Source organism: Rhinichthys klamathensis, unplaced genomic scaffold, assembly GCF_029890125.1.
Source record: "Rhinichthys klamathensis goyatoka isolate OS25496 unplaced genomic scaffold, OSU_Roscu_1.1 h1tg000003l_1, whole genome shotgun sequence".
Classification (NCBI taxonomy): Eukaryota; Metazoa; Chordata; class Actinopteri; order Cypriniformes; family Leuciscidae; genus Rhinichthys; species Rhinichthys klamathensis.
This window is the reverse complement of record NW_026606556.1, coordinates 5,180,037-5,252,125: the sequence shown is the minus strand read 5'-3', so window position 1 is coordinate 5,252,125 and position 72,089 is coordinate 5,180,037. Positions and strand designations below refer to the sequence as shown.

General features: G+C 39.8%; 2 protein-coding genes across 6 annotated transcripts in view; both read right to left on the bottom strand.

The window, feature by feature from the left end:
* ppp2r5d (protein phosphatase 2, regulatory subunit B', delta) overlaps positions 1-38,442 on the bottom strand; it is a 57,605-nt gene extending 19,163 nt beyond the window's left edge. The window contains exons 1-5 of one of the 2 annotated variants that reach the window (XM_056249982.1): positions 38,291-38,442; positions 37,410-37,493; positions 33,022-33,193; positions 9,981-10,180; positions 2,012-2,122 (exon numbers count right to left, since the gene is read on the bottom strand). In XM_056249982.1, the coding sequence (XP_056105957.1) occupies positions 2,012-2,122; positions 9,981-10,180; positions 33,022-33,193; positions 37,410-37,493; positions 38,291-38,317 (594 nt within the window). In that variant the 5' untranslated portion in view covers positions 38,318-38,442. The remainder of the gene's footprint in view (positions 1-2,011; positions 2,123-9,980; positions 10,181-33,021; positions 33,194-37,409; positions 37,494-38,290) is intronic. The other variant, XM_056249976.1, reaches the window with a different exon arrangement.
* A 1,899-nt stretch (positions 38,443-40,341) lies between these two features.
* Positions 40,342-58,826, bottom strand: znf318 (zinc finger protein 318). Of its 4 annotated transcripts, none has more exons than XR_008806932.1 (12): positions 58,419-58,826; positions 57,827-57,945; positions 54,311-54,950; positions 51,462-52,746; positions 49,535-49,632; positions 49,260-49,359; positions 48,878-49,170; positions 44,910-45,104; positions 44,706-44,793; positions 44,268-44,386; positions 40,735-44,151; positions 40,342-40,631 (listed from the first exon to the last, which is right to left on the bottom strand). XR_008806932.1 is itself a non-coding variant. In XM_056249928.1 (12 exons), the coding sequence occupies exons 1-11, from the start codon at positions 58,629-58,631 to the stop codon at positions 41,071-41,073; spliced, it is 6,231 nt and encodes a 2,076-aa protein (XP_056105903.1). In that variant the 5' UTR covers positions 58,632-58,826; the 3' UTR covers positions 40,342-40,941; positions 41,024-41,070. The 4 variants fall into 4 exon arrangements, 3 of the variants coding, with proteins under 3 accessions (XP_056105903.1, XP_056105912.1, XP_056105892.1); XM_056249928.1 differs by having other exon boundaries at positions 40,342-40,941; positions 41,024-44,151; XM_056249937.1 differs by having other exon boundaries at positions 40,342-40,941; positions 41,057-44,151.
* Positions 58,827-72,089: the final 13,263 nt, after the last annotated feature.

Here is a 72,089-nt window from a genome sequence, read left to right as displayed (position 1 = left end):
GAGTTTGACTTTAGCATAGTGATAAATCTTACAACTTCATACTTCAACTTATAACACTAATATAAAGTCAATTTTAATTTGACTAAACTATTTTTATCCACACTATTTTGTACTGAATGATATTTTTATATTCCACATCCTCTTGCTTCGTCTATCTTGGATATGCATTGCACTGCTATGAATCTCATATTTTTCCGAGCTCAAAGGACACATGTGATGCTCTCTTTGCACATGAAAGGCCAACCACCAAACTTTAACATACACTATAGGGCTGCACGATTAATCGTGCTTTAATCGTGATGATGATATCTGCTTCTCTCGATATCTTGCATTGGTAAGGAGCCTCCACTATCTTTCCTGCTTCAGGTTGCCAGATGTCAAGAGCATAAATCACCCAAACTGAGCTTTTATCTTAAAAGGACACGGTTTCTGTCCAATGTTCTACTTAATCTTCTCTTCCTGGCAACCATGCGCACACGCTTTCTCTGGGCTGCAAAAGAGCGCTGATGATCTGACAACACCGACAAACATATACGTGTAAGTTTAGCGATGTCCTTGTCCACTGTGAAATTCTGCTAGAGTGAAAGTGTCATACAGCCAATCTGTGTTCACGAGGCCGGGTGTGTGATTTACAGCTACTAAATCTGCGAGTGAACCTTCTCTCTGTCAAACTGTAATAAATCCAAACATGAATCTCGACCATATTGTTTGCGATCATGTTTGATAAATAAATGTATTAATGCAACCTAAGTAGAAAGTAAAAATTTAACATTTGTAATTATTGGAATTAAGATTAGGAGCCATCGTTTTTTGTATTGATTTCCCGTTTTAATGAAGCTGTCATAGTTGGTTAAATTAAAGGGATAGTCCACTTTGAAATTAATTTTTGGTATGTTTTAGCTTACCTCAAGGGGATCCAAGATGTCGGTGTCTTTGTTTCCGCAGTAGTTTCAATTTTGATATTTTTAGGTCAAACCGTTCTTGTCTGTCAGTCATATAATGCAGGTCTATGGTCACCACCTCAAAGAGCATGCACAGAGAAGTCCAAATTAAACATGATTTAATGACTCGTAAATGTAAGTACACATTGATGGCCTAAGACACGAAACGAGCGGTTTGTGTGAGAAAACGAACAGTATTTATATCGTTTTTACCTCTTGTAAACACAGCCACGTCCAAGTGATCTGAGGGCGCGGGCGCTTCGGTCTGCGCAAGTGCCGGAAGTGATCTCTCGCGCGTGTACGTCACTCATTGTTTACACAGAACAGAGATTGTAGGTAAGACGGCTAATTAAAATGGTACTAATTTGCGCTTATCCGGGATGTTTAAACCGTCGTAAAAATAAATAAATAAATAAATAAATAAATAAATAAATTGTATGAGTGACGTACACGCGCGAGAGATCACTTCAAGCGCTTGCGCAGACCGAAGCGCCCGCGCCCTCAGATCACTTGGTCGTGGCTGTGTTTACAAGAGGTCAAAACGATATAAATACTGTTCGTTTTCTCACACAAACCGCTCGTTTCGTGTCTTAGGCCATCAATGTGTACTTACATTTACGAGTCATTAAATCATGTTTAATTTGGACTTCTCTGTGCATGCTCTTTGAGGTGGTGATGACCATAGACCTGCATTATATGACTGACAGACAAGAACGGTTTGACCTAAAAATATTAAAATTGAAACTACTGCGGAAACAAAGACACCTACATCTTGGATGCCCTTGAGGTAAGCTAAAACATACCAAAAATTTATTTCAAAGTGAACTATCCCTTTAAGTCCATGTGCCATCTACAGGCCTATTAGGTGAAGTGAAATGGCCTTTATTACTTTACACCTTTATTACTTTACACCTCGTACACCACTAATACACTTAAGATTTTTATAAATATGACAGGGCTTTTAGAGCCGAATTTAGAACGCTGATATTGCAAACTTAATGACACAAGGTACTTGTGGGGTCTACTGGGTAGACAACTAGTGTTATGATAATATGAAGGTCCACACACACCTGCAGGTGGGGCCAAGCGGCCTCCAGAGTGGGTTCATCCTCTTCAGGGTCAAACTCTGCTCCCGTAGGATTGGAAGAGGGCGGAAGAGTCCTGAACAAGTTTACAGAAAACTGAAAAAAAGAAACACATTATCTGTCATTACAGTACTATAATAAACCACAATACCTTTCTGTTGCAATACTTTTTTTGTTAAAGTATCACGGCACCAAGTAGTATTATTATTATTATTATTGTGTGGATTCGTCGTTATTGCAGGGGCTTTTCTGTTTTATTATTATTTACAGGTTACAAAATATTATTATTATTATTGCTGCACTGGAATATTGTTATACAAATTATGTTCTTGAATTTGTTTTAAATTTCTTCACACAGAAAACTGACTTGTAAAGCCAAAACTTACATTTTGAAGTTTAATTTATAATTGTGTTTTCAATAAGCATTATCAATGTCCACCAAACTCATCATGGAAGGCACTCGTGCTGTTGCTTTTGCTATTGCTTTCCACATGCACCATTATTAATTGTTGGCTTATGTAGAGATGTGTCAGATGGACGTTTTTGGCCGACAAATGTCAGTTTTCGCTTGATAGGACGCTGTTAATTGAAAAGTTCTCCTTTGAATTCCTGGTGCGTTTCATTTTAATGCGTTCTGTCTTGCATTCTGTGTGAGCGTCACCAAAAATAAAAACACGCCAATGCTGAATCTGAGCCACGAGCTCAAAATAAAAAAATATAGTTACATTTACTTATGCTAATTAATAATCAGAATAATAAATTCTTTCAGGAAGTAATATATAGTTTGTATAACTTTAGCCAAACAATTGGAAAGCAATTTGGTGCATTAATATAGAATATATGGTGACAGGTGTGTACTGGCATTTTACAGTGGCTTTGAACATTACCTGTCCAATCAGAGTTTAGAGTCAGAAAAAGAGTCAGAACTATCCTTTTAATATGAATGCATTTGGTATTTTTTTAATATACCCCTCTTGAAACCGTCTGTAAACTTCACCATTATGTTTGCACTAAAAATTCAGCTCTAAAAACCTAAAAAACTACAAAAAATTAAATGTCATCCTTCTTTAGCTCTAATTATGAATCAAAGGCATTAAATATGCATGACCTCAAATATCAACTCGCTCTGAAGTGACAAGTGGTAAGATGCTGCTTATCACTTGTGTCCCAAAATAGCTGAGAGGAAGGACAGGAGTGTTACTACTGCAGAGGGGTGGCACGGCTTTCTGTCAAAATGACGCAATGTTTCGACCACAGCCTCAAAATAGAGTCGACTCAGACCTCCAGACAGGAGAGGGAGGGCGAGACATTCTCATTGACACCTCGAGCTGAGACGGGAGAGCGGGACATGAGAGTCTAATGAGTACAAGAGAGGATGAGGGACGTGAGAGGACAATGTGCATCTGAAAGCTAAGAGGTTTTAGTTATTTGGTTGCGATTGTCTTACAATAGAGCCACAAGATTTATGATTAGAAATGGGACTTGCTGATATAAATGTTCACAATATACACCAGATAATTTTTTTTATATCACAATGACTTAAATGCACTTTTATTTGGCTTTCATAAAGGCTGTGATAGTAGTTTTTCCATGCATGTTCATGTATGTAGATATTGCTGTGTATTAATATGTATCTTTGCATTTAGTTAAAACTGTGGAAAACAATTATATATATATATATATATATATATATATATATATATATATATATATATATATATATATATATACACACTCACCGGCCACTTTATTAGGTACCCCATGCTAGTAACGGGTTGGACCCCCTTTTGCCTTCAGAACTGCCTCAATTCTTCGTGGCATAGATTCAACAAGGTGCTGGAAGCATTCCTCAGGGAGTTTGGTCCATATTGACATGATGGCATCACACAGTTGCCGCAGATTTGTCGGCTGCACATCCATGATGCGAATCTCCCGTTTCACCACATCCCAAAGATGCTCTATTGGGTTGAGATCTGGTGACTGTGGAGGCCATTTTAGTACAGTGAACTCATTGTCATGTTCAAGAAACCAATTTGAAATGATTAGAGCTTTGTGACATGGTGGAAGTAGCCATCAGAGGATGGGTACATGGTGGCCATAAAGGGATGGACATGGTCAGAAACAATGCTCAGGTAGGCCGTGGCATTTAAACGATGCCCAATTGGCACTAAGGGGCCTAAAGTGTGCCAGGAAAACATCCCCCACACCATTACACCACCACCACCAGCCTGCACAGTGGTAACAAGGCATGATGGTTCCATGTTCTCATTCTGTTTACGCCAAATTCTGACTCTAACATCTGAATGTCTCAACAGAAATCGAGACTCATCAGACCAGGCAACATTTTTCCAGTCTTCAACTGTTCAATTTTGGTGAGCTCTTGCAAATTGTAGCCTCTTTTTCCTATTTGTAGTGGAGATGAGTGGTACCCGGTGGAGTCTTCTGCTGTTGTAGCCCATCCGCCTCAAGGTTGTGCGTGTTGTGGCTTCACAAATGCTTTGCTGCATACCTCGGTTGTAACGAGTGGTTATTTCAGTCACTGTTGCCCTTCTATCAGCTCGAACCAGTCTGGCCATTCTCCTCTGACCTCTGGCATCAACAAGGCATTTCCGCCCACAGAACTGCCGCTCACTGGATGTTTTTTCTTTTTCGGACCATTCTCTGTAAACCCTAGAGATGGTTGTGCGTGAAAATCCCAGTAGATTAGCAGTTTCTGAAATACTCAGACCAGCCCTTCTGGCACCAACAATCATGCCACGTTCAAAGTCACTCAAATCAACTTTCTTCCCCATACTGATGCTCGGTTTGAACTGCAGGAGATTGTCTTGACCATGTCTACATGCCTAAATGCACTGAGTTGCCGCCATGTGATTGGCTGCTTAGAAATTAAGTGTTAACGAGCAGTTGGACAGGTGTACCTAATAAAGTGGCCGGTGAGTGTATATATTATATATAAAAACAAAAATCACCTTTTAAACCATTTTCTTTTATTTTAGACTCAGAGCAAATACATGATATTAAATTGATGAAAAATAAAGTTGTGTATTGCAGAGCCTTATTTAGGACACAGATGATCTCTTTTCCGAATTATGAATGGCTGAAAGGAAACGCAGGTGTCTGGGTCTTGATTTATGACGGGTAATTACCCACAATTCCCTGGTGTACATTTACACTTGAGCAGATTTTATCCTTGGCCTGGCTAGTAATCACCCATGCACTGGTCAGGCAAAAGCCATTTCTGTCAATTGGTGACATGATAGGCAGAGGTGTGCAGTTTCAAGCATGTTTTGTCCTATTATCTTCTGATGAGAATTAGGGGTGGGCAATATATCGAGATATTTAAAATATATTAAGATATTTTTTAAACACGATATGGATTTTGACATAGATATATTGTTTATATTTAATTCTGATTTCGCACTTTGGACTACATGAACTGCCTACCTCTTTGCACTCCAATAAAAAAAGACTGTGGTATTTGGCATATTTGTTTTTGCAGTAGTTTTTGTTGGGTTATTTTTCCTGTAAAGATATCGAGATATATTTTTTGCTCCATATCGCCCAGCCCTAATGAGATTTAGCTAATAAACATATATGCGGGTAAGTAGAGCCCGACCGATATGGATTTTTGGGGGCTGATGCCAATGCCGATATTAGGGAGTAAAAAAAAGCCTGATGTCGATATATCTGCCGATATTATTTATGTGTATATTATAATACAGTAGCAATAATATTTATGTGTATATTATAGTACAGAACCAGTCAAAAGTTTGGACGGACTTTCCCATTCGTGTGTACAAACTTTTGAATGGTACTGTATATAGAATACAGTACACACAAACAGAATATATATATATATATATATATATATATATATATATATATATAAACACATTTTTTGCAATGATCACTCAGATGTGGTGATCAACCACTTGTGTGACAAAGATGTGTAATGGAGGCAGGGTGAATGACAGAATGAGAATGATATATTTGAGCTGTACCAAACTAGTTTGCATTGCATTTTATATTCTAAATTATATTATAAATACTGTTGCATAATCTTCACTAATGTCTTTATCTTTTTATTTAGTCACGTTATATAAAAAATAACTTATCAATATCAATATCAAGTGTAACTGGCAAAACCTTATCATCTTCTATTATTAGTCTTAATTCCTCTAGTCTCCACCAGTGGAGGAAGAACTATAATCCCATAATGAAAACATGTTTAATTACATATGTACAGTACTTTCAGTCAGTCAGCAAAATGTACTAAATATGAAACTACTCAATATGCAAAATGGCCATATATAAAGTGTTATAATTATATAAATCATTGGAATATTGCTTGATGTTGTAACGTAGCGTTATAGGCAGAATGGGCTTTAACACCGTGTCTAAGCATTTGTACTTCGCGTCAGTACGTCATAAATAGAATGAGGCATCAGTTTACTGTCGGAGATTTGTCGCTCACGCTCTCCAGTGTAGACATCATCACTGATTATAATGGGTTCAACTGTCTTTTGGCGCATCGCGCCGCTCGCGTCCGCTGTCTTGTTCAGGCAGCAGCAGACAAGCAGTCAAGCGGTGTCTTAAATGTATGTTGCTAACTAGTTACCAGTGCGGTGGTGGCATGAGTCTGGTGAATGTCCTCGTTTTTTACTCTCACAACGAGCTTATCATACTCGTTTGCTACATTAGCTAGCTAGCCATGTTTCATACCTTGTCAGTGGAGTGGAAGCTAATGTGTGCGCATCTTACACCGTGTCTGAAGAGACCTCTGAAGTGAAAGGGTGGTGTCACTACTACAGTGACCTGGGTCGCCAGTAGCAAACAATGGAGCGCGCTCTGCTGGACAAACTCATGATTACACAATTTACAAGCATTTTATCCGCGATGTATGTTCTGTAAAAAAAAAGTTCGGCGATATATCTGCGAATATATCTGTTAAAATCTCTAGTAAGAAGGAAAGAAATACTAAGAAAAAAGTAGTGGAAGCTAATGTTTAACATATGTGTGTATATAGACCAACAACTTTACAAAATAAATGTGTATGCGGTACAAGAACAAAATGAGGCAAAATGACTTGACACATTTAGGTGTCAAATGAAGATTTATGAAATGTTTTTTAGATTATAGGTTTAATACACAATACCTCTAAATCCCCCATGCCACTTGTCACTGAAGGGTGAGTCACCGATACAGTGCAGCTGAGGCATCACCTTAGTGTGTTTCCAATTCTGAGGGATCTCAGAATGGTAGGAGAGGATTAATGTTGCCATGGAAACTGAATTAGAGGGGCAATTTTCCATTTAAAAAAAAAAACTACATTTGATTTTTGAAATGCAGCACTTTATTTAGCTTCAATTTCGACCATTCAAGAGAGGTAGGGTGGTGTGAACTAAGCCACACATTGCTTATATGCACGGGGACCATGTATAAAAGGTAATGGGGATATAGCTGTGCGACATGCTTGATATTAAAGGCCCCTATGTAGTCAATAATTTGATCCCTTCAAACTCAACTTTGATCACCAAAATGACATTTATAAATAACTATACGAGTCATTGAGTCTGTAAAAAAAAGTCAACAAACTGAAACAATAAAACCAGATTTTTTTGGGTTCGTCTGTTATAGGACAACTTAGTTTGAATGAACGAGCAGACACTGATTAGCTACTTGTTCTACGTTTATTTAAAATGAACAGCAAGACAACTAGAAGTGAATGTGCTTTCCATTAAATAAATCACACACAGTAAACAAAACCTTAACAAAAAAAACTTTGCAATTTAGACGCGCATACTGGGTGCCGGTGCGGTGAGACGTACATGCTCGGGCAGATTCGGCTTGAAGTCGTTCATCCTCGGATGCGGCGTCGCGTGCGCTGTTACAAAAAAAAGCCGTGCACACAGCCAAGCGAAATGGGGTCTTGCCGGTAATCTTGCATTTTTGCCACGCGCATCTTCGCGCTCGTGCGGACGCGTCGAGTATAAACAAGGCTTTACTCTGTCTCAGCACACGCTCTGATCGGTAAAGGGGCACAGACCTCTCCCGAATCATCTCCAGCAGTAGCAGCCTCCGAAGCACCACTAACTCCTCCTCCGTTTCCCTCGAAAGCTGATATTAGTATTTAAAAAAATGTATGATAAAAAAATGTATGATAAAAAATGTTCGTAAAAAATATTTTAATAACACGGTTTTGGCGGTTATAGAGTTCTAATGACCGTGTTCAACTATAATCGTTGGTCTCACGGTTATATAAATACCGTCACACCGGGTAGTTCTAGGAACTAGCCACCAGGGTGGTTCCCCGAGAACTAACGGTTCCCCTAGGAACGTTTTCAACTACTCGACTTTATTCTAACGACTTTATTCAACTACTCTGTAAGGCCGTGATATTTCACGTAGTGATATTGCGCAAAGCTTCTAGGTTGCACGTCACACGCAGGCTCACTATTGGCCGACGCTGGTCATGTGTGTGATGCGTGACGTACAACCTAGAAGCTTTGCGTAGTTTCACTACGTGAAATATCACGGCCTTACAGAGTAGTTGAATAAAGTCGTTCTTTTTGTTTGTTTTTTGCGCACAAAAAGTATTCTCGTCGCTTGATGAACTTAAGGTTGAGCCACTGTAGTTACTCGGACTATTTTAACGATGTCTTTCATAACTTTTGGGCCGGCCAGTTTCGATCCCTTAAGAAGCCTATGGAGGAGTGATCCAGCTCTCAGATTTCATTAAAAATATCTTAATTTGTGTTCCGAAGATGAACGAAAGTCTTACGGGGTTGGAACAACATTAGGGTGAGTAATTACTGACAGAATTTTCATTTTTGGGTGAACTAACCCTTTAATGTACTTTCCCCTTAAAACATATTACCGCGTGTGTAGTCACGTAACTCCGCCCCGTCCAGTCTGCGACATTGAAGCAACATGAGCCCCTTTCACACAGCGCGTTGATCCCGGGAAATTGCCAGAACAAACACCTTCTGTGTGAACGCAAACACGACCCGGGATTGATGCCAGGTTGGGGACATAGTAACATTGCCGTGTTCAGTCCCGGAATGCGCGCTGTGTGAACAAAAGCCTTAATCAATCAATGCCGTGTCGTAATGATGGCGCTTTGCCGGGATCGTTCCCCAGCGTGAAACGGTACGTAATGCGCTAGTTTATGATCGAATCAGAAAAAAAAAAGCACAAGCGTGGTTTCTCGAGAGAGAGAAATCGCAGCTCATAAGCATGTCACGTGTCTTTGCGGGTTGTGTGTGAACGCACTCTCTGATTCCGGAAAATCACTGGCAGTGTGAATGAACCAAAGTCAAACGAACCCGGGTCAAATCCCGGTTCACTTTATCCGTGTGTTTTCCAGAATCTCTTTGTGAAAGGGAACTCAAACACCGAGTCAACTCAGCTACTGGAGCCGCTTGTACCAAAGAAACACGCAAAAAAAAGAGAGAGAGACTGACAAACGCCCAGCAACAAGAAACTTTCTTTTTACATTAAAACTTAATGACTTTTTTATAAGACGTTTTTATTTCAAGCATTGTATGCTTTGTTTGATTCAATTGTTTGAAATATTTAATAAATAAGCATTAAAAGCTATCTGTGTGTTTACTTATTTTAGAATCACAAAGATAGGATTATGCACTCTTTCATTAGAAAAAATAACCGTGAACATATTTACAGTATAAGCCTTGCCAGTGACATATGACAAAGAAAAAAAAAACTAAAATAATCGTAATCGAGGTAACTTGTTTGATTAATCGCGATTATGATTTTAGCCAAAATCGTCCAGCCCTACCTATCGTCTTAATTTATCGTGATTATAATACTGACCAAAGTAACAGTGATAGAATTCATTTTATGATATGATTTTTGCCATAATCAAGCATAACCGCATCCCCTAAATGGGATTCATTGATGTATGTCTGCTTAGGGGATATTTGTGCCCTCTCACCATGATGACAGCTTCGGGGTAGATGGACTCTGTGACCACCTCACGGTTGTGTGTGATGTACTCCACCATTTCATTAAGGCCGGCTCTCTTCACCTCCTTGTACTTGAGATCACTTAGTGGATCAGTCACAAAGTCAAAAAGCACACAGCACTGCCGCAGTTTCTGGACAAACAGTTCTTCTCGATCCAAGGGTGGGGCATCTGGAATAGAAGACACAATAAACAAAACAGGCTGAGTGACACCTGTCCGTCAGAATTGTCAATCAAACCAACCTGCAAACCTCGCAGGGAAGATTTCCAATACCTCTTACTGTGCTGTTTCACACCAGCACACCATTTAAGCCGAGTTCATATTTAGGAGGCTCTCTGGTCCACCAGAGTCTCATTTACACCCTCCTCTCACCTTGCCCATGAACCTCGTGTCTGTCCAAGTGCTGTGAACTGTGTGTCCCTGCATGAGCTTGTAGAAAGTAACACTGTTCTGCCAAGGCAGCACACTGCTGCAATTATAAGACCATAATGGCTGAACTGGAATCAGATGGCCAAGTACTAGGGATGGGTAATATAATATATAATAATATATTTTAAAATGTAATTTATTCCTGTGATCAAAGCTGTATTTTCAGCCTCATTACGCCAGTCTTCAGTGTCACATGATCCTTCAGAAATTCTGATATGCTGATTTGGTTCCTTAAGAAACATTTCTTCTTATTATTATTATTGTTGAAAACTATTGTGCTGCTTAATATTATTGTAGATTTTTCAGGATGTCTTGGTGAATAGAAAGTTCATTAATAGAATAATTCAAAAGGACAGCATTTATTTGAAACAGAACTTCTTTGTAACAATGGAAAAGTCTTTACTGCCACTTTTGATAAATATCTGTCCTTGCATATAAAACGTTGATTCAGTGATTAAATTGCATCATAAAGTCCCCATGTGGCTTTTTTCACATATTAAAATGTTTTAGAAAAAATATATGCAAGTATATATGGAAATATCTAAATATATGTTATTACTATGTATTGTTATTTTTGTACATAAATAGTTCCATTTTCTTGTGTTCATTTAATGGAAAATACTGTGAAAAACATGCCTTGATTCACAATCAGTTTTAAATATTCGCAACAAATGGCTATTGTTTTTTTTTTCTCTCTCAACGATCAATTTCAGAATATAAATATAGGCTATAAAAGGGATACATACACTCACCTAAAGGATTATTAGGAACACCATACTAATACTGTGTTTGACTGCCTTAATTCTACGTGGCATTGATTCAACAAGGTGCTGAAAGCATTCTTTAGAAATGTTGGCCCATATTGATAGGATAGCATCTTGCAGTTGATGGAGATTTGTGGGATGCACACCCAGGGCACGAAGCTCCCGTTCCACCACATCCCAAAGATGCTCTATTGGGTTGAGATCTGGTGACTGTGGGGGCCATTTTAGTACAGTGAACTCATTGTCATGTTCAAGAAACCAATTTGAAATGATTCGAGCTTTGTGACATGGTGCATTATCCTGCTGGAAGTAGCCATCAGAGGATGGGTACATGGTGGCCATAAAGGGATGTACATGGTCAGAAACAATGCTCAGGTAGGCCGTGGCATTTAAACGATGCCCAATTGGCACTAAGGGGCCTAAAGTGTGCCAAGAAAACATCCCGCACACCATTACACCACCACCACCAGCCTGCACAGTGGTAACAAGGCATGATGGATCCACGTTCTCATTCTGTTTACGCCAAATTCGAACTATCTGAATGTCTCAACAGAAATCGAGACTCATCAGACCAGGCAACATTTTTCCAGTCTTCAACTGTCCAATTTTGGTGAGCTCTTGCAAATTGTAGCCTCTTTTTCCTATTTGTAGTGGAGATGAGTGGTACCCGGTGGGGTCTTCTGCTGTTGTAGCCCATCCGCCTCAAGGTTGTGCGTGTTGTGGCTTCACAAATGCTTTGCTGCATACCTCGGTTGTAACGAGTGGTTATTTCAGTCAAAGTTGCTCTTTTATCAGCTTGAATCAGTCGGCCCATTCTCCTCTGACCTCTAGCATCAACAAGGCATTTTTGCCCACAGGACTGCCGCATACTGGATGTTTTTCCCTTTTCACACCATTCTTTGTAAACCCTACAAATGTTTGTGCGTGAAAATCCCAGTAACTGAGCAGATTGTGAAATACTCAGACCGGCCCCACGCTCAAAATTGCTTAAATCACTTTTCTTTCCCATTCTGACATTCAGTTTGGAGTTCAGGAGATTGTCTTGACCAGGACCACCCCCCTAAATGCATTTAAGCAACTGCCATGCGATTGGTTAATTAGATAATTGCATTAATGAGAAATTGAACAGGTGTTCCTAATAATCCTTTAGGTGAGTGTATAAAGAGATAGTATAATAAATAATTTTACATTCTCTTATATCAAGTACCACAAGCATGTTTCACTATTAGCGCAAGGAAAAACAAAACAAATATTCAGTCAGCAAATGTTATGTAACTCGAACAAGCATCAGGCTAATTTGTCATTTTAAAATCACACAGAAGAGGTATTACATCTGACAGTGTTTTTTGCTAAACAGACCCTGTCCATCGAGGGGGACGGCACGGTAACGAGGAGAGGATGGGGGATTGATCCATTTTTGAGCAGCGTAGGGGACGGAATAAAAACGCAGGACTAAAATCTGGGGCAGGGATGACAGCTTCAATGAATCTATATTAAACGGGATCCACAGAGAGCTGCACTGCAGCAGCTCTACCAGAACATTATAACATCCCGTTTCACATGTCACCACCAAACACAAACGGCACAATGCCTGAAATGTAATTGCAGAAGAGATCTCAAACAAACAGCTATTATCGTGAGATTTGCATGATTTTTGATGGTGTCCTGCATCTCGATTGTGTGCATGTACGAAATTTGTGTGCCGTATCTTTAACCCTGCTGAATTCTTTCAACAATGCTTTATGCTGGCGGAGGATAGCAGGATTTCCAGAATAGCTGCAGGCCATGAACCTCATCATCCTGTACCAGGCCAGCAGTCTGAAGTGGGAGTGTGTGATTCGGAGATCTTATGCAATGCCAGAGGAGAAGCTCTGAGAGTGATGAGAGGAGGAATGGAGGAAGAGGATGGCCTGTTGCCAGCAGGTTTTCTGCTGATGAATGCACAGGATGGCTTACATATTGATCTAATCAAATCAAATTTGCACTAGTCTAGTATGCATATAAAAGCATGAAACTAAATAATCAGAGCCAGAAGACAATGATGAATGCTGGGGGTGCACCCATTATGAAACATGAGGCAGATACTGATGGCTCATCATTTATTTGACCACTCTTATGTATTAGGGGTTGGCAATATACCGGCTGAAACTACAGAGGAGGGCAATAAAACTGATTTCAATGATATAGTGGTATAAATTTCTCAAATGTGTAATGCATTAAATGTATTTTCGTTAATGCTTAAAAATGTGTACATTGCTATATATATGGTTATGGACCAAAAATAAGAATATTGTGTTTTGACATATTACTCCATAGAGTCTAGGGTGAGATTTTTTTTAAATACATTTTAAAGACATTTTACACTTTTATTCAGCAACGATGCATTCAATTGATAAAAAGTGACAGTAAAGACTTGTACATTGTTACAAAAAGATTTCTATCAATTTCTTGTTACAAAAAGATTTCTATTTCTAGATTTTTATTCCAAATAAATGCTGTTCTTTACTGAAATTTTTTATTATTATTTTGACTGTAATAATATTTCACAATATTACTTTTGTACTGTATTTTTGATGCAATGAATGCAGCCTTGGTGAGCAGAAGAGACTCATTAAAGAAGCATTACAAAAACCTCAAACCCCAAATTTCTGAACCGTAGAGAAATGTCCATTAGCAGCACCAAAACTGCTCCAGTACTATTAGGACCTGATATGACTCTCTTTAGGATTGTGTTTAGCTTAAGTGATGCAAATCAGTAATAATTAAGCATCTCTGAGCCATTAAGATAATTGCAAGCTAAACTGTTATTACTATCATCATCACAGGGAACGTACAGTACTGTATCTCTGGTGAGCGTTTGAATTGGATGCGTCACAGACGAGCGCTGCGATGAGTGACACCTGTGAGACTGAGTGTGCCATTTGTACTGGTGCACGACTGCCGGCACTCGTTACTCAAGTATTCTCAGATTTGTCTAGTCACTATTGCGTTTGTCAAATTGAATATGCAAAATTACTGTAATGATGCTTGAAGAATCAAAAAATCATACTTTTTATATTTTATTTATCAAAACCACCCGGCATAAACATGTATTACAGTACGTTCCCTCTGAATTGAAAATTTTCATTTACATTGCCTCAGATATGAGGTCATTATACCCCAGTATTTTATTTCTATTGGCCAGTCAGAACACACATACTAAAGTAAGGCTCTTATGCAGAACCTTTACACTAAATCTAGCAATAAGCCAAAGATTTGCACCCCTACGCTCATGCTGAAAACTCACTATTAACTTGTTGCTTATAAGCATGCATGTTACTAGGATATTATTAGTACTTATAAAGCACATATTAATGCTTTATTCTGCATGAACATATTCGACATCCCAATACCTAAACTTAACAACTACCTTCCTAATTATTAATAAGCAGTAATTAGGAGTTTATTGAGGAACAAGTCATAGTTAATAGTGTTAATTTGACCCAAAACTAAAGTGTGACCTAACTATCTCCCTTGATAATTCAAGGGAGATAGTTAGGTCACAACTTAATAGCCTAAAGCATGATGGGCCAGTCTGCGATCACAGGTTTAAGACAAATATTAAGACAAATAAATATTATTATTTGTCGATAATGACGGGTGGGCAACAGTTATAAAGGTTGAATAGATGGTAAAAAACAGAGCAAGAAAACATGAGAACGGCATAAAAAGGACTGCAACAAGATAGGATGATGTGGCTCAGTATTTTTGGACTAAATGTATTTATACTTTTTATACTAATTTAAAAATTATCTGTACTTATAAAAAAAAAAAAAAAAACATCCTGCCCAAAGTTGCTCGACAAACAACGTTCATATTCAAGGCTATGTAAACAAATATAGTGAATGTCACCATCTAGGCTGTGCTATATGTGCAAAAAAGGGTTAAAATAACATTACATTATATTGTAACAACATTACAATCTAACAACAAAAATAATGTGTTTTAAAGGAAAAATTTGAATCACTAAATTAAAAATAAAAACAAAAACAAAAGCACAGATTAAAATGTAAACTGGTAAGAGGAACACATTTACTCATTTGAGCTTCGTAATTATATTAGCCTACATTTGATTAGCCAATAGTCACTTTACTTTGTTTGCTATCCCAAAAACATACTTGTAGGTTTAAAATTCTACAAATGACATTTAATGTCCAACAACAAATATTTTGGCAAAATGTAGCTATATTTTAGTCAGATTTATGGCGCTCCAACTCTATAGCAGTTTGTCTGTTTGGCACGCATGTGCGCAGTGGCGCTCATTCACTGAAGTCTGTGGAGTTTAGCGGAAACTGGCTTGCATAAGGCTCATCCACTCCTGACAGCAAAATGGAGATATTTGCACGACTTTCTAACATTTACGGATGGAGAATCTACCTGTTAAACGCAAGTTATGCAGTGAGGAAAACACCACCTCTCAAATGCATTAAAGCGTATCTGACGGGGCAAGCCGCGCTAAACTATACACGCTAACTATATCGTACAAGTTATTTTGAAGCCCTTAATATAAAGCATGTCTCAATAGGAAGAATTTAATTATGCACTTTCCACACAGCAACTCATCCTGTGTACTAATATCAAACTACCGTATATCGATATAAACGGTATTCCCTCATCCTTTACCGTTTATAAAAACATATATAGATTTACTGTGCAAAGTCGCTATACCGCCCAGCCGTACTACAAGACACTGCCACTGCCCACACAGAGCTGCCACTTTAGCAGCACACTGTCAAATGTCTCACATTTGACAGTGTCACACATCTCACATTTGTTGAGACCTATTCGATTATCTCAATCTCAAAGTTGTCACAACTCCTGCAAATCAAACCGGTATGTGACAGACACTGGAGCTGCAGAACCCGCAGGGAAGCATTTATCTCTCTCTCTCTCTCGGTCTCTTATGCACATACATACAATAAAAATGACACAGAACAGAGCTGCAGCTTGCCATTTAGTCCGCAGTAATTATTGCATAATGAGCCGTGCCGTTCCTCGAGTCCTGCAGATGGAAAACAGGGCTGAGCACTGGAAGAAAAGCCCTTATGAATAACTAGACCTCTGGCAGGAACATAAGTTGCCTATTGCTAGAATCACAATTGCACTTTTTTTCAGGCTGGGAAAAAAACACACATTGATTTCTGTAAATAATATTTGCTGTGTAAGACATTTAAGAAAAAACTTATTATAATGGCTTTATGTGAACAAAGTTTTCACTTAAACTTACGTTCATTTAAATTTAAAGTTATAATATACGGGGTTTTTTTTTACTATTCTGTAAGCGTTAAAGGGGTCATATAATGGTACATGCACTTTTACAAGTTGATTGTACTGAAATGTGTGTTGGCAGTGCCTGTACACAACCATCATAAAATGATAAAAATCCATCCAGTGTTTTTGTTTTAATCTCCTTGTATGTTTTCCCCTGCCTCAAATCAAGCCGTTCGACCGTGTGACGTCACACGGTCGGACGCCCCTCCCACGATTGTTGATTGACAGGAGCGTTTCAACACAGACCCGCCCTCGCTCGTGAGAGCTGTCAATCATAGTCTGCGCGGACCGGCGCGGTCATTGTTGATATGCTGGAGCACTGTCTATGAGCAGAATGGCGTCTAAGCGATTGTGGTGTTCTGTTCTTGGGTGTAATAACGAACACAGCTGTCATTTTAATGTTCCTAAATCCGAACCGCTGAAGACGCAGTGGCTGAGTTTGTTTTCGAAGGGAATATTCCCCACGAGCAACGTCAATGCTTTCATGTTTGCGCGAATCATTTCACACACCAGACTGCTTATAAACGAGGATCAGTATAAAACTGGTTTTGCTAAGAAGCTGCTCCTGAAAAAAGGATCGGTACCAGATATTCGTGTTCCTGCTGAACCTCTAGAACAACTGAAGTGAGTGTAACGTTTTATTAAACTTTATATTAATATATTAATCTTTGCAAATCGCTAGCTGCACGCTTCACAATGAATGTCTAAGGTTTACACTCAGGGTACATTACGGCATGTTTTCTATGTATGACGTTCTCAATATAATTCATAATCCCACGTTTATACTGAACAACGCGTTATGGTCATTGTGTTATTGTGTTACAAACGGTGTACGCACAGAACAGAGAGGCGGAGTCAGCAAAGCTCATGATCATTTAAAGTCATATACACTGAAACGGCGTGCTGAAAACAGAGCTGTTTTCTTACAATACTAATGAGAATTTTTAATTAAAGTATATTACAAACTTTTAATTTAGACCCTAAAGAATCATATTAGCTTGTACAAAAATGGCATTATATGACCCCTTTAATAAACGATGAATAAAAACAATATAATATTGGCTGTTTATGACTTGCTTCAATTATATTGTCAAGTCGAATGGCTATAATTACTTATTTTTAACCCGGAAATTGGAAAATAATATCGATCCAGCACTTAGAAATAGATAAATAATAAAATGACTAGAGATTGATCAATTGATCGGTTTTGCTGATTAATCGGCAATAATCCATACCAATAGTTTTAAGTTTTTCCAGGTTGAGTCCATTGTTGAAGATGCTGAGAAGTGTCTGCTGTGAGAGCGGCCCATATAGAGGCCTTGTGGTGTTTGTTTTGACAAGTGAGAGCGGGACACTTCAGATGTGGATTCAAAACAGACAAAGAAACAGTATGTATACACTACATGTTTTCATTTCATTATAAAGTAATTCATTTGTTGACTAGATGCTGCATTAGTAGAGAAAGAACATCATGTTTGCTATCAAGGCTGAGAGGACTCTAACCCTAACAATTAAAACAGTGTGAAAAGAATATATGCCGACCCAAATGTTTAATTTCATGATTGATACCATCTGTTTGCATTAGTTTATATCCAGCTGGGCATTTTTATGCATTCATTTTGTAAAATTGCATATTTAAAGCTAGTGACGTGAGAAAGCAAATTGATATATTAATGCAGCCGACAGAAACAAATCAGAAATGCATCCAATTTCAGTTCTTGTTTTATCTTCACTGTACATAGAGTATGCATGTATAGACTAGGGCTGTCCCTTTTGTGAAAAAATCCTGTTCGATTTTTGAGACATAAGTGTTCATTGAATCGATTGTAAAATAGATTTTCCATGTCTAAAGACGTTTCCATTCTCAACACCAAATATAGGCAAATCCACGGACACCTAACAGGGCAGGCATTAGGACGAACGTAAAGAGGGCGCTTGAGACCTATGCTTGAGACGCGCAAGTCAGCAATATTTCTGATGATTTATTGGTGTGAAGTTTCGTGCACAATGACAAACAGGAGCGCAACATTCAGAGATTGAAATTAACACCATCCAACCCGCCAAATAAGGGTAAAAAATTTACTTTGGCGGGTAACGCTGTCAAATCACTAGCCAATTTGGCATGTTTCTATATTTACTCACTTTGCTGGGGAAGTTCGTGTAAGACAAATCTGTGCGGATTTAGCGCAAATATGCAACTCGTGAGTCCTCGTGATATATTAAATACAGCGTATTGCGCAGAATCTGCGCATTTCTGGCTTACTTGAACACACACGTCACTAAGCAACAAATAACGGCGCGCTTGTTCACATGCATTGAAGTAATAGCGAATATTAAAAAGCATTTGGTTAACAGAAAAGACATTGTTATTTTCCAACATCCTACATGTTCTGTGTACTGTATCTGTCCACCTAAAACAAATTTTTGTTAAAGAAATTTTTTTTTCGTTAAAATCGATTCCCTATTTTCGTTTTCGAAACTTGTGTTGGTTGGTCCGATCGATTGTGGAATCGATTTTCGAACGTAAAGTGACAGCCCTAGTATAGACATTTAAAGATGGCCATCTTTAAGCATGACAGGACTATGAAATGGTAATACTTTAATAAGAGTCCATCTGTAACATTAAAGGTTAATAAATGCTGTATAATTATTGTTCATTATTCAATACATTTTTAAATTTGAGAGTTTATGTTACCATTAGTTAATGCACTATGAACTAACATAAATGATCAAGGTATAATTAATATGTTAATACTTAATATTAACATTTATATATTTAATTAATTTAATAATAAGTACAGTACACTTTCATGGTTCAGCACTTTTTTATTTTTGTAATAATGATCAACACTCGTTTTCTCTGAGTATTTTGTTTGTTTTCATTCAGAATCCAAGTTAAAAACTATCGGTCGGGTAATCAGTTATCGGCCAATGCCAGTCCAGACCAACCTAGTTTTTGATATCGGTAAAAATCCACTTTTGGTCGACCTCTTACAGGAACTGTAGTCTTAAAAAAGAGGAAACAAACAGTTCATGTAATCCGAGAGTTTTTTTTTTGTTCTTCTAAAATGTGTAATGATTGTTGCCCAACACTTATAAATAACAGCAATTAACAGACTTCATATCGTGTCTTTTTTTTGTATTATAGTGTCTTTTTTTTGTATTTATAAATACCTCATCACATGGCCAAAACATTTATTTTAACAAACACATTAGTGTAACGGCACAAGAAATCTACATGTCTTTAGCCAACATGAAACAGATGAACTAGGTCAATAAGTACAAACAATATTCAAAAATAGCAACAAACGTCTCCGGAGGCCTCTCCATAGCAAGATTATAATGTGACTATTGTGGGCCAATCCACAGAAAACACCCAGCGCTTTTGAAGAGCACATGCAATCACCTCGAGGCTCCTAAACAGATGACAAGAAAGAGGGTTTTAAAGCATTGTGCATGGTTCTTAGGGCAAGCGGATTAAAATAGTCTATTAAAATGATAAGTGGTCACAAAGTTGTGTGCTGTGATGATCATACGCCCTAACAAAACCTAGAGACGATATTAATGCTAACATTTGACCTCTTGTCCCACACAACCAAGGCAATCTATGTCCTGACACATGCTCTATAGCTGCACCTACACATGCACGGGACAGACATCAAGCCCTGAAACACTCAAACAAGATAGTGAGCTGCGTTCAGTGTTTAGGGTCATACGAGACTGTTTTCATATAGCCCAGGCTAATCATCCAAATTACAGCCCAATGACCTGCATGTGCCGGACCACCAAACAGGACTGACTGAACGGCCTTTAGTCAGGGCATAAGGTCAGGAGGTAAAGCTCCTATTTCACGTATGATACTGCAGGGCTCGAGCAGAGCATGAAAGACGCTCGGGACAGATGACGGGACTGTCACTGTCCTGATCGGGCCAGTGTTGCATCGCCACGAAAGTTTATCAATTACACGTTTTTAAAGCAACACTAAGTAAGATTTTTTTACCTTAAAATAATGTTTCCAAACTGGTTTCCGGTGGTTCATTAAGTCGTAACAGGGTGAAAGACACTTATGCCTCCGCTTTGCGTTCCTATATCTGCTATAACCACGCTATGTAAGATTGCCAGATCGGGTCGCGTTTCTGTAGTTCTAATGAGACATAAGAAAACTACAAATTTGACTTGCTTTACGTCAAGCGTTACAATAGTCATTATTTAGTTTTTCTTCGTTTCTGATGTCGCAATACATCATGCTTTCATGAAATCATGCAACATACTCTACCTTGTCTGTGGACATCGTTCATTCCAAAGCCGGTGCTGGATAAACAGCGAGCGTGTGTGCGACAGTCGGCTGCGCTAGGCTAAATTATCTACGACAGCGGTAATGGACAATTCCACTTCCAACCTGTAGGGCGACCGCAGAGGAAAAGTTACTTGGTGTTGCTTTAAGCCTTGCCAATTGAAATGTTCTAGTGCAAGAAGATGCGAAAGAGAATATGGTAACGCTCAATTCGGTACTCGTGTGCATTAGGGCTGTCACTTTTGAGAAAAATCTAATTCGATAGGATATCAAATATCAAGCAATGTATTTTAATATTTTGGAATATTTCGTATATATAATTTTTTCAAGGTTTTTATGTTTCCTGTGTGCCTTTTTATCCATCTTTCGCGAAGAATGGAGTGTTTTGATAGTATTTTGGGTGCTGGGTCATATCGCTATACACCATACAACTATACAATTTGCAGAAAGAGAAAGCTGAAAATCATCAGAAGAGCGAAAACAAAAGGAATGATTAGATGGAGATGAATCTCATGTTTAGCAGCATGCGGTAAAGAACATTATTCTGTTTATGATATCATACAGCTAGACCTATAATAACGACAAGACATTTCCAAGCAATAGCCTATTGACATCATATCCGGCCACACTGGGTTTTAAAACTTGACAGAGGGCCGGCCCAGTAGCAGCAAACACATTTACGTTGTGGCAATGTCTGCGCGACATTCAACAACTGAGAGACAACGTTCTGACAATTAATTTATGCTATAAACAGGGGCGATTCTACGATTTTCGTTTTAGGTGGGCTCGGCCCCCAATGAGGGTATGATTTAAAAAAAAGTAACACTTTAGTTTAGGGTCTAATGCTCACCATTAACTAGTTTCATTAACATGCATATGACGGGGTTTTATAATCCCTGAGGTCCTGAATGTTAGGTAGGCTAGTTAGGGGGTTTGGAAAGTTTCCCCCAAGAAAATTTTGATTTCCACATATCTACATATGTGCATTTTAAGATGTTTTGAAGGCCAAAAAAATTGGATAACCAGTGGGCAGCTGATTATGTTTCTCTCCTTAGCAGCATCACACTATTTTCTCTGTTTTTATCTTCCCCTCCTAAAGCTGAGCTTTGACTGATATAGGCTTTTCATTTTTGTCTGTCAGTGAAGAAAGTAAACATATGGGTCAACTGATAGGTTGATTTTTAGCCTATGAATCATTTTCTCAGACTCGTTCATTTACTGAAAGCGACTCGGAAAGCTAGGTAAATAACTTTATTAAATTCATTCACGATATAGGCTACACATTCATGATTGATGAATAAGCCTAATACAGGGCTTTATAATCAAATAGGTCCTAAATTTGAGGTTGTTAGGGGGTTCAAATTTTTTATTTCTCTGATATGTGCATTTCAAGACGTTTGAAGGGCAAAAAAAGGATAAGAAATAGCTTTAAAACCATGTTAGCGGGCAGTAGATTATTTGTCAATACCTGCACTCTCATCTCCATCACCCTTTCTTTTTCTCTCAGTCTCCTCATCTTGCCCTGTCTCTTCCCCTCCTAAAGCGGAGCTTTTTTAATTTACTGAAGGCTACAAACTTTATATTTATTCTCAATATGTACACATTTATTGTTAATCTTGTGCCTAACATGATGAAAACAGCTTTGTTAATGTGTCGTGTCTTTGTCCCTCACAATGACAGTAAACTAATTATTAGGCTACATTACATGAGTCACGTTACATAGGCGGCGGGCTATTTTCAGTTCAAATTGGTTTATTAGACAAAAGTTTATTAGTTTGCCTGATTATTTTTGTGATTCGTTTAACATTTATGATCTAAAAAACGGTCAAATATGACATGTTTAGTTTAGCTACTTACAGCTTATCGCACACTTGACCGTAAACTGAAGCTTGTCGAGTCGCTCTGTTAAAATTCGCGCTCAGCAGCGTCTGTGAACATTAAACCCGCCTACTTTCATTTGATTGGTCATCTCAAATATTCTGACATTGACGAGCAGTGACAGACCAATGAGGCTCAGATGAACACACACACACCCTGTCCTCGGTTTCTGACGTGCTCGGCGCCACTGCGGATTGAAGATAAAGAACGCGATGAATCTGATTATAACAAGACTGAAGCAAACATGAATTTGTGTAGCCTAGACTTAATAACAAATTTATATATATAACGCAAAGTATTGCAGGAATCTTTAAGACAATTTTTAAAATACTCGACCGGCCGGATTAAACAGCCTAACGGGCCGTAGTTTGCCCACCCCTAGGGTCTAGGGGGAGGGTCACCCAACTTTTGTATTCATGAAAAGAGCAAAATTTCAAAGTGGCTTGTTTGGTGCATATTTTCCCATGTAGCTCTCTCAGTCTCGGCCCCCCATCGCTAGCAGATGGGTCTGACCCAACAAAACCAGGGTGATGACGCGTTCATGTAACATGTAAGGGTGGCGCTGCCAATAAAGCTGTCACAAAGAACCGGCAAAAGCAATGATTATGAATATGTCAAATATAGCAAGGAGACATTTTAATTGTTTAACAAGAGTTTTCTGAGTCAGTGTCGGCTGCAAAGATGAAGTTGACGATACTGACTCGCGATCTTCGCAGTAGTGAACGCGCCCGAGAGAAATGCACATTTCATACGGGTTACATAAGCAGAGAGAAGTCTGTTTTCTTTCGTTTTGAATTCAATTCGTTATTTATTAAATCCAGGCAATTGGTTGATGAAACATTGATTAAAATTAAGATACAATTAATATACAAAACTATATTCACTTTAAAGAAAGGCTTTGTGTTTGAGGTCTTTGTGAAAGTTTTAAATCAGTCTTTTAGTGCCGCTTCCAGAACGGTCACGTCCGTAACATTATTTTGTCCTTCATAAATGCGAACACGAAAAATAAAATAAAATGAATATTTTATGTTCTGTGGATGTATTTTATGTTCTACACCGGATGTATCTTCATCCGGTGGGTAGAATTACTTTTGGTTTAATATAAAAATATTTTGCCACCTAAAAGTTAAAGATGTTTGTGTCACGTCCGTAACGCGTCTGTATTTCCCTTATATTAAATATAAAGCGCATGTGTAGACTGATATTTTTCTAATGTCTGGACTCCTTTATTATAACTCTGGGAGTTGGAAGGGATGTGTCGCGATTCTGCATTCTCATGCCGCGATTTTGGTTTCATATCACATATATCGTTACAACAGCCCTAGTTCCGGGACTGCATACTGAATCCCGAATATGGGATACCAGTTTTAATATATTGACGAACAGGCGAGCAGTGGATTACATTGGACGACGGGAAAGGCGTCAATTGAGAACATTTTCATTTTAAGATTATTAAAAAATGTGTGTGTGTGTGTGTCAGAGAGATAATTGTGTGTATTTTAGCGCAAACCAGTACCGAAGTAATCAATAAATTATCGGGGAGGGTCATGCCTTTTTTCACAATCATTTTGGAGGGTCATAGAAAAATGTATTGCTGGCGAAGGGAGGGTCAAGTCTATTTTGACTATAGATCCCAAAACTCCTCCGATAGCCCCTTAAATAAAAAACGAACAGTCCCTAATCCCGTGCGAATACGGCTATTGTCTCGCTTTAGTCATGGAGAGTCATACACCTTGCAGAATGTGCAAAATGTTAATTATTTTAACAAAATAAGAGGGATCATACAAAATGCATGTCATTTTTTTTTTTTATTTAGTACGGTCCTGAAGAAGATATTTTACATAAAAGATGTTTACAAAAAAAATAGCTGCATTTATAAAAATGGCCCTGTTTTTAGCATAACCAGACAGTCATAAGACTGGGAATTAACCTCCACAGGCAAATCACTAACCCTAGAGCAGGACATCTTTATCTCAGTGTTCGTTCAGTCACACTAGACCACAGCCAGACCAACATGCATTTAAAAAAAAAGAAAGTTTTTAAAAAAAATAATTGTCACATAATATTTGATTAGTACACCATTTCAGAGCACAAAAAGTTGACTTTGATTGGATGCACTACATTTAAAGCCATTGTAAAATTAATACAATAATACAGTTTTGATAAATGTATACATTTATTGAAAGGTGGTGTATTATCATAGTGCTGCCAACTTTGATTTCTAACATTATTCCCTCAACAGACATTTACATCGATAGTCTGGCGTTATAATTTATTTGCTTTTGGTGTACTGTGGAGTGGGTAAAACAGTTTTTAATGGCAGGCTAGCAGTTACCATTGACTCGGTGCTAGCCTAGCACCGGCAAACTATGCAACTGGAACGACTGGATGAAAATTTTTGAAAACTGTCTCCACTGATAAATAACACTAAGGCTAACTTGGAAATGAGGCCCGATGTCCAAAATTCTGAACCACCTCTTTAATGCGCTGTTTTCATTGAAGCACACATACGCATATGTCACTCCCACACAGAGCGGAGATCACGCTGCACACACACAGAAACATTCAGGAGCACAGAAACTTATCAACGCTGCCCCACGACTTTTAGTAATAAAATAGCTTTGCTACGAAATTATATTTCTCAGCAACGAGGGGGTTACATCGCTATTTTAAAGTTATCAGACTCACAGTTTCATTGTTAATAGAGAGAGAGAGAGAGAGAGAGAGAGAGAGAGAGAGAGAGAGAGAGAGAGAGAGAGAGAGAGAGAGAGAGAGAGAGAGAGAGAGAGAGAGAGAGAGAGAGAGAGAGAGAGAGAGAGAGAGAGAGAGAGAGAGAAACGCTGAACAGATGCAGGTATGAATCTCTCTTCCTCTCTCTCTCTCTCTCTTTATCAGCTTCGCATCGTTCCGTTCTTTGCCTCCACGTCATGCATTAAAATCATTTAATGCACAGCTAGCCCTGGATTATCCATTACTTAAACCACATTTTAAATGCAAATTTTTTTAAAACGTTCTGTCTCAAAAATGCATTAACTACATATTGAATATTAACCTAATGCATTAATAATTAAATAAACTATTATATTTAAAAAGGTATGCAGCTGAAATAAAGGAGTTGAAATGCAGTTTGATAACACTGCACACCAAACCTGCAATAGGCATTTGATAAATACTGTTTCATATTTCCCCTAGCAATATCTTAGCACAAGTAATTGTAAGTTTAAAATCTTCAGCAGTCAGAATGATGGTTCGGTGACAGTGTTGTACGCCTCACACAATGAGCAGTGTTTCTACCGCCTGCACATCTGTGTGGTGCACTGAGATCATGCTGCTGCAGGCAACCACCGCGTGATGCACAATGTTCTTCACAAAACGGTGAAAATATATGCAAGCACTCATTCGAAAGCCTGTTAAAATATGTCATCTCGAAACTTACGTAATCCACTCATGTTGAAAAAAAGAGAACAGAGATAAGCAAGAAATGATCTACTTGCGCACACTGCCACAATGCATGCACAAATCAATTATACATGGTGTCGTCTACATTCTGTCTCTTCCTGTATCAACTTTTAGTCCATTCCAATCATTAAAGGTGCTATATGTAACTTTTCTTCTAAAATGAATCCTTTTTTATTGCCTGTGTGTGAAGGGGTTGTAATCACACATTACAATGATCCACTTGTCGGGTTTTGCTATTACCTCTGAAGGCCAGTATTCCTATTTCTATGTGAAGTCTCCGGGTCGGATTTTCTGCGAAAGCCATCGGATGTGACGTGCATGCGCGCTCCCGAGCCTCTCTCCTTTTTATATACAGTCTATGCAACGGCACTGCAGCTGACCACATGGAGTCTGATAACACCCAAACACGACCTGCCTCCAGCACAACCAGGGTATCTGCACACTTTTTAAAGTCAAATTTAAGGCTTTTTAAGACCTTTTTAAGACCTGAAGAAATCAAAATTAATACCTTACATTAGGGGTGCGCAATATTGACAAAAATATGTCTCAATATTTTCAAAGTTTTGTTGATGATAATTAGATGATATTTTACTGATTGTGTTTGTGTACTGGTACCATGGCTGGTTTAGGCCTGTTGTTGACAGCTGACTCACGAAGATATTCATATTTTTATATTCTATGCAGTGGTCAGTTCACAGCAGTGAAAGAAATTAACATTTTAATTTTAACCTTAAATATTTGCAACCTTAAATTGAGTTCCAGGGGCATTTTCATCCATATATGGACCTTTTTTTTTTTTTTTTTTACTTAGAGGTATGCATCACCTTTTATGTCAAATTCTAACATTCAAATTAAATTATATTAGAATAATAACACAATACCACTGTTACCAGTTAAATTAAATCATTAAATCAAAATCCATCTTTGCAGTGCAGAGGAGACACAGAAGCAGCATCAGAACTGGCATTAATATATTTATACTCCATTTACAATTGCATAAATAAAGCTATGATATATTCAATTCTTTCAATTCTTAATTCAATATTTAAATATTAACTGATTTCTAATTGTAACATTTTAATTACAGGGTACTTTAAATGTGAAACTAAAACCGCCAGTAGGTGGCGGCAAGTCACTGTCTCAGGGAGTCATTCATTCAAACGATTTGTTCAAACGGTTGATTCATTCAGGAACTGCAACTGATTGTTCATTGAATCGTTAAAATGATTCGTTCAAAACGCGGATTTCAGTCAAGAAATCATCGCTGTCTTTGACTCTGATCATCGCTGAGACTCTGCTACGGTTTCATTTTGAAATTATCGTCAGCGAAATAAAGGGAAAACAAACAATATTGACAATATTGTTTATAAAATGTAACAATGTTAATTTAACTGTTATATAAAATATCATATTTATTATTGTGCACGGGAAAACAGCCCTCTTGCTGATGTAATATTGTATGATAACAACATATGATATATAAAATACAAAAACTTTATACGTCTATTAGGGAACATACCTATAACTGCACTGTCACGCAGTGAAAGCAAGCATGAGAGACAAATGCGATGTCAGCTCGCAGTGCGCCCTCGTACATAGTTAACGTTAAAGTAAAACAATGATTACAATATCATAATAGACAATACACATCGCACACCACTACGCACATAAAGAATGAACTTACAATTGAACTGAAATTAACCAGCTTTCTTCTCCTCTCCTGCTGTTTCGTGTGCAGGAGACAGACATAATGCTGGCGCGAATGTGACGCGAAATGTCACGTGAACGAGCAAATCCACAAAGAACGAATAGTAAATAAAAAAGTACGCTAATTAGATAGTTTTAATTTGGAAAACATTTAGATATGTCTAACTCAAATTGCCATCGAAAATTTAAGACCTTTCATAAGTAAAAATAAGACTTTTTAAGACTTTTTAAGGCCATACATTTTTCAAATCTAATTTAAGACTTTTTAAGACTTTTTAAGGACCCGCGGACACCCTGACAACACACACTCCAACACAAACTCCACATAAATATAAAAAACAAAACAAAATTGTAAACGTCAGGCCAAACGTCAATCGGATCGACTTAGGACGAAAACACGGATCAACATCGGCAGAGCGTTTGAATTATGGAGAGACCTCCGCTATTTTTATTGTGATAAATTACAAGTTTTCAGATATGCTGAATTTGAAATAATGGTAAACTGTAATGAAATAGCAAGGTAAACTACAACATATATGAGACATGAAATGAATACAAAAGACTGTTCCAGGATAACAAAAAGTAGGTGCTTTAGGATGTAACTTTTATTTTATGTACTAGATCTACTAACGTCACTCATCCCACAACTATCATATTGTTTATAATACACATTTCCAGACACGTTCGGTACAGTAATGTTACTTCCTACGATCTTACTGTTACACTGAAATTGTTCAGTCTAGTTAACTAACCGTTTTCGTTATCATATTATACATTCACCTATGTTGACATTGCTGATTGTGAAAGATACACGAATAGTTAGTGAAATGCATTATGCTAGATAACACCACAAATGTAACGTTATCATGGTACGAGCATGGAGCATTAGTTCAACGTCAAGCTGATAAAAGTAGCCTATTATTGTGACGTTGCAGTGGGAGTTTACATGAGTTTCCAGCATGTTGTGTGATGCTTTCTCCGGTGTGTTGAAAGTCTTAGTGTGGCCGGTACCATGAGTGCTCGCTCTTGTGTTCGAGCATGCGCAAGAGCACGAGCGCTCTTGTAAAAATTGGTTGCAATCTGAAACATCACCGATAGAGGCCGCTAAAAAATACATATAGCACCTTTAAGTCTTTCATTCTAATTCATAATGAATATTACTTCTGCCTACATGCCTATTCAAAACACTAGTAACCTAAACAGTACCGGTACTTCGAGTATAGTCATAATTAAAAACAAAAGATAAAAAGACAGGTCTAATTGGATAATATACTTATTTTTAAATGTAGCATAGTGTTAAATCAGTATATTTTTTTCTGCTGCCATCATGAAATTAAATTAAGAAAAACGTTAAATTTCACTGGTTCACACAGATTTTTGCCATCCAAGCTGGCATCATGGCAGATACTGAAGTAAAATCACTCTCTTTAAAGGAATTCCTAGATAAACACTGAGCTAGTTTGGCTTAGTTCTCACACAAAGACAGGAAAAGGGAGATCTCCATGCTTCCTCTGTTTGTTTGCCATGTGGACATCCAGAGACAGTGCCAGACCACCAGAATCAGTGTTGCCTGGGCCAGAAACAAACACACAGACATTGTTCTGAAGCAAACATATGTTTGGCACCCCGTATAGAAAGGTGAATACGTGCATTGGTCAAGGCTCCACAAGAATGCTAATGACGCATTATTTAACACCCAGAGTATTTTAAGATACAGCGTGGTTAAGAGACCATTGTTGTAGCGTGTAGATGCACAACTCCAAAACTAAAACACATTGCAACAATCACTGCAGTAATTACTTTTACCACAAGAGAAAACATTTCTACCCAAACTGGTATTTCACATTATAGTAATAATAACAACTGTAAAGAGCAACTCTTCTCAAAACAGAGCATAATTTATTAAAACACTAGGCACTAACAACAGTCAACTGCCTTCCTCGGCTCAAAACCACTGGTGTGCATCACTGATGAATTATGACAAAGTACTTTGGTGTTTATATTATTATATTGTAGTAGATGGTTGTAGGAGTGCATATTTTATCTCCTGCAGTTATATACAGTAGTCAACATTTAAAGTGGATCAAAACCTTGAATTTTCAACAATAGCCGATCATGTCTTGATCCACTTCAAATGTTGACTACACATACATACACACCGGCCACTTTATTAGGTACACTTTGCTAGTACCGTGTTGGACCCCCTTTTGCCTTCACAACTGCCGTAATTCTTCATGGCACAGATTCAACAAGGTGCTGGAAACATTCCTCAGAGATTTTGCTCCATATTGTCATGATCGCATCACACAGTTGCTGAATATTTGTCGCTGCACATCCATATGAATCTCCCGTTCCTCAACATCCCAAAGCTGCTCTAGTGGACTGAGATCTGGTGACTGTGGAGGCCGTTTGAGTGAAGTGAACATGTTCAAGAAACCAGTTTGAGATGATTTGAGCTTTGTAACATGAGCGTTATCCAGCTGGAAGTAGCCATTAGAAGACTGTACACTGTGGTTATAAAGAGATAGAAATGATCAGCAACAATACTCAGGTGTGCTGTGGTGTTTAAAGGGACAATGTGTACTTTATGTATTTTATTATTTAAAATCAATATTTGTATTCATAAATATGTCCTCAATGGTGTACAAATACCTCTGCCAATTATCTGACTTATCTGATACTTTTAAACATTAAATTAAAATCACCAGTAGGTGGCGGTAAGTCACTGTCTTTATGAGTGAGTCATACGTCATCGAGTCATTCATTCATTCAGTAACAAACACAATCTATGGTAACAAAGCAAGTGGCTGTATTTATGAACGGGTCATTGAATCTCACAATTCGTTCTCGAATCACCACTGTGTGCTGCCGTGGCTTTCGTTGCAAAATAGCAATAATATGCAATAATATGATCAACATTAAAAACACTGCTGGATATCAGCCTGTATTGATCGCAGATTTAGTCGCACAAACAGCGCAAGCGGCTTGTGACAGAATAAAGACCAACTGAATGACACTTTAATTAATGTAAGTAGAAAATCTCAAATGAAGATCACTGAACTCCAGCTTACTTGTCTGTGTTTTCAGATCACCCGCGCTTCTTCAGCAGTGTAGTTACGAGCATGGTTGGCAGATACTATTGACAAGACCGGGTAGAAAACATATTATTTTAACAGAAAAGCTCTGACTGGGAATTTAATTATTTAAATCTGGCAACCCTAAGCATGAACGGTCGTAAACACCGTCTGTAATGTGTCGTTGTCTCCTACAAGAAATTTAAGGTCCGTGCGTGAAATTTAAGACCTCCTTATCGGAAATTTCAGATTTTAAGACATTTTCAGACCTTAAAAAGCGAAAATTTTATTTAAGACATTAAGACTTTTTAAGGACCCGCGGGGACCCTGTTTCATGTTGTTAACGCCAAATTCTGACCCGACCATCTGAATGTTGCAGCAGAAATCGAGACTCATCAGGCCAGGCAACATTTTTCCAATCTTCTATTGTCCAATTTTGGAGAGTCTGTGTGAATTGTAGCTCAAGTTCCCTGTTCTTATCTGACAGGAGTGACACCAGTGTGTTTTCTGCTGCTGTAGCTCATCTATTCAAGGTTCGACATGTTGTGTGTTTAGAGATGCTCTTCTGCAGACCTCGGTTTTAACAAGTGGTTATTTGAGTTAATGTTGCCTTTCTATCAGCTGAACCAGTCTGGCCATTCTCCTCTGACCTCTGGCATCAACAAGGCATTTTCACCGACAGAACTGGATATTTTCTCTTTTACAGACCATTCTCTGAAAATCCCAGTAGATCAGCAGTTTCTGAAATACTCACACCTGCCCATCTGGTTCCAACAACCAAACCATGTTCAAAGTCACTTAAATCACCTTTCTTCCTCATTCTGATGCTCAGTTTGCACTTCAGCAGATCGTACTGATTGTACACACTCCTAAATGCATTGAGTTCCCATGTGATTGGCTGATTAGATATTTGCGTTACCAAGCAGTTGAACAGGTATACCTAATAAAGTGGCCGGTGAGTGAGTGAGTGAGTGTGAGTGTGAGTGTGAGTGTGTGTGTGTGTGTGTGTGTGTGTGTGTGTGTGTGTGTGTGTGTGTGTGTGTGTGTGTGTGTGTGTGTGTGTGTGTGTGTGTGCATATACACACATACTTTTTGTATTCTAATAAATGAAATAGTTTGGTCTCCTCTCCTTGCAATCCTTCATTAAAGAAAATTACATTATTTGACATTTTCATTGCGCCTCTAAAGTTTTTAAGTAAAATTTAGGAGCACATGTGCTCATTGGGGAAAAAAGGAAGCATGATGCCCTGCCTGTCATTCATTCACAACAAAAGTTTTCAGCTACATTTCTAAGCGTTAACCGGTCAACTTTTTTGGACTACCAACATGCAGTAACACAATGACAAAGTAAATAATGTATGCAGTCACAAGAGGCATTTGAAATGGATTTTAAATGACTCTCTCTCTCTCAGCTGACCACTTGTGATCAGATGACCACCTGAGATAGATAAGTTCAGGTGTAAACAGTACCTAATATAATGAAAACATCACATTAGCTGACGACGTAGTGCTGAATAAATTAAACCATAAGCTTTTTAGGTATAATCCACACCAGATTCTAAGAAATGAACTGCAAGTAACAGGCTTAATTAGATTGAAGATTAGAGTGTAACTCTCTAAATTGTGAGCTGTGGCAAGGTTTCACTGTCCTACTTAGAGAGACACTTGCACTGCTGATCCAATTACAGTCTACGAGTTGTCATGTGCTTAAACTCCCTGCGTGGCCAGACAGAAAGGACTCTTCCTGACTGAGACTGTGACAGAACAACGTGAACAGGAGTATAAAAGAGAGAAAGATTCAGATCTAAAGATGAGAAAAAATAACCGTCAACAGTAAAAGATCTCCAAATAAATTCCAAAATGAATTACCAAATTTGCAGGATCCAAATCGCACTTCAAAAACAGCTCCATCTGGCACAATAATAGACTTAAAAATAATTCCCGGGTCATGCAAGGCTGCCCTCTAACAGTTAACACAATTAGCACCATTCATTGTGATACGTACACAACAACAGATCATTTGATCATTTCCAAGAAATCTTCAAGAAAGAAAGAAGAACTGTGTTGGGCTATGTTCTGTTTGGAGTCGTCTCTACCTTTGATGGTGGGAAGCTTCTGCAGTTCCCGGTTCTTGCTGAGGTTGAATCGTGATGAACTCTGTCGACGCTCCTTCTTTACAATCTGAGGCCCACCTGAGTACTTAATTTTGTTGAGCTGAGTGGGAGGTGGAGTGCTGTTGCTCGGACGCTTGCTGGCTGTCTGCTGGGCCTGGGGGGGGGGGGGGGGGAAACACAATGTTCAGAATCAAAATGGGCACATTATCCCATTCTATGCAATTTCACCACTTCTGGTCACAGAAGGTCAGACTCCAGTGCCCTCTCATGGGAAACACAATCAGAGAAACAAAATAATGCAACAAATAAGAAAAAGGCAATCCTGCTAAGTCAGAGGCAGGGGAAACACTCATTCTGGAGAGCATTTTATTGGAGAAACATTTGGATACACCCATCAGTGCTAGATGAGTCATCAATATTTTGGGTCTGCTTCCTCGGAAGAGAAAGACTTTTAATTTTAAATGTGTGCGCATCTTCTAAAAGTGAACGTCGACTTTATGAGTACACTAGCGTATAAACTCTATTATGATTGGTAACACTTTATTTTACAGTGTCCTTGTTACATTTTGTCACCCTCCTAAAATAATTGCCCAAGTCATTTTCATTTTCAAATGACTTAGGCAATTATATGTATTACTTACCATAGTTATAAAAGTAAATTATGCATAATTGCATGCAACTAACCCTCAACCAAACCCTATTCCTACCCTAACCCTATAGTAAGTACATGTAGTTAATTAATATTACTCAGGACTTATATATAATTACACTGTAACAATGACACCTTAAAATAAAGTGTAACCTTTTGATTTATTGTGTCTTTAAAACAGCTGACTTCATCATCAAGAAAGTGCACCTGTTAAGTTACATCTCTCTTTCCATTTCACTAGATCAACAAGTATTCCTCTATGCCTTGAATTACAGTTTTGTTTACACTTTTATATACATATTAAAACTTATTTATCCATATCTGTATTATACGTCATAACTGATTTACCATATTGTTAGAAAGTATCTGCCAAACGATATTGAGCTTCATCTGATTATATTTACTGGAATAGTTGAGAAAAGCAGGGTGAAAATCACTCCCCATTATGAGAAATTAATTTCACGCCCTAATTGTAATAAGGAATAGCAACTAATTTGTTTTTTTTTGTTTTTTTTAATTTTGTAAAAAAAAAAATGGATGCAAGTAGGAAAAGCGAAAACAGAAATGAGAGCAGAAACACAGTCATTACAAATTCAACCTTGGCATTGTTCTCTTTTCTCATATTGGACACATTAATTAGGCAATAACATTAAAACAATAAATGAAGCATGTAAAACAAAAAATGAACATTTATTTTGACATATACAGTGAGCCCCTGTTGACTGACGATGTCTAGTATAGATGTTTAGAGTAAATTAAGGTGGTTTTTATCCACATTTACAATCAATTCTCAGGTCCACACTACAACGCGAAAACAGCGCTTTCGAATTTATCAGCTTGGGAAAGCGTTTTCAAAAAGCTAATTTTTCGCAGGACAAGTATACACATACATACATACAACTATAAACAAATATTTTCCAATGGCAAAACATTGTATAACACCTATGCAACCACTGTTGTAACACAAAGCAACGCACCACATCAGTCAACACATCTGCCTCCCTAACCCATGGGAGTTGAAGTCCACAACTAACCTAACCCACATACCTCCTTATTACCATTTCTAGATTCAGCCTGCATTAAACATTCATGAGTAGCCTGATCTACCCATCAAATAAATATGTCTTCAATGCAAGATGAGCATCACAGAAACCATTTAAACCATAGGTGAGAATTACAGTATTACCACAGTGGGACTGCCCTTTACTAATGTTGCTTGTCAAGCTGTACGATATGAACCCAGTGAGATTTTGTGCAAAAGCCAAGGCAGACTGTGGTGCGACAACAGCCATCTTTAATGACTACGTGATATAAATATATTAGCTAAGGCCTTGTCCAGACCAATACGTTTTCTTTTGAAAACGCATCTTTTTCTCTCCCTTCTGGCCTTTCGTCCACACTGAGATGGTGTTTTTGTCCTGCGAAAAATTAGCTTTTTGAAAACGCTTTCCCAAGCTGATAAATTCGAAAGCGCTGTTTTCGTGTTGTAGCGCGGACCGTGAAAACTGAAGTATTTGAAAACGATGACGCATGTTTAGTCATGTGATGCATATTGAACCTATAGATTGCCGCTAGTGTGCATGTTATGTGCTATTCACTTCCACACAGTTGCTAAAATGTGTTACTTTATACTCTCTTAATATCGTAGTCCTGAAAAAGATGACAGAAAATTAACTTGCAATTGCTGTCCTGTGGAAAACCATCAGAGTTTTAGACCAAACATTAATGACTGCATCAGTGAATGGCGAGATATTTGGCAAAATAAAATGATCAGAAGAATAGCATGAGAACTTTATTATGTCTTTTACATCTGTATCATCTCAGTGAGCTTTTACGCATGCGCTGTGAGGTGAATTTAGCATTTTTCGACGTTTCAGTTTGGATGAGAAACTTTTGGAAAACGCTTTAAAACCCTAGTATGGAAACAAAAACGTTGTTTTCAAATGTATCCGGATTAATGTAGACGTAGCCTAAAACAATATTTTTGACACTGCCTGACCTTCATGTGAGGCTAAGTTTAATTGCAAAGGCAATTAATCGGCCGCCAGTCTCACTAAGCTATTCAAGACGGCCAATTTTGCCCCACGACAAAATAAATATTTTACATTCAATCCTCAAAATTAGTCTCAGGCAGCGAAATTGAGGCAAAAATAAATAAATCACACAGTGTTCACACGGCTTTTGATCAGAAGGACATTGATTAAATGTCAAAAACAATCTCTTATTTATAGGAACACAGAATCAATGCTAAACCACAATGTATTACTAGCACCATGGCTGAAGCAGTTCAGATAGCTGTAGAAAATTGTTAAATGAGATGCATGTGATGTTTCCAAACCGACTATGTGTGCCCTCATGGAAAAATCCTTCATGCATTGAACGATTTTAATGAAGAAAAAAGCGACACTCGCTGTCCAAGCAACAAGCGGTATGTGTATGTGTGTGTGTGTGTGTAACGACTGCCGCTGTGAAACACATGTTGAGGCCTGCCCATAGCATTGCAGAGCTGGCCTCAGTCACAGGGGTTGCATGACTGAGCCTGACTTAAAATAGACCAAATCAATAAACTTCACCCGCTGCTACGTCACTCTCTCGGCCAGTTGATTCTGTCTGTATCACTTTGAACAACAGTGATATATTTCAGTTCTAACAGGGTGTACAGAGACAAGCTATTATGTCAATACAACCACACACTGGGAGGGATTACAACTCAATACCTAAATGCATACAAATGTAATTATCTAGCTAGCAAATCACTAATGATGCAAAAAATATAAAAGATGAAACAACCTTTCCTTCAACACACTGAATGCTTCACTAGGGTCTAATAAACAAGTCTGACAGCACACGGATCCCATAGAAACAATGATTTAAAAAAAATCAAAAGGCAACTCTACGGTAAAAAGAGTTTGCAAGTCTATTTGCCTCAAACGGTAACTGTGGAGGACACTAATCAGTCGCCTGAAGAAATAAACTTCTTTTTATGAACATCATGAAGATACATTAATGTAGACGGTATTTATATCATTGATTTTTTTTTAATATGATTAAATAGCCTACTGATTTGGGGCATTTTTTGAGCGATTGAATGTGCAAATTTTGTGCAATGTTCAGTTGAAGCAATACAGTATCTTGCCGTTTACTTAAGTTGATCTGAAAAATATATTTTAAGCTACTGCTATTTGATTTAATAACATACATACAGGCCTACAGACTAGGCTCATTTGCTCATTTTAAGAGGGGACTTGTATTGTTTTTTATAGAAGAATAAAACACCACTTAAAGAGACACTTCAATCTTACTGGTTAATAAAGCAGAAATAGAAATGGGGGATGTCTAGAAGCAAGGTAGATAGCAAGGCCTTTACCTATCCTCAGCATAACATAACAGTGTGTACTGCAAACCTATGCCAGTGACAAGTCAAACGTGCTTTTGGAAAAACGTCTGTATGTAACAAAAAAACAAGCAGAATCAACAGGAAGTGTAGAGATTACTTCACATATTACTACACAAAATGTACACTGCCTTGTAGAAGTCAATGAAATTGAATTTTAGAGAAAAAGTGAAAGAGAAAGCCCAAGAGAAAGTGAAAAAGCCCAGCTACAACACTTAGCAAGCAAGTTTTTGTGCTAATACATCCTCTAGGCAGCCCTACAGTCAAACACATTATGAGCAATAGGTTTTTTTATAGACCTGATTTGTTTTTAATAGTCATCTTTACCTCTTCTGAATTGTCAGTTCCAGCATCCTTTCCACCACCGGCATTACTGTTTTTCGTGGTGCTTTTTACAGATTTGCTTGGTTCCTGTAACGACCACAAAAAGAACCAATAAATGAACATATGAGTCATAAATGCAGCTCTTCTTGATTTTTTTTTTCCAATCTTAAAGCCCATTTTGTTATATCTAAAAGGGGACGGTCTGCAATATGCAAGTCAAATCGTGGGCAGGTCATGCTGCAGGGTTGATATGACAGGTGGTGACACCCAAAAAGCCCAATTTGAACTACATTTTGAATCAGGCAATGACATAAACAAAACATTGACTGCCATCTGGGAATAATAAATGATTTCAGTTCACACAAGTCCAGCATCATATACACAGTGACAAACTTGTCCACTCATATATCGAGCGTTTATATAACGATGCCCACAGCCCATCCACAGCCTGTCCACTGAAACATTGACTCATGCAGGAGACATGTATGCGTGTCCAGCTTATGCTGCAATCTGTCAACTAATACGTCTGTATTCACATATTAACGGACGATCATAATCTCACTATGGAAAACTGATCTGTAAAACAAACACCGGGTAAAACAGCAACCGAAGAGCATTCCCTCAAACATATATGATTTATATTTTAAATAGACGTCACGATGAGCTAAAGAAAACGCTTTCTTGTAATTTAAAAATTCTTGTGAATATGTAACTGTCAATGTTTTGACTTAAGATATGCAGGCACAAATGCGCCCGTTTAGCGGGCTAGCGCGGCCTTCACTCACAAAAAAACAACGCCAGCAAATGCTGCAGAATAATAGTTGTACATCAAATTCTCATACGCATTAATTACACATGTGTTATGATTGTAATCTGTACTTTACCTTCTCTTTTTTAGTTTTATTCGGCATTTTGGAAATGTAGTCTTTAGCCGTGCCTCCGTGATAAGGCTTCCCTTGCACTCGGGCTCTCGCGCACACTGTTACCTCCAGCTCACGCGCCCTCCCTTCACCAGCAACAAGCTGATTGGTCAACAAAGCACGAAACTAGCTAGCAACAGCACAGCGGAATTTTTCTATTGGCCGCTCCTCGAACCAGACGGTCTTGAGGTTCCCGAACGGGGTCCTGGCTGCGACTACAGCTGTTGTTGACGACTTATCTAAAGGTGCAGATTGTCATTTGTCACAAGAGGAATTGATCGTGGGAGGGCTGGTGACATTGACCGTGAACATGTCAGAATAGGGTCTTCCAGGGGGTGTTTAGGTTATATAGGGCATAAGTGCTGAACCGCTTAAATGTTTTTGTTTGTGAAATTTGATGCAGTTGAAGTCATCTGATTCAGCTTGAGAATAATTATGTCATCAGATAGGCCGTGCTATATGAAAGGTATTATTTATTGTTTTATTCATTTAAAATCCGCTAACTGCATAGAGGTTTCCACTGGAATTTTCTTATTCACACAGGGTTAGACTCATAGTTCACTTCACTAAATCATTTGGTCTTCTCTAAAAAAATATAACGCAAACGCACTCTTTGGCTTAGAACAAGCGTTACAGATCTTCGTCCATTATATAATGGCTTATAGACACGGTTTCAGTTTTTAGATTTAAACTACATTCTTTTTTATATTCATATATAAAACATTATAAGTATATATATATATATATATATATATATATATATATATATATAAAATGCATATTATGTATTAAAAATAATACTTCATATTTTTCTAAAGATTCCATCAAAATATCCATACAGAAGCAACTAGTGCCATCTATTGGTGATATATCCTATTTCTCTATCGATTCCGACAACACAACACATTCAATTTAGAGTACAACTAGAAAAAAAAAACAGAAACACGATTTCATTCACAAGCATTTATTTAAAACACAGAAAACATAATTTTCATTATTTTTGGGGTCCAAAACTCAAGTGTTACCTGTTAACTTATTTTCCAAATATTACTATTCGTAATCCATTCGGTAGTTAATAAATAGCTAGTTGACATAAAAGATAGTTCACAGCCAAAAGAAAAGTCTTTCCAAACCTGTATGATTTTCCTTTACGGAACACAAAATATATTTTGAAAGCTGGGTTCCATATTGGACTCCATTGACAATCATTGTATGGAGAAAGCAAAACAAAAAAAACACACAAAAAAAACCTTTTGCATACACAGAAAAAAAGTTAGAGATGCAGATCTGTAGTATGGTGATTAAATGAATTTTCATTTTGGGATGAACTATCCTTTTAAATAGGCTATTCTAGCCCGTATAATAAGTTTCCCCAATGTACATGAATTATATTGATTAATGCACGTTAAATGACCAAAACCAGTCGAGGCAAAACACTTACCTCCGTAGTAAGCAGCAGCTTCATTTTTTGCTGATATAGTTCCTCCCTGGATGCAGATGTCAACTGTAATATTACTGTCATTAAAACACAATGTAAACAAGTCAACCTAAATCTCTAGAAAATCCCTCTCTCAACAGTGATATACCTTATTAATCTTCAGGTTTAATTATTACTTTCAGCATTTACTCATATCTGGAAAACGATTTGTATGTAAACACTGCACAATTATATAAACAAGCAATACAAGTTCAGTAATCTCATGTTCAACTAAAGCATTGCAGCATATGTGTTCAATTTGTAATAAAAACTAGCATTTATATCTACTTAAATTTGGTGCACATGCAAATAACTAAATACAGAGCACAATGTGCTCCATTCATAAAACAGTAGCAGATTGGCTTTCTGCAAACAGTTCAATTCAATGTGGAAAATTAATAGTTTTATGAACCATTTACACATGCATTCTCTCCAGTTTCATGAATGAGGCCCAATGTGTGCACAAGGTTTAAAAAAAAAAAAAGCAGGCAAAAGTCTAACAGCAGCAATAAGCATATTAATAAGAAGCAAAGACAGAAAGGGTTGCTGTGATTTATTTGAGCTAGCACAAAACTTGTGCAATTACACCAACTATTTGTAGACGCTAAAGTATCATGGTAGCAATGTGAACATTATAATAACACATTTGTTTGTAAAAAACAAAAAACAAAACTGAAACCGGAAGGAAAAAGCCATCAATACACAGCACAGGGTAATAAAACTACGGAGGCCAAGCCTTGACATTTTCTGGCCAAAGTTGTGAATGCATGTCCTTGAAGCATGAACTCCACACCATTTCTCTTCTCTGAGCCTGGATCTTTGTGGCTCCTGTATTAAAATATCTTCATTGATTTAAATGGAACGAACAGAAGAAATGGATTTAGAGTCTGAAATTTTTAATACACATCATATTCGTTATGTTTTACATTACCTTTGGGGGAAAAAGGAATGATTTCTGCTGGAAACAAAATACGGAAACATGTAGCTCAACACCTGTTGCTTTTGACAAGATAGCGAAACTTTTACACATATTTAAGGTTCATTACTTGATGTAAGTTTTCATTCTCTTAGAGGGATTCCTTCCCCAGCACCCACTTCAGAATGAATGCTTTTCAGTCCACGCTTTCACTGGCATTACCTGCCAAAAGGTTAAGAATAGACATGAAACATTCTAACTGGATCAAGCAATTACAAAGAATACTTGAAAATCACTTATTTACATTCAGAGGTAACATATACATCCCTAAACCTACTCTTGGAAGGTCCTTTACAAAGGCTCAAAACTGAATTCAAATGTGTCCAAGTTCAGTTGCTCAGTAAAAGAACCAGGAAGGGGGGAGAATGACATGGGTTCCTCAGATTCCAGAGGGTTTTCCTCTTCATTATTTATCTGTATTGGGTCCACACTATTAACGTCCATCACAGTTACGTCCCCCAAAGAGATTTCAATAGATTTAAGCACTTGTTGATCAAGATCTTCCTCTTTTGAGTTGTCGTCTTCTTGAATCTCAGGTTTTAAGAATGCATCCTCAAACGCTTGTTCAAATTTTGAGTCCACTGTGTTGGGAGATTCTTCGCTCTGTCCAACCTTCGAGTCTTCGCTCTTGGGAGATACTTCGCTCTGGGCAACTCTTGAGGAGCTGTTGGGGGGTTCTTCGCTCTGGGCAACTTCTGAGTCCTCATTTTTGGGGGGATGCTCTCTCTCTACAATTATTGAATCCATGTTCTTGGGGGATTCCACTTTCTGGGCAACTTCAGAGTCCTCGTTCTTAGATGGTTCTTCTCTCGGGGCAACTCTTGAGGGCCTGTTGGGGGGTTCTTTGCTCTGGGTAACTTCTGAGTCCTCATTTTTGGGGGGTTCTTCGCTTTGGGCAATATCACTAGCGCTTTTGTCTTTATTGTTGGACTCTTTACAGCTTGAGTCACTGTCTGACTCATCTTCTTGAGCAACTCTTGAGTCCTCATTCTTGGGGTGTTCTCTCTCTGCAATTCTTGAATCCACGTAATTTGGGGATTCCACTTTCTGGGCAACTTCTGAGTCCTCGTTCTTGGTGGGTTCTTCGCTTATGGCAACTCTTGAGGGCTTGTTGGGGGGTTCTTTGCTCTGGGAAACTTCTGAGTCCTCGTTCTTGGGGGGTTTATCTTTTTGGGCAACTCTTGAGTCCTCATTCTTGGGGTGTTCTCTCTCTGCAATTCTTGAATCCACGTACATGGGGGATTCCACTTTCTTGGCAACTTCTGAGTCCTCATTCTTGGGGTGTTCTCTCTCTGCAATTCTTGAATCCACGTACATGGGGAATTCCACTTTCTGGGCAACTTCTGAGTCCTCATTCTTGGGGTGTTCTCTCTCTGCAATTCTTGAATCCACGTACATGGGGAATTCCACTTTCTGGGCAACTTCTGAGTCCTCATTCTTGGGGTGTTCTCTCTCTGCAATTCTTGAATCCACGTACATGGGGAATTCCACTTTCTGGGCAACTTCTGAGTCCTCATTCTTGGGGTGTTCTCTCTCTGCAATTCTTGAATCCACGTACATGGGGAATTCCACTTTCTGGACAACGTCTGAGTCCTTGTTCTTGGGGGGTTCTTCGCTCTGAGCAACATCACTATTGCTTTTGTCTTTATTGTTGGACTCTTTAAAGCTGGAGCCACTGTCTGGAGGTGTAAATCCAGAGTCTTGTTTGTCACCAACATTGGCACTGACACAAGTTTTAACAGCAGAGCTACTACTGTAAAAAATGTCATACAAATCTTTTGCTTTTCCTGCAGCAAGAGTGGTCTTTGGCTTTACCATTTTAGGGGACGGGTCTCTGGCATTAGAAGAAAGCTGAGGAGGAGGACGAAGGATTATGGTGAGCTTCTGCTCCTCCTCAGGCACTCCGGGAGCAGCCACATCGGACTCAAGAGTGACAACACATTCACTGGGAGTAACCGGTTTCATCTGGGCAGCATTTACCACTTTGGGCGCTGCAGTTGGAGATGGAAGTGGTGGTACGGATACGTTGAGGATATCTTCAGGGCTGACAGAGGGCTTTGTGTGTTTTAATTGCACCTCTTCTCCACTAAATGCCTTGGAGATGAGGTCTGCTGACAACGCTGGGCCCATCGGAGTTCCTGTTACAGGACCAGCAGATTTGTCACAAGCAGCAAGTGGTGTTGGTTTATTTTGCACACCTGTAAAAGACTTCCTAATAACCATAGGAGATATGGGAGGCGGTAAATTAGGATTACTTGTATTTTCGTTGTATGCTAGCCATTCACAAGAGGGGGGAAGCACAACCTTTCCTGACAATTTCATAGCAATGGATTTTGCTGCAGCTATAGACTTGGTAAAAGGATCTAGCTCAGCCTCTGCGTTTTCATTTGGCGCCTCTTCATCTTCCTTTAAAAATTGTGCCGCCATCCTCTCTGCCTCCTTCTCCAGTGCTGTCTTCTGTGGCTTTTTCCGTCCGAACTTCCCGAAGCCAGGCCGACCAGCAGCCTCCTCATTTTTCTTGCGAAGTTTAGCAAGCAAGGCAGGGCTCGGACCACATAAGACTTTAGGAGGCTCGCTGGTTTTCTCTGGCTCTGCTTTGACATCTTTAACATTGAACTTCCCTGTGCTCTCCTGGTCATCTTTGAAATAACCACCCTTGCCCTTCTGTTGCAGTGTTTTATCTTCCTTTTTATCATACTTGCCGTTACTTTCTTCATCCCCGTCCCACTTTGACTTCGGCCACTTCCCCCAGTCATCATCTTTAAATTTTGACTTCTTATCATCGGCCTCCCGAGTGTATTTGTATCTCTTATCCTCTTCTCTGCCATACTTGGCCTTCTCCTCTTCTTTACCATATCGGCCCCTCTCATCATCCTTTCTAAATCTATATCTGTCGTCCTCTTCTCTATACCGACCATGTTCATCATCATCTCGGTTTCTAAATCTGTCCCCTTCATACCTGGATCTCTCCCCTTCTTCCTTCCTGTATCTATTTGTGTATTCCTCTTCTTTCTTGTAACGGTTTCGTTCATCATCATCTTTTTTATACTTCACTCTCTCTTCCTCTTTCATCTTGAATCTCTCATCATCCTCCTTGTATTTCAGTTTATCGGTTTCCTCTTTCTTGTATTTCTCCTTAAGTTTATTCTCATTCTCTTTGGTGTTCTTGTACTCCTCTTCCTTGCTGTACTGTGGTTTCGTCTCCACTTCATTACTTGACATTTTTCCTCCTTTGCTGTGTTTGGATTTCTTCATATCCTGATCGTCGTCTTCACGTTTTCGTTTGTGCTCTGAAGTCTTTTGGCTCTCTATCCCAGCCTGACGGTCCAGGTTCCTCCTTTGTTCATAGAGGGGATTTTCATACATTTTTGCCTGTTGACAAAATCAAACACATATGAGGCAATCACATCTGGTCAAACAAATGAATAAATTGCATTCATATCCCAACCCTAGTCAAAGCTATTATGAATATCATATGTGATGGTTACCTTGTATCTCTCATTGTGAGTATGGCAGGTGACATGGGCCTCAGCACAAATGGGATCACCAACAAACTCTTCACATAACTGGCAGAAGAATCCCCTCACAGGGATCAAGAACTCAGAGCCTAGAAGAGGGAATACAAACAAGAATTAAATATCTACCAGTAGTGTGTAATGATTTTTGATGGCTGATAATTTACCCTTGCTCTGTTCCAATGATGAGGCACACTGCAAGAAAACTACAGTTTCTATCACTGCAATCAACATGGCACTCATTAGGGAAAGGAATCATGAAGAATTTAACGATTCTGGTTCACTGATCCACAAATTCCACTTAATGAGTCCAGTTCCTTATAGTTGCATGTGTTGAACCAAATGCATTACTTTATCTTTAACGTAATGAATCTGTTTTATGACTACAAATGACACCTTAAAAGGCATTACCTTTGGCTGGCTTTGAAGTCCTCTTTCCAGCTGATTGTTTCTTTTCACTCTCTGATTTTGCCCAAGGTCTGTCATAAGGATCTAGAGTCTATAGTAGAGCAAAACAATGGATGACTGAAGCAGATGCAACTGGCAGAAATAAACACCATTAACAATCAAACAAACAAAAAATCTCATTACATATTTATATATGAGCACACATACCTTTCTATGGGTTTTGCAGTGCAAATGCATGAAATAATCAAACATTGAACCACTGGTAACATTGCAGTTTTTACACCAGTGGTTTCCCGCATCGTAGTACTCAAACTGCTCAGCAGCAGTGTCCGGGGAATGGCTGCTTAACTGAGGAGATGACTTGGGTTTTTCAGGAGAGGCTCTTGCTTTTGAGGAGGGTACCTAAATTATTTTAGGCAGGACAAAAAAAATGCATAAGTAAAAGTCAAGCAATAAAAAAAAGAAGAAAAAAAAGAATCAAATACTCTTGAGGAACCCAAGTTTAAAAGAATGAGCAGAAGCTTTTCAAAGAAATGAATATAACACTTCAAATCCTAATTGTCAATCATTAAAGTTTGTCATAGGACACTTACCTTTGCAAAATAGGCCATCTGTTTCCAGTCGGGGAGAAGTCACCCAATGGGTTTACTACTTGAATTTACTTTGAAATGGTTTTAAAAAGTCATTAAAATGGATTTTATATTATATAAATTATTCAAAAAAGCACCAATGCAAAAAAAGGACAAGAAATTTCAAGTTTTCAATACACTTTTGCAGTGTACATCTTTCGATTTTTGATAAATTAATATTTGCTATAGCAGAAAACCAAAGATAAGGGGGGAAAAAATCTTAAAATCAATATTTCTGATCACTATTATATAGTATAGTAGTAGTTATAACTGGTTACATGCAAATTATGAGTAGACAAGCCTATGCTATAGGAATAAAATCCCTAAAATTGATGCATTCCTATATTACAGAAGATGTAGATGTCCTGTGTCAGAATTACAATATTCCAGTCTACAAAGAGTTATGTTTTAGACCAGTGTAATTATTTAGCAGGAGTTAAAAACATTCTCTACCTTGGAGTAACCCCTCAAAATATCAATAGAAATTAATATCATTAGAAAATAAGTAACAAGACAAATAGATAATTTTCCCCCACACTAAAATGTTTGCAACATAAATACAAGAAAGTCTCGCAGATATGATTCCAGGTAAATTACTGTACTGTACTGTAAACAGTGGTTTTCAAATTGTGGTATGCTATGATACCACCAGCAATACACAAAGTACCTCGGGTGGTACACAAATCTGGAAAGTTACTATGCTTAAACCAGGGATGTGCCCGAAGCCGAATATTATGTTCGGAAAGGAAATGACGCATTCTACTGAGCCTCTAAAGCAGGGATGGGCAAACTCGGTCCTGGAGGGCCTCTGTCCTGCAGAGTTTAGCTCCAACACTGATCAAACTCACCTGACTGTAGCCTTCTAGTAATCCTGAAGACATTGATTAGCTGTTTCGGGTGTGTTTGATTAAGTTTGGAGCTAAACTCTGCAGGAAAGCGGCCCTCCAGAACAGAGTTTGCCCATGCCTGCTCTGAAGAGACATGGTAATGGAAAAAAAATACGAGATGGGAGGAAAAAAAAATACATTTCAATGCTTTTGCGTTCTCTTGCCATTATATACTTTGCAGAGATCAGGGAGCCGCTATCAATATGCTTGGAATTGAAATAGCTTTTAAGTGCACGCTCGCACATACTCTTGTGTATAGGGAATGGTGGTACTGACCACACATTTTAGAAGATACAATTTTTGTCAATGATGCTCAGGATTATTTCCGCACAAAATCCTCGACATCATCCTGTTAGTCATTTATAGTCAAATATAATTTAAACATAGCTTTGTGCATCTAGGACTCAATGCATAGGCGGGATGCAAATTGGTGTGGTGTGGACCAATCTCAGGCAACACATTTTATTCTATGTGCTATAAAGAGCAATAAAAAGGCAGCATGTTGTTCTGTTTTCTCTCAAAGTAAGCATTCAGGTGCTAAAAGTAAGGGCAAGCTTTGATACCAATGGTACATGTCAGTGTATGCATATCGTAATCCTTTCTAAAAGTTACTATTGTGGCGTATGCATGTTTTTAAATGTTACTTCTCGGGTTCCTTCCACAGATCTGTAAAGGCATGCAGTATGATTAATCAGAAATATCTTAATCAAAATATGACATTATCTAGTCCTTAACCTAGCACTCAAAAAGATTTGCCCAGTGACTATGTGCTATTTGGATGGTTTAATTTGATCAAAGGAGGTACTTGTCGGGAAAAGTTTGAGAACCACTGGACTAAAAAGCATCTGTGAAAAAAATTACCAAATACATTTTGGCCTCATGACCATCCCATGAGCCGACCCTCTATGTCAGAGGTCTTCAATCAGGCCACTGTCCTGCAGAGTTTAGTTCAAACCCGCTTCAGCACACATGCGTTCCTATTTTTTTTAGGAGATCCTGAAGAGCTTGATGAGCTGATTCAGGTGTGTTTGATTAGAGTTGGCACTTAACTCAGCAGGACAGTGACCCTCCAGGAGCAGGATTGAAGACCTCTGCTCTATGCAAAGTAAAACGGCTTTGAACAGGCTACTGATATGACAGGAGCCTTCATCTCATGTGAACATTATTTTAAATACTTTCTTTTTCTTTTAAATTATTTCTTTTGGGCAGTGTTTCCCAATCCTGGTCCTGGAGTACCCCCACCACAGCACATTTTACAAGTCTCTCTAATCAAACACACCTGATGCAACTCATCAGCTCATTAGTATAAAGAGACATCAAAAATGTGCAGTGCTGGGACCATTGATGGGAACCACTTCTTTAGCGCTACAACTTGAGGGAAAATTTACTGACAGCAAATATGATTGACTTAAAAATTCACTGTCAAGAATTAAATGCCACTTGAGATCATTTTTGAATTGGCAGCCTAATGGTGCATTCAACTGCTCCTGGGAAGTTTGTATTTACGAGTTTGGAAGTCATGTTTATGACATATGGTGTGTTCGAGTCACTTTCATTGGTGAAGGTGGCGGTGTACCTTCTCTTAATTAACTACACAAAAATACAGCAAGGTTTTTAAACTCTACTTCTAGAAAGTAAAGAACAAAAAATGCGTATCAGGTGTGTTTTGCTTTATTGTTCTAAATGTATTTAAGAAGCTACTGTAAACTGTATTGAGGTAATCCACCTGGTTTCTCACTGACACACCCCCAACTCGTAAAGACCAGGGGCCTGTTCTTTATACGTGGATTACTCGGTTAGCTGGATTTCATTGTCGCCAATTTGACATGATCCAGGATTATTAGGTTCTTTGAAGCTCATCCTAGAGTTGCTGTCATAGCAGCAGGTCCATTAACTCAAACCTGCTCAGGAACAGGCTTATTTAATGTAAACAGGATTAGATCGCATCTTTAAGCGGAGGGGATACTTAAAGTCTGTCCCAGCCACTGCTACTTTCTTACAAGAGTACCCTTACGAACCAGGGATTATAATAATTCAAAATTAAAATTTATTTGCAAACAATATTATAAATGTTGTAGAGACAGGCAGATTTACTCAATCTCATACTCATAATGTACAGTTAGCCAATACAGTGCATTAATTTTAACGGTGACGGCTATTATGGGAGTGGCTTGATGCAGATAACTTAGTAAAAAATGCAGTTTTTTGGGCAAGTTTTTCGTCAGGTGTGTGATGTTCTGTTTTAATATGATGTCATTACGTTGCTGCCGCCAGCCAATCACTGCATTGCTGATCACGCTTTCGAGTATCGATATATCTGCCCTTACTAATGAACACGCAGTAATCTCAGACAACTTAATACAGATATTTAAATCAAATCCGCAATTCATTTGAAAAACCAAATTAGCCAGAGATCAGTTATCAGGATTAGAAGATCTGGCATTTGTCAAATCATCTCAAAGTATTAAGCGAGGTACGAAAAACCGACCCGGGGACTCCAAAGGTTCCCACTTGTATTTACGACTTTGTGGTGGCGTTCATGTGCGTTCAACTCGTAAATACGATCTTTCCAACATGATTTGAACACACCATAAGACTTGACTATGAAAAAGCCAATCAAGTGCAAGTACCTTTCCTATAAGAGAATTAGCAACTCTACCTTAGTGTACGAGGTGCTGGTTTTGGCCCCTGATTTCTCTGGGCTTCTGGTTGAATCCTTCTTACTCTGAGGGGGCTGATGCTCATAGTCCCCATAGATCTTCGAGTCTTTGTAGTCTATACCGAGAATGAGTGCCACTTTGACCAGCTCTTCGTGTTTTTGATTTGCCTCTCTTTGTTCAGCACGCAACTTAGAGATTTGGGCCATCGCATCCTCTTGGAGCTCGCCGAGCTCTTTAAGAAGAGGGTCCTTGTGTCCATCCTTCTCCCTTCGCTTCTTTCGAAGAAGCTCCCCTAAAGGATCAAAACAAACACTGTATAATACAATGAGCCCTTAAATATTATAAAGAAAACACTACCAATTTGCAATTAGAGGGAAATACCTTGCTGCTTTCTCAATGTCTCCACATCCTTTAAAAGATTTTCTTTTCTCTTGTGTCGCATTATTTTTTCCTTTTTTAGTTTTTCAAGCTCTTCCATGACCTAAGAAAGAATTTTATTTAGACCTTAAATTTATTCATCAGCAAAAAAAACAAAAAACAGATGTGAATCATGAGGTATTTAACAATTTTGCTTCTGATCAAAGGAAGTCCAAGAAAAATAATTTGATTCCCAAACCTACAAATGCAATAGTTCCTTTAAATTTCATGGGAATTACCTTTTGTTTTTCGCTGGCGGTATTCTTATCTTCCATTTCTTTCATCTTAATGTCAGTGGTGATCGCTTTAGAGGCCACAGCATCCGATTTAGAAGGTGCTGAAAGGATAAAATCATGTTAGTTTAACTGTAATGTCCTAAGTCTAAATCACCCAAAAATCTCTCATCATTTTCTCACCAACATGTCCTTCTGAAACCATGACTTATTTCTTCTATGCAACACAAAAGGAGACATTTTTGAAGAATTTTCACTTCGCTTTTTCCCATAACCAGGGCTAAAATGCTAAGGATTTTTTTCTTCTGGCCCGGCCGGATCAATGGTTCACATTTTTACTTGTCCTGCCAAAAAATTTCACTGGTCCCACTATAAAAAATGAAATAAAATATTGTTTTCTTTTAACCCATAATACTTCAATGTAAAGTAACACTGCATAGTCTGCAATGTATAAAATAAATATGGATGAATCCTTAATAAAGCTACAAAAATGACTCAGTCAAGAGCAGCGAGTGATTTCTGCGTGCATGTTTTCCGTGTGCGAAAAGAAAACGTCACGCGAATACCGAATTTAGTTTTTTTCCGAGTGTTCTTATGTTTGAATTGTTTAAAGTGGCTTGAATGTTTTAATTGGCAAATACACATGCAAATGATAAACAATTCAGTCAACTGTCCTTAACCTCTTTAACACTGGGCCCAGGCCATGATTGGGCAGGGCAGTCCCTATAGACCTTATTCACAGCAGCGCCATCTTTGATTTTTAATGGGAATGAAAGCGAGGCTGTGAGGGACAGACATGCATCTCTTCAATGCGCTGTACTGCTATTTAATGTGTTTTTGGATTGTTCTGCTCATGAAACACTGGAAAAATATCTTTCCAAGAAATTTCAGTTGACAAAAAACTCCCAACAATAGAAGCTGTGGAAAATTGTAAGTAATCTAGGAGATTTATACAGCTTTTTACAGCAGATGCCATTGGAAACATGGCAAGTCTATCCCTCACAGCCTCACTTTTCATTTTCATGAATTGTTTAAAGTGGCTTGAATGTTTTCAAGCCAGACTCTCTCAAAGCGCAGAGCGGTAAGGCTTTAGTGTTATGTTTCATTGACGGAAGTGCTCAAATAAACACGCATGTCTGTTAGGAAATGGATGTTTGAGCCTCGTTTATTATTTTATTTCAAAATGTATTTACACCCCCCAACCACCGTGCCACCGCCGGTGGTTGGTCCATTGCCACCGCCGCAGCCCTACTGTTCACACAGACATATGTCATCAACACGTTTCACGTACGCGGTGCAGACAGAGCAAGAATGGCAGGCAAACAGCAACAACCTAACTTTCCTTCTGAACCGACAACAAGTGGCACTGGCCAAAAGGATCTACGAAAAGAAATCTACGACATCCTCAGAGCCAAGCAGACTCTCGTGGAAACCCTGGCATGCAAGAAATACTATTACACACTGACACGTTTTGCTAACTACACAACCAAGGCTTGCATCTAATTTCATTTTTACGTCCGTTATTGTAGTACTGTTCACTAGCCTATACTGTAAAGTTCTCTCACATGTGAATGACACATGATGTAATCCAATAACATCGCCTCTGGTCGTCTTGCTTCTGGTCTGTGCGCATTCATGTGTTTTGGAGGAGGCATGGCTTTGGACGGCGATTTATTCTTATTAGTTGGGCAATGTGGTGGTTGCACTAATTTACTCGCACCGGCAAGAAAAAAGCCCACAAAATGCAACCATTTGGTCACAGTCCTCCCTGATCAGCATACGGTTTGGGATGGCATGAAGGCCAGTACATAATGGCAGAATTTGAATTTTACTATGAACTATTCATTCAAGCCACTCCTTGCGAAGAGGCCCAATCTGTATTGTTAAAAGCGCTATATATAAATGAAGGTGACAAATTTTGAAGGTCACTAACCTTTTTTATTGTCGTTTTTACTCTCACTTGTCCCAGGTTTAATCACTTTAAGAAAGGGTCGCTCAAAGGTAGGTAGGCTGTAGGGATCCATTGGACTGGGAGGAGGTACTGGCATACCTGGAGGTGGGTACATCGGCCATCCCGGGGGCATATATGGAACATAATTGCCATATGCATCGTAACCGTGTGGAGGGAAGTCAGGTGGCATTACTCCCCGTGGGGGTGGGTATGGGGGCACTTGATGTGCCGGGAGGCTGGGTTGGGAAGGATATGCCTGTGTCCCAGGACCCACAGTGGGTGTCGTAGGCCATCTGCTTTCTGTGACGGCAGGTTGAGCCTCTTTCTTGTTTTGACTATGTGAGCGTTGAGATCTTTGTTCTGGGGAAACTTGCTTTTTCCGGCTCTGTTTTGAAGTGCGATTGAAACTGCTACTTCGGCTTCGGCTTTCCCTGCTTCTGCTTCTGCTTCGGCTGCTACTCCGACTGTGACTGGAGCTCCTGCTGCTTCCACTGCTGCTGCTGTAACTCCTACTACGGCTCCGGTGCTTTCTATCCGACTGCCGGCCAGCTGGTGCCTTCTTTGCAGGGGTGGCACCGTGGAGGCGCTCTTGCGTCCGGGCGGCCATCTTGCTTATTTCGGCCACACCCAGGTCAAAGCCAATTGTTTTCAGCAAATCTTGTATCTTTTCATACTCCTCTACCTCCTTCCTCACCTTGACATCCTGTGGCCCAACTCCAGGTGGGAAGTCCTCAGGTTCTTCCTTGGGATGCATCTCAGGTGTGGCCGAGGAACGATGCCTGCTGTCTCTCTGCGAATGGCTCGTCACATTTTCTGCAGCATGGCCATAAGTGTAAGGCGCAGAGCCATGTTCTCTTCTCTGAATATCACAAGACTGTGGGAAACTTGTGTCTGGAAAGCTGGAATCTGCTGGATTCTCCTTAGCAGTTTTCACCTCATCACCCTCTTCATCTCCATAGAGAAATTTCTCTTCATCTTCAATATCTGTAAGACTCTTTTTCTGAGAATGGGCTACTGCTATCATTCCAAGCAACTCTGTGAGTTCTGCCTTCTGTCTCCCTTTCTCGTGAGGAAGGAGCAAGTCACTTCCACCCTCTCCGGCTGACTGGAGCTTGCCAATCAGCTCTTCAAGAACATTACCATCAGAAGTTTTCCCCAGCATGGATGCAAACAAGTCTGGATCCATGGTTTTGGAAAGTGCACAGAGAAGCTGTTCTGCCTCATGTGAAAGCCCACCATCTGGATTTCCTCGAGGAGAATCACTATTCTGAAATACATTGGTTAAAGCATCATCATTAAATCTTTCTTTACTTTCAAAGAGTAAAGCCAACTTAAATGTCAACTAAAGCCATAGTCGCACTAGACTTTGAAACACGGACATTTTCTACAGACACATGCCACAGTCTGTGGCTTTTTTAAAAACATTTTATTTTTATGTTTTGGATGTATTATTAGCAATGTACTCCGCTTTACTGCAATCCTGCAGATTTACAGTTTGCTTTCTTTTAATTTATCTAAGAAGTCAAGTTATGACACATCAATCTTCAATTGGTCACGTGTCTCAATGGAATACAAATTTGCAGGGCAGATTTCACCAAACTTCTAAAGCAAAATGCACACACAGATTAGTGATAATTCTGAAATGTGTATTTCTCAACTCAAACTAGCAACAACTACTAAATGATTGATAACACCTATAATGATCAATAAGCCATTGATGTCTGGTTAAAAAATTAATTTTAATTTAAGTGAACTTCAAAAAATCCTCACATAAACCCATAATAAATGTCATATTTATTTACCTGTGCTCTTCCTGTCTAACAGGTAGGACATATACAGAAATTGAATAAAGATCAAACAGTCTGCGCTGCATAAATTATAAATTATATGGACTAAAATCATATTTAAAGCTACACAAGTTCTTTGGTCAAGAGCAATGAGTGCTTTTCTCTGTTCCCTTTGTTCTTTGATTAACTTTACTGACAGAAAGCATTATTGGATGCTGGCCCTTTAAGAGTTGCTGACACACGCGCCTTTTTCTCTCACAACTCTTTACGACCATCATAAGACTGCTCTTATGTTATGAAGACACTCGACAAATGATATTTTGGCATAATTGTGTGTGTTATTGTTCGTTCACTTCAAGCGGAAAGAGAACTGTATTCTGGCGCGCGGTCTGTGCATGCGCATGATACTGGCGCGCGTCTTTCAGTCAGGACATTCACAGGCAGCGCGCTCTCTTTTGACTTGTCTCGCTTAATAGTTAAAAGCATTCGCATGAATAAGAGCGGGATCATGTAACACTAGCCAAAGGATGACAAAAAATAACAGATGCTGCGTTAACAGCTCTAATTTGTTTATTTCATATAAAATCGCAGTATTTTGCGCCATTTAATCGCATAGGCTTGACATCGCGATTACGATTGCGATATGATTAATCATCCAGCACTAATCTCCAATGAATGTCCATTTTTCATTCTGCATTGTTAATGTCGTGACCCCATGATTCACTTGTAGCATTTAAAATGACTTCTTTTAGTTTTTTTATTGTATTTTTTTTACTTTATTTAGATTCATTTTATCATCAATAAATTATTAAACAACTATCATTAGCGTCCAGAATTTACATATCAGTTAATCCCTAATACTTAAGCTTTCAAATCATGCACGTCTCGTGTAAAGTATGTTTCTGGCTTAAGTATCTTACATTGAGACTGCAATACCTGATGTGAAGAATTAATATTAAACAATAATAGCTTTTGATTTAAATGTGACCTGTACATTTTCAATGTCAAAAATTAATTTCCCAAGACATAGTGAGAGGTAGTTACCTGCACTAGCATGGGAGAATCAGTCTCGGAGGAATCCATTCTTTTCTTCAAAATTGACTTTGCCGGCTTCACAAGCATATCCTGAATTTCCTTGCGTCTCCGAGCCTTCTCAAGCTCAGTAAAGTCCTCCTCTTGCTGCCTAAAATTACCTGACTTGACTCTCTTGTTGGCGCTGCTGTGACGACTCCTGCTGGAGCCGCTGCTGCTACTGCTGCCACTGCGACTGACACTGCGGCTCCTAGCGTGACTCCTTGCTCTGCTTCTCGCCCTGCTTCGACTCCTTTCTCGGCTGCGGCTTCGAGGCCGGCTCTTGCTCCTTGCCCTGCTCCTGGCCCTACTCTTATCACGACCACGACTTCCGCTTCGGCTTCTGCTTCTACTGTAGCTCCTCGCACGGGTTCTGCTCTTGCTACGCGCACGGCTCTTCGCTCGTTCGGGACTCCTGCCGCGACTGTAGCTCCGACTCCGGCTGCGCGGTCGACTTTTGCTGCGCGCGTAGCCAGGACTGCGACTCCTGCCCCTGCTCCTGCCGCGACTAACACTGCGCCTCCTCGAACCCCTATCGCTGTGTCCATCATGGCTTGACCTCCGTGGAGAGTAATAGGGCTTATTATAGTGTGAATCTCCAGCAGCATAATCTCTGTCAACAGAAATCATCACATCATAAAAATGCAACTCAAGTACAAAGCAAACAATTTCATGTCTACTGAGTCTTTGGGCTCAAGTAAACAATCATATTTCCATAATTACACATGATTGCTTCAAGCGCTGTGGTATTAAATATTGTAAAACCACTTATCCCTAAGGCAGGGGTGGGCAACTCTGGCTCTCAAGATCCACTTTCCTGCAGAATGCTACCTATACTACTGACTTTGAATAGGATGTAGAGGAAAAATAAGAGTTTGAGCAAGTGCTGCTCCGTGTAAGCAAAATTTGAGAACATTTTTCTATCTTTTGAAATAGCCAGGAAGGCCAGTTGTTTCTGAAATTCAATTTGTTGCATTGTTGTATTTATTTTTTTTAAAGACCAAATGGATTTACACCTCCATCACATTCTAGCATGATGTGAACAAAAAGACTTGCATCAAAAAATGTGTAAGCCCGATGGCGATGCCAATACTTGGTAGAGAGTAGTGTTCTAAATACAACATACAAGTAAATTGCTAACTAAGGGGAGAAAACCCTGCTGAAATTACAATCTTAAAATATTATTTACAAATATGACAACACAAAATGGGCAATATCCATTGAAAAGACTGTTGGAAGATTTTCAAACACTTCTATTAATTGACTAGCCTGGGAAAACCCAGTCAACTTCCGGCAATTTTAGATTTGCTCTGAAAGTTAGTCTGGCAAAGAGCTCATTCAAGCCCATTTCCAATCCGCCGAAATCGCGGCACCAATCAGAAACGTTGGGGCGGGCTTTACACGATGACGACAGCGCTGGGATTTTGAACATGATTTTGTAGCCTACATTACAAAGATGGAAGCCGCCGTCGAACATCACTCGTTCGAATCAGCTATCGCGTCTGTTTTAAGCGATTTGAACGTTTCCTTTTTGGTAAAAACCGAGCAAAGAACAACACTCGGAGATGTGTCTCCGCCGCTCTGCATACGTCATCTCCTTCATCGCTCTGATTGGGTTTAGGTCTATCCGCGACGTCCGTTGGTGACGCCCCTCTGGAAATGATTTGTCTATGACGCTTTGCCAGAGTTACAACTGAGAATGGTTTGGTTTTAACCAGGCTATTAATTGACAGTTTTCATTCTCAAAACGGGCAAAGAAAGGTTGGAATACACTACATGACTTTTGCCCAGGTTTTTTGTTTAACCTATTTGCTGTGCAGATAATGGCCAGCCTGACTTGATTGCATAGAGAATGAAGACCACAGATTTTTTTCTAGCTTCAGACTACGATTCCATTCAGTTGGAGGAAATCAAACTTGTTTTGGTATTTTGAGCTGATGTTAGAATACATATTGTTTACATTTGTCACTGCATGTTTCTGTGCGAGTTGTGTGTGTTCAGAATGACGAGAAAGTACTTTAGTAAGTGATCCTTTTAGTGTCATTTAGTGTACAATGCCCAGATTTAATATTCTTTAAATAACAGATTAATATTCTTATCCTAAAGTTTGCATGACTGTAACTCAAAGTCTTAAAGATATCTTTATATCCTTCTAGTAGATTCTCATTTAATAAACTTTTCTTTTGGAATCTTCATTTTTAAGGTCCTATATGGTTTAAGACCATAGATATGGGGATCCCAATGCAACTCCATGTTCAAATTGTTAAATTTGACCATTTTTAATGGTCAAAAAAACAAATATAGGTAACTTTTCATACAGCTTATACTTGTTTAAAATTAAGATTTCAAAAGAAAAGTTTAAGAACCAGAATCTAAAATCATACGGAGATATATAATACTTTTTAAGTGACAGAAATGGAGAAAAACAATATTTATGGCACTCAGACAAGCATGTTTTATGCCATTCTAAAAAAAAAAATTATCTGACGCCTGCCAAACTCAAGACACAGCAAGGCATGATTTGAAGCTAATGTTCAGGTAAGTGTCATTTGTCAGAAAGAAGGGGGTTTCTTTTCGGGGTGACAGCACCCGTGATAGCATTTTGTAGGAACTGATGCTTGAATGTACCCTACAACCACCCAAGAGAGAGACAGTGGATTCAGGAGAGATAACTGGCCCTCGGACACAATCCAGAATGAAGTCATTCAACAGCATGCCTGCGCTATTCAACACGAGATTGCATCCCGTGCCTCAAATAGTTCGCATTGACGCTGCAGTATGTGGACAACAACTTGGATTTTCACTCTGACCTCCTCTGTTGTGAAGCAATACTCGAGCCGTGCGCGTCGTGACCTGGAGTTTGCAGCTTACCAAAGCCAGTGTTTGAGTGTGCCGAACTGCTGGGAAGGTGCATGGAGGTCCTTCGGGATGATGCAGTGGTGGATAACATGCTACAAACTGCACCCACAGTGGGACTTAACATTCCAGGTGAGCACAGGGTGACAAAACCCAGCTCATTATAGACACAGCGCTCGCTCTCCACAAAAAAAAAGAAAAAAAAAAGTAAGCCACGGGAGTTTGTGCCGCACAGGCAGCCATACCCAAGTGCTAAAAAAATTCATTATAAATAAAATGCATCTATATTTAAATTAGCTGTAAATTAAATCTCTTTAAATGCCAATACAAAAATAATTAAACATTGACTTATATAGGCCTACAGTCATTCTGACTGTCTGACGACCTGAGCACAACAGAGATAAATACGCATACTCTTCTGAGGTTGATACTGTAGGCCTTGTGTTATTAAAATTTATTATTGCTGAAATCCTATCCATGTAATCCCAATTTGAGCTGGGGAAGTTTTCGAAATTTGGTTGATTTGACATGGATCAAGTGTTTTAAAATCGATTTAGGATTTTAGTGCATGTAGTGTTTTCCACCCTTAGCAGTCAACATATAGTTCTATCACTAGGTTGCATCATGTCTTACCGGACATAAGGAGTATCTGCCCCTTTATAGCCTGATGGATGGTTCAGCTCATTGCCCACAGTTATGACCAGACTGTGGTCAGCGGGGAGACCACCACGAGGAGGAGATGGACTGTACCTCTGTTTAGGAAAAAGATAACATGCCTAACTCATACATGGAATAAATCAAATAAACAAAACCAAAATAATTCTGGACTTTTCACTTTACTGGACATAATTATTAAATAAATGGTAGGCTCTGACTGCAAGGCACACATGCACAGTTTTACCATGGTACGCTACTAATATCAGATGTCAATATCATGGTGGCATAATAATACCGTAATGTTTATTATATGACACTTCAAAGAATATCATCATTGCTTTCGGTCTATAAACGCATGGCACCAACGTCGTTTTTTATTGGTACACAACAAGTATGTAACGGAATTAGAGGGCACTACAGTAGTACTTTATATCCATTTTCACATGCTGTTTACATGATGTACATCCGAAAAACATGGTAGAAAAACGGCCACTTTTTAGTGTAAAACAAGGCACTAGCAGCTACCACAGTAAGTTACATTACTGCAGTGTTTAGTTTCTATCCATACCCCATAGCCTCTTTGTGGCCGCGCTCCTCTATATTCATCGGGCGGATCTCTTGCTCCAGGGGAGTATCTCCTCCGCGGGGAAGAGCGCCGGTACGGGTCCGGAGGAGCTTGGTGTCCCCGGTCTGAAGGATGGCCTGGTCCGGGACGAGGCCCGAAACCGCGAGACGGCGGAGGATGATAGCCGCCTCTGTGCGGCCTAGAACCGCGATACATAACGACGCTTAACCGCTGTTTCCGCGTCGGAGTCGATCCCTTATTATCCGGGTTGCGGGATAGCGATTATCCCTGCAAGAAGTAAATGGACATAAAACAAAAATCTCCCTGATGAGAGAAAATATGAATGAGAGCGTATTCATTACAGTCGAACAACGCTCTCTGTGGTCGCTTCCTGTGCCGCCATTGGCCCGCATTCACAGGATCTGACGTCAAGCCAAGATCAACCAATCAAACGCAGCGATACAGCATCGTTTTGTTTATTGGGTCTCTCTTTATTGAGAATAAAATTGTAAGAATCAAAAGCACTAATATAACTGGAAGATTGGGAATTGTATATATATATATATATATATATATATATATATATATATATATAAACAGTAATATTGTGAAATATTATTACAATTTAAAATAATGGTTTTCTATGAGAATATACTTTAAAATATAATTTATTTATGTGATGCAAAGCTGAATTTATAGCATCATTACTTCAGTGTCGCATCATGATCCTCCAGAAATCATTCTGATATGGTGATTTATTATCAATGTTGGAAACAGTTGTGAAACAGTTTCTCACTCCGAAAACGTCAGATCAAATTTTTAAATAGGCGCTATCTTTATAAATAAACCACAGATTTGAGCTGAATGAAAAGTATAATTATATAATATCATAAGTACATAATATAATAATACAAATATTGCTAATAGCATATAGTTTATGTATAATACTATAATAATAGCAATGGAATAAGAAATATCAATTACAGTATATAGACAATAAAAAATAATAAGTTAAATGGTGACTATGAATAGTACAATCATTTAACAGCATAGCTATAATAGATTGATAATTGCAAGTGGTATAATATTACAATAATAATAAGAACAGCAAATACAATGTAATATATCAATTGCAGAATAATTTAGACAATATGAAAAAATATGAAACATTATATGATATTGATCATTAAACTGACAGTGACATTTAACAAAAAGATTTGTGTCATTTTATTTTATATAGGCCTATACAGTGAAGAGAATGTATATTATGTAAAATAATTTATATATTTTAAAATATTCCCTCATAGGCTATTATAAAATAAAATGTCACAACCCTGTCTCTTTTTGTGAGACCAAAGATCGCCCGTTAGATATACACAAGATGAATTATAGGCCTATCTCATGTTTAACCACTAGACTAGAGACATCAGAACCAGCGGCAAACGTTAGAAGTACTTGGCAAGGTAAGGCTGTTCCAGGCGGGGTACATGAGCGCCCGGTGAATGCCTGGATCTCACTCCGAAAACGTCAGATCAAATTTTTAAATAGGCGCTATCTTTATAAATAAACCACAGATTTGAGCTTTAAACAACTTGTCGACTGAAAAACTATTAAAACTACATTTCGTGACACAATAACAGTAGTATTTTTAAATTTCGCGGCTTTTCTCCTCTGAACGTTACTATTACTAATTACACTCACCTAAAGGATTATTAGGAACACCATACTAATACTGTGTTTTACCCCCTTTCGCCTTCAGAACTGCCTTAATTCTACGTCGCATTGATTCAACAAGGTGCTGAAAGCATTCTTTAGAAATGTTGGCCCATGTTGGTAGGATAGCATCTTGCAGTTGATGGAGATTTGTGGGATGCACATCCAGGGCACGAAGCTCCCGTTCCACCACATCCCAAAGATGCTCTATTGGGTTGAGATCTGGTGACTGTGGGGGCCATTTTAGTACAGTGAACTCATTGTCATGTTCAAGAAACCAATTTGAAATGATTCGAGCTTTGTGACATGGTGCATTATCCTGCTGGAAGTAGCCATCAGAGGATGGGTACATGGTGGCCATAAAGGGATGGACATGGTCAGAAACAATGCTCAGGTAGGCCGTGGCATTTAAACGATGCCCAATTGGCACTAAGGGGCCTAAAGTGTGCCAGGAAAACATCCCCCACACCATTACACCACCACCACCAGCCTGTACAGTGGTAACAAGGCATGATGGATCCATGTTCTCATTCTGTTTACGCCAAATTCTGACTCTACCATCTGAATGTCTCAACAGAAATCGAGACTCATCAGACCAGGCAACATTTTTCCAGTCTTCAACTGTCCAATTTTGGTGAGCTCTTGCAAATTGTAGCCTCTTTTTCCTATTTGTAGTGGAGATGAGTGGTACCCGGTGGGGTCTTCTGCTGTTGTAGCCAATCCACCTAAAGGTTGTGCGTGTTGTGGCTTCACAGATGCTTTGCTGCATACCTCGGTTGTAACGAGTGGTTATTTCAGTCAAAGTTGCTCTTCTATCAGCTTGAATCAGTCGGCCCATTCTCCTCTGACCTCTAGCATCAACAAGGCATTTTCGCCCACAGGACTGCCGCATACTGGATGTTTTTCCCTTTTTACACCATTCTTTGTAAACCCTAGAAATAGTTGTGCGTGAAAATCCCAGTAACTGAGCAGATTGTGAAATACTCAGACCGGCCCGTCTGGCACCAACAACCATGCCACGCTCAAAATTGCTTAAATCACCTTTTTTTTTCCATTCTGACATTCAGTTTGGAGTTCAGGAGATTGTCTTGACCAGGACCACACCCCTAAATGCATTGAAGCAACTGCCATGTGATTGGTTGATTAGATAATTGCATTAATGAGAAATTTAACAGGTGTTCCTAATAATCATTTAGGTCAAGTCAAGTCAAGTCACCTTTATTTATATAGCGCTTTTTACAATACAGATTGTATCAAAGCGCTTCACAGTGATAACATGAAAACAATATAACAAAGTTTGTTTCTAAAAGAAAATTGCGTCAACGTCCACCTTAAGTAAGGCAGATCAATAATATTATTGAATATTAAATGTCCCCAACTAAGCAAGCCAAAAGCCAAGGCAACAGTGGCAAGGAACCAAAACTCCATCAGGTGACAGAATGGAGAAAAAAAACCTTGGGAGAAACCAGACTCAGTCGGGGGGCCAGTTCTCCTCTGGCCAACGAAGGAACAGTGCATGATTTGGGCAGCATTACAAGTCAGATTGGATCGGAACATTTAGAGTATTTATCCATTTCCATCTTTTGGAAGTCCAAGTAATCACGCACACTTAATCAATTAAGACGAGTTGTTGAGGATCAGTGCCGTCCACCATAGAGAGTCCATATCGCCCGTGTTGAGTCGTCAATTCACAGGCTTTGTGATTGGAGCATCTGAAGTCTCCGTGAGAGGCTGGATACAAACTGGAGCTGACGAACGCCATTTTCTCGAGACTCGCGTCCCGAGATAACAGCAGAAAAGCAAAAAGGGAAAATAATTAGCGTAGCTGCTGTTCATAATGATGATTTCCATAACACAGGCGTAAATGATAAAACATGAAGACAGTGACTCTTGCGTCCCAAAATCACCCCCCTCCATCCCCCACTCAACTCAGCCTTGCTTACTGACCTCTACGTCCCTCCTGCTGCTGAGACCTAACCACAATCTCACAATCTCTCTTTAGGTGAGTGTATATCATTACCAAATACAACCAGAAACAAATGTTCATTCTTGCTTGTGAAAGATAATTCCTCGAGACCTGTTTTCAATTGTGTGGTGATTTGTACAGCCCCAAGCAGCACACAAAAAAGGTATTTTTCTAAATTCTCGTTATGAGAAGTATAAGAAAGTTGCCCTCCGCAATATGGCGGCGTCGTTGACGTACGCTCCAGCGGCCAATAGGGTGTCTATGTATTCATTATGTCTATGGTCACCACCACCATAGATATCCATAATAAAGGCTAGATGTCTTACGGCGGAGTCTCTATCGTCATCACCGTCGGCCATCTTGTCACAGGCAAGCTTTCTGGCGGGCTCTGTGGTGCCTGATGTAAGATGAGTGATCAGCACGAACACAAATACTCTTATCTCATTGAAATCTTGACGGATTTACAAATGGTTTGGTTTCATACAAACGTTATTAACGTGGCTATAATTCTGGATGATTATTTATTTATACACTTATTATTCATAAGTATGCAGTGTCATAACTACATCTCTGACGTTTATAACAAACCAAACCGTTTGAAAATCTGTAGAAAATTGAGCAAGTTATGGTTATTTAAAAAGTACATGCACCATTAAAACACAATGTTACGAGTGAGTGAGCTGCCTGTGACAAGATGGCCGCCAGGTGCGGACGTCGACCTCCATTGGCCAGCAGCGCGTACGAGACATCTAGCCTTTATTATGGATATCTATGACCACCACCCCCTGTGGAGGGGGCAGCATCTGATTGGTGCGCTGCTCTCTGGGCAACACCAGCAGGACGCTACTCGCCCCCACAGCGCCCCCTGTGTGGGAGACGTAATGTCTGCGGCTGCGGCACTGCCCGTATTTCTGCTGTTTCTCCACGACCAGCCAGCCCTGGGTGTACAGTCCGTCTTTGTCCCACGATGCCTCTGTTTTGTCCACTGGTGCCCACATGGCTTTGGCTGTGTGTGGTCTGAAGAAGCCAGGAAGCAGCCCGTCTGTGTTCTTCGCTTCGGCCAGCTGTAGAGCAGAGCGTTACCGAAGACCAGAAGGTCACTCACAGTGGACAGAAATCCACCTCCAGCCCATTTGTACGAATTGTCCACATAGGGGCAGTTCACAACACGGCGCTTTTTGTTGAAGTGGTAGAATCTGCAGAAAACAGGGAAGAATGTGATACAGGTCAGTGACTGATAAGAGGAAAAATGCTTTAGAAATCTGGTTTAAAATCCATGGTGCTATCATATGAAATCAAAATGTTGGTTTTATAATGATTTTGACTAATAATAAGAACTCTAAACATCTCATGTGGTGTAACCTTCAATTAAAAAGTAACAACATATTTTCCTTACACCTTGAATACGTTTTCTCAAAAAATATTTAAATTATTTAAATTAAATCTAATTATTAAAATATACAGTATATATATATTAATTATTATTATACATATTTAAATATAAAAGGTAAAACATCATTTTTAATTACAATTATAATGGATTATTAATTCATAAATATAATTACATTGTTGAGAAGTCGCACCTCATGACATTTTACAGCCTGAACAAATGTAGTTTTCTTACGAGAGGTTCTCTCGTATTGCGTAAGTTAGCTTACGCTATGGGAAAGATTCATCTTTTCGAGATATTGAAGCCAAAAATTATCCTTAATTTGTGTATCCATTGTCAACGCAGTGCAGCAGCTAGCAGACCAAGAGCAGGCTGACTAGCGTGCTCAATTGGCTGCCCTGCGGCAACTGCAGCAGCCTACCAATGAGCCCGGCGTGACGTCACGCCCAATGAAGAGGCGAACTCTTGGATCGCGCGTCACAGCCCGCCAGAATGTCCGGCGACGTATCCTTTTTCTGAGCTCTATTCTGTGCGTGTTCGCCGCTGCGACACCCCTTCCTAAAAGAGCAGCGTTTTTATAAAGATGTCTCACACTTCCTGTGGCTCGTGCAGAGTCAGGCTTTTACAGCCGTTATTTTCTCGTGCCCAAGAAGGACGGAGCCCTCAGGCCAATCTTAGATCTGAGACATTTGAACAAAGTGCTTATGAAAAGACCGTTCAAAATGCTTACGACCAGGAAAATCCTCGCGCACGTTCGCCCGAGGGACTGGTTTATCTCTCTCGATTTGAAAGATGCCCCGTCCTGCCGTTCGGCCTGATCAGAGATGGAACCTTTATCTCACAGAACAGTGCTCCTCCTCAGTCATCTGGGAAGCCTGGGTCTCACGGTCAACTGGACCAAGAGCTCATTACTGCCCAGCCAGTCAATTCAGAATAGAATAGAACTGGACTCTGTGGCAATGACAGCTCGTTTACCAACACAGCGCGTGCCGTGTTCGACAACTAGCCGCGTTTTTCCAGAAGGGCAGCATCATCCCTCTGAAGACATTCCAGAGGATGCTGGGCTGTATGGCCTCAGCTGCAGCAGTGCTTCAGCTGGGCCTACTGCGCATGCGCCCACTTCAACGCTGGCTGAACGCTCGAGCGTCTCGCCGAGCTTGGGCCTCTGGCTGCGAACGAATCAGAGTGACTCAGACCTGCATTACGGCTCTGCAGCCCTGGTTAGCGGCTGACTGGTATCAGCGGGGATGATGGGAGCTGTCTCATGCCGAAGGGTCATCTCGACAGATGCGTCCAACTCAGGTTGGGGCGCTCTCTTCGAGGGCAGACCGGTCTTTGGCCTGTGGCCAGACCAAGAGAAGCTCCTTCACATAAACTGTCTGGGAATGATAGCGGTCGAGAACGCGCTGAAGCGCTTCCTCCCGTTCATACAGGACCACCATGTTCTAGTCTGATTGGACAACATGTCAGTGGTGTCCTACGTGAACAGTCAGTGCGATCTCACAGAACGCCTCCTCGTTTGGTCTCAGCATCATCTGCGCTCGCTGAGAGCTGCGCATGTCCCAGGCCACCTGAACGACATTCCAGACAAACTATCCAGGGACAACGTTCCCCCAGGGAAATGGTCCCTGCACCCCCAAACAGTCCAGAAACTATGGCACCTTTTTGCCAAAGCGGAGGTCGACCTATTTGCATCAAAAAACAATGCTCACTGCCCAATGTTCTTCAAAGAACGAGGACGCGCTGGCCCCAATCTGGCCCAGCCGCCCGCTGTATGCCTTCCCTCTGATCTCTCTGTTGCCACAGGTAATCAAGAGGATCAGGGAAACGCGCCACTCGGTGCTCCTTATAGCCGCGTTGGGAGAATCAGACATGGTTCCCGGAGATGACGCTGCTGTCACGAACAGCCCCGTGGCCGATTCCGGTGAGAACAGATCTCCTCTCTCAAGCTCGCGGCTTGATCTGGCATCCCCATCCAGAGCGCTGGTCGCTGCACGCATGGTTGATCAACGGGGACTCGTTGCCCTGCCAGAAGGAGTGATGAACACGATTACGCAGTCTAGAGCTCCCTCTACCAGAAAGCTTTACGTGTCTATATGGTCTGTGTTCTCCAAATGGTGCACCGACAAAAATCTGGACCCACGGACATGTGAGGTCTCGCGGCTGCTCAGTTTCCTACAAGAGCTGTTGGATAAGGGGAGGTCCCCATCCACGCTTAAAGTCTATGTGCGCGGCCGGTCACAAGGGAAAAAAATGAGCTTGTCATCCGCTTCCTTAGAGGAGCCAGAAGGATGAATCCTCCGCGCCCCCCGTCGGTTTCTATGTGGGATCTTTCGTTGGACCTCGAGGCCCTGGAAGCTTTTCCCTTTGAGCCACTAGATTCCGTGGAGTTAAAGTACCTGTCAGTCAAAACTGTTTTTCTGACCGCTCTGTCATCAGTTAAACATGTGGCGGACTTAAACGCGCTGTCCGTCAGCGCTGCGTGTCTCGAGTTCGGGCCAAATGTCTCTAAAGTCATCCTCAAACCTAGACATGGCTATGTTCCTAAAGTGATTGGCACTCCTTTTCAGAGCACAGGTTATTTCTCTATCGGCACTGCCATCATCCGATAGCGAGAGCAATGTTAATCTCCTCTGCCCAGTCAGGGCGCTGAGGGTTTACACTGCACGCTCCACCCCTTTCAGGCGCTCAGAGCAGCTTTTCGTTTCGTATGGTGGGCGCACCAAGGGTCTCGCTGCCTCGAAACAAAGCGTGTCCAGATGGACTGTGGACGCTATAGCAGCTGCTTACTCGTCAAAAGGTCTGCAATGCCCCTTGGGCATCAGGGCTCATTCCACTAGAGGCATGGCCTCATCGTGGGCGCGGTCCAGCGGAATTTCAATTCACGACATATGTGTGGCGGCGGGCTGGGCCTCCCCGTCCACCTTTGTCAGGTTCTATAACCTAGAAGTTCCCGCTCTGCAGGCTAAACTTCTGTCAGTTTAAGTGAGATGTACGTTTTCTGTCCAGACCTGATCGTGTGCAGGCTACTCTCACGTGACTTAGCTCTCCTGGTTGAGCTGCGCCGCTCTGTATTCCCTATGAATGCTTATGTACAAGTGCTGACCCGCGTTGCTGGCCGCCTTATTTTCCCACTTATCTGGGTTCCCCGGGAAACCCTGGGACTCATGAGTGGATGCTTGGCGCGCACGGCATTGACAAAGGGTTCCCGTAGCGTAAGCTAACTTACGCAATACGAGAGAACCTCTCGTAAGAGAATGTATCAGTTACCTAACGTAACCTCGGTTCTCTCTAGAAGAGGGAACGAGTATTGCGTAACCTGCCGTGCTCGCGCCAAGAGCGACTTTTGCTTCAGACGATGAAAACCAGAGAAACAGCCTCCGAGCTCCTGCTTATATAGCCACGCCCATTCTGGTGGGCTGTGACGCGATGACGTGACGTCACGCCGGGCTCAGTGGTAGGCTGCTGCAGTTGCAGGGCAGTCAATGAGCACGCTAGTCAGCCTGCTCTTGGTCTGCTAGCTGCTGCACTGTGTTGACAATGGATACACAAATTAAGGATAATTTTTGGCTTCAATATCTCGAAAAGATTAATCTTTCCCGTAGCGTAAGCTAACTTACGTAATACTCGTTCCCTCTTCTAGAGAGAACCGAGGTTACGTTAGGTAACCGATACGTTGTTTTCATCTAATATTTATATTTTATTTGAGATTTATTCAATTACCAAAAAAGATTTTTAATACCAAAAAAAGATTTTTAATACCAAAAAAAGATTTTTAAATACCAAAAACGATTTTTAATGGGCGTGATTTGGCGAAAAAAATATTAATTTCATTAATATCAACATCATTTTCGACTTTTTTTTCTTGACAGCAAATTTTTAAAGTCCCCTTGTATCAATAATTGTATCCCTCTTAAAACTCATCTTTGATCATCAAATGACATTTAAACGTTTTTTCCTTGAAAAAAATTATTCATGCCTTAAAATAGCTTGAATGTAAAGCTCATTTAGTATATGAATATGCAAATTAGCCCCGCCTCCACTCACTCTCACCAACTCAGAGATTCACTCACACAACCTGACTGGTTACAAGGTAGTTTGTGACATCAGAAACACCAGCGATTTCAGTGCAAGTTGATTTGACCCCAGGACAAGACCCCAGGACTTCTGTCGCACTTGAACCACGAATGCACAAAAAAAAAAAAAAAATAAATAATAATAATTGAATGGATTTGAGGAGTTTTGTGGTTGAAATTTTAAAAAGTAACAAATCTTTCCCTCGAGGGTCAATTTGACCCCCATAGAAATTATTGGAATGTGAGGAATGCTTTAGTACACATAGGAAAACCTAAAAATGCTCAAAATTCAAACTAAAAATGCTAAAACTTTACCAATTTTTTTTTTTTTATAATGTCGTGTATATGAATGCAAACTGAAGAGTAACTGACTTTAGGACCCAGCTTTGCTCCATAGAGCTAAGGCCATCTAGTGGCAAGCGTCCTGAAATATTATGTTATATATATTTTGTGTACAAATGTAAGATATTTTGAGCCGAATTAAAAGAGTTATGCGTGAAATTGTGAGTTATTAAGTTGAAGGAATGTGAGGAATGGCCTACAATTTGGTAGCCACCACATACAGTCATTTTAGAAATAGACAAAATAACATAATGTGAAAATAAAGTGGCATTTTGGGGATACGGAAACAACAGTTACCATGCAAATAGTCACAATACTAAAAGGGACACATTTTACTGCATAGACAGAAGTGTAAACAGCTTTCACGCACGTCTTTTTTCTTTTTCTTTGACTGCACACTCCGCGACCCGCCACTTCAGAAACACTGTTCAAGTGACGGAGTGGTACCATATATAGTGAATTCAGGTTGAATGGAACACTTTTCCCCAGTCCCCACAAACATAATAAATAGCATATAAACAAAAAGACCAGTTTGTAAATCAATATAATACTAATTCATAATTCAATATAATATTTTAATTATTGCATATCAGTGATTTAAAGTAAACATATAGCGTATAATAAGGAGACAAGGAAGAAGCTTCACGCAATACAAAGTCAATACAAAGTAATACAAAGTCAATGGAGACTTGGATTGTATCCTCCCCGTGCGGGCTTGGTTTTCAGATTATGAAGCGTGTCGCTATGTTTCTATGGCAGCGGAGAATGCAAGTGACGTCACGTGCAGCAAGTGTGCAGCCACACAACAACCAATCACATCGCGAAGAAATCGTCTTTGCGTCACACAACATTCTAAATTCCTCGTCATGACGTCACAAGCAGAACTTCTGTATAAAAGCAGGTGAAACTAGCCCCGTTCACACTACAAGCGACAAAGCGACACGATACTATTCATTTCAATGGGGAGCGGGCGATTTCCGGCGACACGCGCGACAGCGACCGTTGGCGACCGGTGGGGCGTGTTTGGCGACGCTAAAGTTGAGATCTGTTTAACTTTATGCAAATGCAGAGCGACTTTCGGGAGCGACAACCAATAGGAGTGAAGTCAGTGGAGCGCGTCTCTCTTCAGTGCTGAGTCTGACCGAGGCAAGTTGAACGAGAAGGTCATTTTAGCAGTCAGAAACTGTCCTATAATTTATGATATTTAATATTATGCATTTTATGTACTGATTACGTTTATATTTAGACTTTTCCATCCAAAATATTTGTTTGTAGCGGCAAGAAAACGTATTTGTTGTCTAACATAGAGTGACATCCGTGAATGCCACTCACAAACATCCGAAATCGCATACTGTCTGACAGTGTGTGATTTCGGACGCATCTCAACTCTCTGACCATGGGTGAGTGCATACTCAGAGTAGGTTTCACCAGAGTTTGAATTTGAACTTCGCGATCGTTAAAAAAAGTGCATTTTATAGTAGGCTATGATTGTGTGTAGTATAAATGTAATTCGGACGTTCTACATCCATCATGTTTTATACGTCATGTGACCTACCAGCTTCATTTGCGTCGTCCATTAATCCTCTCCAAGGGGGTAATCCATCGACCGGAAGTTGAAGCCGGCCGGGTGCCGCCATGTTGTAGCAGAACTTCACTTGCGTTAGCATTTCCATTGACTCCCATTCATTTTTGCGTCACTTTGACAGCGAATAACTTTACATCTGAGGCGTTTAAAGACTCCATTTGTCCATTATTTATTTCTAAAGAAACACGACAATGTATAAAGGGCTCCATTACCTTCTATGTTACATTATGGCCCCGTAGAAACAGATTTAGTAAAAAATAGGCTAACGATTGCGTCATAACCACTCGACTCTCTGTCGCGCTGTACAGAAATGACCGTACAGACAGGAGGAGAAGCTCGCAGGCAATCGGGGGGACGTCCCGTCAAGGGAGAAGCCCATAGATAATGAGTCCATAAAAGCAACGGAATACTTACTCCTGCTCACTCACGCCAAAGAACTCTTTGCTCAAGTTCCCCGTCTCTGCAAGATTAACGTTGGCAGTTTTCACGCACAGCTACTAGAAGATTAACGTCTGTCAGACAGGTTGCTCACGTCATCAAGCTTAGTTTGAGTCGGTCTGAGTCTGCGCGTCAGGAACGGAAGTTCTCAAAAATCGCTAAAAGTGGGCTTCAACTGTCTCAACTGAGTTCCAATGAGATCGCTCTGTCCATTTCTTTTACTGTCTATGATCCTCTCCCGTGGCCTCGTGGATGTAAAGTGTCCATGGGATGTGCTCTTCAGAATCTTGCTGGAAGAAGTAGGTCATCCGGGGACTTTTCGCCTACTGTTTTTCGAATACTATATGTGTTCGGACACACACACTACTCTGTTGGCGTACTGTTTTTCGCATACTATGTAGTAGGCCTAGGGAATTATTAGATTTCTGTCTTTTTCCACTACACGCTGGGAGTTGAAGAAAGATTTTGAAGATTTAAAGGAAGAAAGCACCCGCACAGTGTTAATGGCAGTGGTTTTCAGTCCTGGTCCTAGAACACTCAGTTCAGTTCATGGAGCTCTTTCTTAACCAGCTGGGACCAGGAAAACCACTGCCATAATATGGACACCTCCACTCACCACAGTGCCCGATGAAGCACCCTTTCTGAGAGACTGCTTCATATCTGCAGTGAAGACCAATAGAAGATAACCAGAAGACCGAGAAGAGTTTGCTCAGAGGGTGATGGAGGGTCTCTGTGTTCTGCTTTCTCACGGGATAGCTGTTTTGGACGGTGCTGAGTGGTGGTGGGAGGTGTCACTCCACACCATATCTATGGGAATGACCCACGGCGTCAGGTGGTGTGGCGCCCTCACTCCCTCAGTGCCTTTGACCAGGTGAAGCACTCTTACTACAGCGACACGCTGCTTTATATCTCTCACAGTCACAGTAGTGAAGATCAATAGTGAAGGCTTCGCTAGGTGGGTGTCGGATGGGGTCCACTTCAGCTTCTCGTGGTTGCCGACGCGAGTCCGGGAGGGAGGCAGGACACGCCCTTCCCTGGCTGTGGTGAGTTGGACGTGGGACAGAGACCTCTGGGGACCTAATGGGTGGAGCTGAAATTAGTTAGGTTTAGAGTTTGAGTGTGGCTGGACATTGAAGATCCACCCAAAACGTCCAGAGAGTGGGAGCTCCACCCATTGGCTCTGCAGTGAACACTCTGTGACAAGAGTGAAAAGGTGTGTTTGAATGGAAGTGGCGCTGCGCAGATCGATCAGCCGTGAGAGCGATTCGAAAGCATTCAGAGCTGTTTGTTCTCTGTTTTCGAGGTACTTTGACTTTAATACTTTCGCCTGTTATAATTGATTGATAAATCATTAATGACAATAATTAATAATGACACCACCACAAAAAATTCCGTTAAGATATATTTATCTATTTGTTTTGTTGCTGAATGTAACTATGGCAACGTCTGCCACAACGGCAGCTTGTTGCATCCTTAAGGCTCGTACACACCGGGACGAATATCGGCGCGCGTTATTCGGCAGCGTTTTTCAACGCGTTTTTTGTGTTCACACCCAAGCGATTTTCGCTGACGATGAGCCGAGTGAAGATGCAAAGTCATTCCCTGACATTAGATGGCGCCCATTTGCACTGCAATACCACTCCATAACATTCTCTTTTATCAAGATTTTTGTAGTCGCTGTCGCGTTTGTCATATAGTTCTTTATGCTCCGACACCAACGAGACCAGCAGCTCTACATTGATCTTGCCTTGCATCTTCCTCGGGTGCTTCTCAATATCCCTCCTCGTCTCCTCGCTCCTCCGTCCTCCATCCTATGACCCGGAAACCAATCGAGCTCAGCCATCTTGAAGGACATCTCAATTCTCTAATTGCACCGCGAGGAGGCGAGGATCGAGGAGTGAGGAGGCTTCCAGAGGAGCTATGAGCGAGGATACACAGGTGTACCCTTTGCGGAAGAGTTTTATCGACTAAACATGACGCACGTATCAATTCTCCTCCCCCTTCACATCTGTCACAATCATTTGAATTTATACTTTACTTTTGTAGTTTACATAAACCACACAACTCACATATTTCAACAAGGTATCTTGCTTTATTATTATTTATTATGAATTTCTTAAATAAACAAACTTTAACAACATAAGGGCAGATCCTTTGAGCACTG

Coding starts and splice junctions, on each gene's coding strand:
- znf318 (XM_056249917.1), bottom strand. CDS start 58,631: ATGTATCGCGGTTCTAGGCCGCACAGAGGCGGCTATCATCCTCCGCCG. Junction 54,951..57,826: donor GCAGATACTCCTTATGTCCG/GTAAGACATGAT, acceptor TTCTGTTGACAG/AGATTATGCTGCTGGAGATT. Junction 44,387..44,705: donor GACTTCAAAGCCAGCCAAAG/GTAATGCCTTTT, acceptor TCCCTCTTCTAG/GCTCTGAGTTCTTGATCCCT.